Consider the following 57,720-nt stretch of genomic DNA (forward strand, 5'->3'; position numbering starts at 1 on the left):
TGGATTCTGGTTGACATAACCTCCTACTTCCACTCCTCTGAAGCATTGTCTATACTATAAAATTACCCATTGTAAAACCCTTTGCCCTCATGGTGTATAGCTAAATCAGCGTGGTTTGTTCTTGGCAACCCTTGCAACTACAACATGTTCAGTCACACTAGTTCATTATTATGACCAACAAGTAATTCACCTAATACAGACATGCTTTTAGAGTGACCCCCTTCTTCTAAGATTTTGATTGGGATAGATTAGAGAAAAATTAAAATTTCACTCCATCTTTTGTGAAGAACAGCAGACTATTTCATTGAACTCAAATGAGCAAAAGGAGTGTAATAAGTTTTATTAGGTAATAATAAGTTTATTGTTTGGACTCTGGAATATAGGTGACAACAGTAGTACTTTAACCCTGGAACACATGCCAACAGGGCTTAACTGAGGTGTATATTAAGTGGCCAGTCCTGCACCCACTGAATTCAGCTGTAAATACTTCCACTGATTTCAGTGGGTGCAGGATTTACCCCTAAAAGTCAGTTCTAATGTTAATTCCCTTGATGTCAGTGGATTTACTCCTGATTTGTACCGAGTATAATTGAGATTAGAATTAAGCCCTCTGTTTTTGAGTAGAATACACACACACACACTATCTACCAATAGAGGTACAGTGTCCAGATCCTTGGCTTGTGTAAATTGCCATAGCTCCATTGACTTCACAGGATATAAACTGATTTACACCAACTGACGATTTGGCTCCTAATGTTTTAACTGTTTAAACGACACTCTTCTTGACTTTATTTTAAGGATGGACAAGATGTATGAAATATATTTCTTGATTAAATTCCAAAGATGTAAAAAATATGCAAAAAGCTGATAAGGCATTTCCACAGGAAAAAAAAACCAGACATAACTCTCCTTTGGAGACAAAATTCCATACCTCAACATTTCCAGCCCAGAATCTACATTTCCATGCTCTCACCAACCATAAAATTACCTGTGCAAGGTGACAGATTATTCAGGTTTCAGAGTAGCAGCCATGTTAGTCTGTATTCACAAAAAGAAAAGGAGGACTTGTGGCACCTTAGAGACTAACAAATTTATTTGAGCATAAGCTTTCATGAGCTAAGCTCACTTCATCGGATGCATTCAGTTGAAAATACATTGGGGAGATTTATATACACAGAGAATATGAAACAATGGATGTTATCATACACACTGTAAGGAGAGGTTTCAGAGTAGCAGCCATGTTCGTCTGTATTCACAAAAAGAAAAGGAGGACTTGTGGCACCTTAGAGACTAACAAATTTATCTGAGTATAAATCGGTTGCATCTGATGAAGTGAGCTGTAGCTCACGAAAGCTTATGCTCAAATAAATTGGTTAGTCTCTAAGGTGCCGCAAGTACTCCTTGCCAATCCTTGGGGGGGGGGAAGAAAACCTTTTGTAGTGATAATCAAGGTGGGCCATTTCCAGCAGTTGACAAGAACGTCTGCGGGGGTGGGGAGCGGAAATAAACATGGGGAAATAGTTTTACTTTGTGTAATGACTCATCCACTCCCAGTCTCTATTCAAGCCTAAGTTAACTGTATCCAGTTTGCAAATTAATTCCAATTCAGCTGTCTCTCATTGGAGTCTGTTTTTGAAGTCTTTTTGTTGTAATATTGCGACTTTTAGGTCTGTAATCGAGTGACCAGAGAGATTGAAGTGTTCTCTGACTGATTTATGAATGTTATAATTCTTGACATCTGATTTGTGTCCATTTATTCTTTTACGTAGAGACTGTCCAGTTTGACCAATGTACATGGCAGAGGGGCATTGCTGGCACATGATGGCATATATCACATTGGTAGATGTGCAGGTGAACAAGCCTCTGATAGTGTGGCTGATGTGATTAGGCCCTATGATGGTGTCCCCTGAATGGATATGTGGACACAGTTGGCAACGGGCTTTGTTGCAAGGATAGGTTCCTGGGTTAGTGGTTCTGTTGTGTGGTATGTGGTTGCTGGTGAGTATTTGCTTCAGATTATTCAGTTTCCAAAGAGTACAGCAGTTTGCAAAGTTCTATGCTTTCCAAGCAATAGAGAACACAGCAGGAATATCAGCTGCAATCGAGAAATAGTCATATGTTATGCAACTCTTGTAATGCAAGAGCATATCACATAGAAGGTATAATATAAATTAAAACTACCACGGGAAACGTAACCAGCTGGCAGCCTTGCACCAGACTTGCAAAGAAAGCTCCACTCAAACCTATTTCAAATTTGTACCCTAGGAAACAATTTCTGCCTTCAGTTACATACATTAAATATTGTTGACTGCACTGGATTTGCTCAGGTGTAACTAAAGGCAGAATTTGACCCTAAACATCAAAATAAACGGTTATATTCCCTACAAGGGAAAGGCCCATGTAGGTGCTAGGACACATTAGAAATTGAAAATCAGTTTCCACCTATCTTCTAAGCCAGGGGTTCTCAAACTGGGGGTCAGGACCCCTCAGGGGGTTGCGAGGTTATTACATGTGGGGTCGCAAGCTGTCAGCCTCAAGCCAAAACCCCGCTTTGCATCCAGCATTTCTAATGGTGTTAAATATATAAAAAAGTGTTTTTCATTTATAAGGGGGGTCGCAGTCAAAGGATTGGTATGTGATAGGGGCTATCAGTACAAAAGTTTGAGAATCACTGTTCTAAGCTGAGATGAGTGGTCCTCTTACAGAATGTGAAGTAGGCTTGACCCTCCAAAGCCACTGGTGTACTGAAAATCTGCAGGGAAATCTGGGATCTTGGGAAATCCATCCAACATTAGGACTCTTGTAAGGAGAACCAGTCCTACTTTCTGGCCCCACATTCCTTAAGGAAATGTGTTGCTATGGTCTCCACATAAGCCTCTGTCTGCCTCAATCTTCCCACCCTTGCATTGGGGTTGGGGAGTGTTTCATGCCACAGATGTGGAAGTAACATAAGGCCATCATTATCTTGGTTTAAGCCTGGTGGTTTAAGGGAGGCAATGGCTCATTCCACTCACCCTCTCCAAAATAGAGCATTGACTCTGCAGACTTGGGGAAGAGGAGCTTGTACAGGCTGAATCTGATTAATATTCAAAAATGAAAACTGAGGTGAACAATAAAATAGGTAAAAGCCCCAATTACCTCAGTTGTGAATGATTAACGGAAGACCATCAATGAACTTAGTACCTGAGTATGGAATTTGGAATCTGACCTTTACTACATCTAGATAAACACAGTTGCAGATTCAGAGGCTCTCTTTGCAAACTTCACTCCCAGCTGAAGAGTTCACTTCTTGGTAGTTTTAACATTTAATGCTATAGTCAAGAGCTCAGAAGAGTCAAACATGATTCTTCTTACTGTGCTTTTCCTCTGCATCTTTTCCACAAACTCCGCCTCTGTTAAAGGTAGGTCTACACTGTTTTTTTATTAATCTTTTGGTGGTAGCAGTGGTGAATGTACAGTGGTATATTTTTTACATAAGAAAGGAAGATCTTATACTAAAGGGGTTCTCGAGGAGCAGAATTTTTAAATGGATTTACTAAATGAAAATAAATATGCAGCACACGCACTTGTAATGTTAGTTTCACCCAGTTTATAGAAAAGGCAAAGGGGTCAAGTGCATGTGGCACTGGCCTAGAAGTCAGAAGACCTGGCTTCTAGTCTTGGCATTACCAGTGACCTGGGGCAAGTCATTTCACCTCTCCGCTTCCCAGTTGTTAAATGAGGCTAATGATACTTATCCTCCTTTGTAAAGCATTTTGAGATCTACAGATTTAAAAATGCCATAGAAGAGCAAAGTACTACTACGATTTCCATTTTAGGCTAAATCCTGCAAGGGGTTGAACACTGGCCCTGATCCAGCAAAGCACATAAAAGTAGTTCCTTTGACTTCAAAGGCACTACTCACATGCTTAAAGTTAAGCACTTGTTTAAGAGCTTTCATGGATCAGAGCCAGAGTGCTCAGCTCTGCATAACTGAGCACTATGTGGTTTTTCCAGCTCCCATTAAAATCAATAAAAAGACTCCCACTAACTTGAATGGGAGTTGGAGCTGGATCTGCTCTCAGGGTGAAGTTCTGGGTGCCCACATAAAATGGTTTTACGCAGGTCTCCTGCACAAGAGTCAGGGGTACAAAATCCACACACAGGAATCCCCTGCAGCCCCTCTGCACACTTCCGTGTCACCAGCCTATGGGATAGAAGTTGTCTCACACAGTGCCTATGGGGGGATATTCTGCCACTGTTTGGATTAAATTTACAAGACTTTTAGGCCAAAGCAATCAACATTTTGGGTGAAAATGATGCAAGAGCATTCTGTTCTATGAGTCTGTACTTCGAGGGCCATATTCTTAAAACTCAAATAAATGGTAATTAATATAGTTTTATGCAGATACCCTACATCCATATTAATTAACCATCCATTATTAGGCCAGGCTGTAGGGTAGCCTGTGGGATGGGCTAGTTGTTACTGCCCCTCCCTGTCCCTCATGTAGAGAATCCAGGCCATTGGATCTGTGCAAGCACAGACCAAGTGCTGCTTCTCCAGCTCACTGTCACTTGGGCCCCATTGCTCTCTTCCACACCAGTAAATGTGGAACCAGCACACAGCCCACCTCCTCAGTTTACAATGGATGCAGAAGCTCCCTGTGCATCTTCTCTGCTCACCTTTTCCCTCACAGAAGTGGCAAAGCACAGGGCTCATCATACAATCCCTCTACCAGCAGGTGAATTTCACCATGCTGCCAAAACGATCTTATTATATAACTACTCAACCAACATGCTGTACCTCTAGTATTTGCTACTCTCAGCTTCTGAGATAGTTATTTTAGCCAAGCTAGCCCAATGTAAAGGAATATGGAATAAAAATACTTAGCACTTTACATCTCCAACATGCTGTGCAAACATTAACTCATTCAGTAGTTCTCAAAACAGCCCCGTGATAATCATTATTTCCATTGCACAGATGGGGAAGCTGAAACTCAGAGAGGTTAAGTGATTTGCCCAAGGCCAGAGGGTGAATCAACAGCAGAGCTGGGATTAGAATTCAGTTCTTGGCTCTCAGTCCACCAGACTGTGCTGCCTCTTTAAAATACTTATGGAGTATTCTGTACATTCAAGTCAGTCGGATAATTGCACACGATACATTTCTAGCTTTAGTTACATTTTTAAAATGTTTTCAAATAAATAGCTTGATGACTTTCGTTTTTTTAAAGGTATCCAATATCATAAGAACTGGCAAATGTAATTTATGGTCTTAGAGCCAGTTAGTGGTTAGAGATGCACATGTTGTGCATGCCAAATGTATTAATAAAAGGCACAGGATTTGACAGCTGTCTCTGCTCATGCAGTGTAACCTTCTGTATTGTACACTATCATAATTTAATTATAGAATTGGCATGTTACCCTTAATGACAGACACTTAACATTACTAGTCAAACTATGTGTTATGCACTCCACCTTGAAAGCGACACAGTCCACGCAGGCATTTCTGACCCCGCCACAGCAGAGCAGAATGCTGTCTCTGGGTCCAGTCCTGGTCCCCTTTAAGTCAGTGAGGGTTTTGCCATTGACTGCAATGGAAATAGGATCAAAGGAATAAACATCACAACATTATGTAGGACTGACAGTACAGTACAGATCTCCGAAAGGCAGCATAATATTAAGTCTCTGATTTTTGAGAGAGGTTTCTATTGGCTAGGAACAGAAATGCAGCATAACCTTCTATATTATACACCATCATGATTTAATTATTTACCTAAACAGTACTGCTATTTTTCTTACGATGGAAATAGTATGTGTATTTTGTAAAAGCTAGCTTGGGTATCGGTTTTGCACATAACATCACCCAGTCCACATAAAACACAGCTGCTAATATCTTCTTTGCCTGTTAATCTAGCCACGTTACCCTACTGCCCCTTTAATCTCTGCTGGCTTCCCCTTTTCTACTGCAATAAATTCATGCTTCTCCTGATTGTCCCCTTCCCTACTTGCCCTCCCTAGTCTCTTAGTCTTATCAGATCTTCCCACCACAACCCCTCTTCGGCTTTGTGACCTGTGTGTCTGCTTCTCCAACAACTGTCTGTACTTTCTTCCATGCTGCCTCCTATGCATGGAATGCCCTTGCAAAGCTGGTGCATAAAGCCACTCTCCTCCCCACATTTCAGTCCCTCCCAGACACTCATTGCTTCCATGACTACCAGGAGAAACTAGCTGGTGAAGTCGTTTGCGTATCTGTTTCCTGCAGGAGTGAACTGTTCCTCTGCATGTGGAGGGGATCCAGTGTAGGGCGGGGAGGGCACAAAGGGAATATTAAATGAGAACTACTATAGAAAAATACACATGGGCTGAATTTGTGGAGGAAGGGTGGGGAAAGGGGATTGTACGGAGTTTAAACCTAAGAAAAATGTAAAAAGAGAACAAACAATCCTATGCTGTAACTAACAAGACCAGTCTATCGTTGCCCTGATCATTTTACTCACATGTCCTTTCCCCCACCCTTCATGTCTTTGCCTTTTTAGAGTGAATGCCCTCAGGGGTAAGTACAGCATCATCTTCTGTGGTTAGAAAGCACCTAGCACACTGCACTACCCCACTCTCAATAAATATTAAATACTCAACAGTGTAATTGGTACTAAGTTACAATACACTTAAAACAAGCCATGGGACTTCAGCAAAGATTTATTTCCAGGAATTGGGGTCTGTTCCTGATAGGTGTTGACAAGCTTTTATGCCACTGACATTGATGGGAGCAGAGGATGCTCAGCATGTCACAGGAAGCACTCGCAGACCCTTACAGGAGCAGGCCCTTTATTTTTAAAGCACTTATTTTTAAAGAAAAACCTCTGGCCTACAAGGAAGTGCTTCCCAGCATCATTACAGTAGCAAGATAGTGAGACGACAGCCCCAACTTTCAGCTCTAGGTAGTAGTTCTCAACATCAGGGACTGCAAAATCTCAGGGCCAGATCCTCAGCTGGTGCAAATCAGTGTTGTTCTATTGAACTTCTATGGTGCTATGTCAATTTACAGTGGCTAAAGTTCTGGCTCTTTGGGGGTACAGCATCCCTTCGAGAAGTATGTTTCGGTTCCCTTCGACTCTACCTTAGCATGCTAGTGACTATCACATCTGAAAAAATTTGACCAAAAAAAGGGAGTGGAAAGTGCCTTGAGAGATTTTTTTTTAAACTTATGAAATTAACTTGATTTTTTAAAAAAGAAATCCATCCTGTCATGGTGGATCTCCAACACGTATCTAATCAAAGGAAGAATTTAAACTTTTACCTGCCATTTGAACAAACAAATACTTTGCATTTTTTCTTGATTAGATGTATTGAAACTTTTATTTGGCCAAGTCATATCAAATGGTGCAAGACATTATACAAATTGGGAAACCCTGGTACTGTCAATTCTCTGACAGGAACACAGAACACACTGACTGAGTTCCAGTTGGTTTGAGAATCTGTCTGAGGTGGTGTGGCTGATTTTCCTTTTCTGTGTTTGCCAAGAGACTTACTCATCCCTCCTGTAGAAAACAATGCAACCTTGTCTGGTTGAACTCCGTTGCAGAGGTTTGAATGCAGCTTCTTCAGTTTAAATGTCTGATCCTGCACCCACTGAAGTCCATGGCAAGGCTCCCATTGGTATAGGATTGGAGCCGAGTAAGACTCAGCTCTTTAGTTACAAATAGAACATCAAATCATTATAACAAAGTAATTTGGAGGGCAAGGGGGAGGAGGGATCTCATTTTTGTCATTAGTTTACTTTGTGCCTTTGGCAGCCAGAGGCGCTGAAACTGGGGGTGCTGCCCCACCCCCTGGCTTGAAGTGGTTTCTGTTATATCCAGGGTTTACAGTTTGGTTCAATGGCTCTCAGCACCCTCACAATACAAATTGTTCCAGCACCCCTGTTGGCAGCAATTTGTATGTAGTCAGTCAGTTTCACGTCCTATCTCCAGCACCAGCCTCTATATGATGAGTGAATTAGTCAATACTCCCTTGTACACAAGAGACCTTTATAACCATCAACAAGAGAGGAGAAAAACCCTTGTAAACATTTATTTAAAGGGAATTTTATACATTTATTTCAGGGCATAGTATTTAAAGGATTTGCTACCAGAAACCTTTGTTTTTTTTAAAGTCAGTTAAAAAATTCCAATTGATAGCATTCTCTTAACAACAAACACTTTATGGATCAAATGGTATAACTGTTCCGCGTGCTGCAATTAAAGTGAGTGAAACCTCCATGCAGTGTGATTCTCAAATCAGGCCCGTAGAGCCAAAGCTAGCTCCCACTTCTGAGGCTGGAGAGGGATCCTTGACAGTGGAACTGGGGTGTGATGTGTTCCCCTGCCGTAGCAGTGCAGAGGAGAAGGGGGAAGGGAGGAGGAAATAGGGCATTGGGCACTATAGGCAAGGTTAGCTGAGATGGTGGAAAAAACCCTTGAGCCTTGTCTACACACTCCAGCATCAGCTTACATAAGCAATAGCAGAGCTGAACTGCTGGGGAATAATGTGTGTCATTTTTGCTGGTGCAGAAGCGCTGGAAATATCAGTGGGAGCACACCTATGGCAGGGGGTGCCCTAAATTAGATGCCTAATTTGAAAGCTGCATCTGTGATTTTATTTTATTTATTTATTGGTGTATGGGGGGATGTGTCTTTTAAAATACATTGTGGGGTCTAAGTGTAACAAAATCAAGTGATAACTCCCAGAGACATGTATTTTATTTGAAGAAAATGGGTTTACTGCTCTGAGTGAAAAAAGCAGCTTTCTACTGATCTTCATTACTTTCATTTGTGTCATCCCTTGGATGGAGTCTCAATACAATGACTACAGGCAAGGTCCTGAAAGATGAGGAGTGATTCCTAATATAGGCTGAGTGCCTTCAACTTCCATTAACTCCCATGGGAGATCAGGGCACTCAGCACTTCTCAGGTTGCCAAACAGATTGCTTTCTAGTGATAGAAAATTCTTTATATTCTGAGCTCACTCTGCATTCATTTTTAAAAAAAACCTATCCGAAGGGAAGAATTGGAACTTAAGCCAAACCTTCTAATATCTCTGTGTAAAGTTACAAAGATTTTTATGGACATTCTGGTCAAATTGCCAAACTCAGAAAAAGCAGTCCCATCAAAGTCAATGTAACTCAGTAAAGGTTGCAGGATCAGACATGGAATCCTTTGTTAGAGAAAAGGTCTTTAGTTCTTCTAAAGCTGATTCTACATGTTTGAGAGAGAAAATGACAGATCATTTGGGTCTGTGGTTATTGCTAAAATGATGCCATGTGCATTTTTCATCTCATTTTTTCCACACAGGGCACACTACAGGACCAAGAATAAATAATGACAAGCTATACAAATTCACCTATTCAACAGAAGTGCTTATCGATAGGGTTAAAGGATTACCAGAGGATAGCGCGGGCTACCGGATTTCATCCGGTGTGGACGTCAACCTAGTATGGAGAAACCCCAACAACGATGATGACCAGTTGATCAAAATTATGGTAGGAGTTTTCAAAAACATATAAAAGCAGGCAAATTACTTTAAGAACCCACCTTTTTCAGTAGTCTAATTCGCATTGTGTGCTGCTTTGTGACATGTATGGTAAATTAAAGGGTTTATGAAAATTGGGATGAATTACTCAGACAAAGAGATTGTTGTACACCTACAAGCCAGAAATCTGTCACCTGCTGAAACAATATATCTGAGGCAAAGGCCAGGCCCTGCACGGCTCTGAGTACCTCCTGTTGCTACAGAGAACATCCACGTGAGGACAAGATCATCTAATAGGTCCTTTCCATCTCTAAGTTTTGACTGTATGACAAGTCCTCCATTATATCTATGTAATATATGTAATATTTTGGCACCATGTAATGTTTTGTTTACTGGAGTTGTTATATTTTGCCGGAGTGATGCTCAGATTCTAAACAAAACTCCATCCAAACTAAAAATAAAGAGTTTTCCAAGATTTGTCTGTCTATACAAAAAAAATCTAACTGCCTTATCAAATAGCCATTATATATGACCCTGTTGTAAACATTATTAAGAGTCACAGATATTCTAGTAAATTCTGTTTAACTGACAGCATAGGCAGATTGATCTTGAAGAAATGTTTCCTGTTGGGATACAATTCTTTTTAGAAAATGAGCATATCACCATGCCATCCTATCTGAGTTCCACCAACTAAAATTAGTTTGTAGGTTCAGTAGCTGCCCACAGAATATAAATTCACTGTGTGGTACCAAAACATTACAGGCCAGATTAACACAACAGCTCTGCACCCAACAGCTTCCATTTAGCCACTGACATGAGCTGGCCAGATTGTCAGACATGCTCAGCATCCAGCAGCTCTTGTTGAGAACAATGAGATTTGCTAGGTACTTTGAAAAATCTAGCCATTTCAGTTAGGTTCCTTCATCTGAGCTCAGCTGTTCTGTGAAGGGTTCATGTTTAGCTATTCCACCTGGAAGCAGGCAGGGCACACCCTGACTGTTTTGTAGAAGCAATGCACACATTGCTCTATCCAAGGACAAGGGCTAGATATGAACCATGAGAACTTGATTGTTGGGACAGCAACTGTGGGAAGCTTTCTTAGCCTGGGCTCAAGGCCTAAGAACCAAAATTGTAGTAAATAAAAAATGGTAAATAAGTATATTAATCAACGTCATACATTCCTTTGTGTATCTTTTTGCGGTAGCGGTGTGTAATGCTTAAAAAAAAAAAAAAAAAAAAGTAAAAGGCGGGGGGGCAAAACAGCCCGTCTCAGCTAACCAGCCTGCTTGCTTGCATAAAGCTGTGTTCTGTCTCATCATTAAACCGCCACAGTTCTGAAAAAATCTTTTTTCAGTGGTGGGTTCTGACTCTCTTTTGAAAATCTGCCCTACATCTGTCTCTCAGATACAGAAGGCAAATAACAGAATGAAAAGACCTTTTAGGTAATTTTGTCCATCCATCCTCCTGCCAATGCATGGTTGCTCCCTATGTTTTTTTTTTTTTTGCTTTTACTTTTCTAGATAAAAGATGTTAAGATTGAAAATGTGAATGAACGTCCAGCAGCAAAAAACATCTTTAAAGGGAAACACTCAGAGAATATAATTGGAAAAGAATATCTGTCAGCTTTACAAAGGCCTATAGTTCTTCAATGGACCCGTGGAAAGGTAAGTCCCTGCCTTTTAAAGTTCATGCATATTCCTTGGAGAAGCCCTGAACAAGTCATTTCTTGTTGGCATGAAAACATTTAGTAATTTGTTGTCTCTTTAGAGTTACTAATACACCATCCTGTCTTATTTTTGTACATAAAATATATTCATTTTGGGCTAGACTATGACTTGCCCTTATTTGGGTGCATTGTGGTGAGGACATAAGGAACCTCGTCAGCTCCTGGCTCTATGTCTGTATATATGTAAATTGTTCATGGGGAAGGTGCCAGGAGATGTCACTCAAGAACATGTAGCATAATTATGAGGTAGGACCAATAAAACTGGCTTTTTTTGCATTGCAGATAGCTTCCTCTGTGCAGCTCTTTACACCAGCTCTTAATACCTTGCAAAGGGGCCAGCCAAAACTAGTCCCTGCTTTCTTGTGCACATCTGGGGACATGCAGTTATGCAAAGAGGGCCAGGAGAAAGCAAAGCCATGGCTGCACCCCCTCCAGCCCACAGAGCTGCTGGGCATAGCACAGCAGAGAGAGCAGGCCACGGCATCCCAGAGGAACAGAGAGGGGAAGGTAGATTGGGGAGTTATCGGTATACAGGCAGTAACTGAAGCTGCAAAACTGAATGATATCGTGCAATGATAAGGGATGAAATCCTTGTTCTACTGAAATCAATAGGAGTTTTGTCACTGATTTCACTGGGGCCAGGATTTCACCCAAGAGGTAGAGGGAGAAGAGGAGATATTATTTACCATGAAGGTAGACAATACTGAGTCTAGTCTGGAGCAATGTTAATCACTCTGGTGAGTACTTGAGTATATCCGTACTGGCTATAGCAGTATTAGTTCAAATTATTATAGTCAGATAAGTTCATCAGGTAGGATATCCAAAACCCTGAATCTTCAATGATTTCAATGAGATGTAGGCTCCCGACTGCCTAATTCACTTTTGAAAATGTGGCCTAGGTTGTAAGTCACGTGTTTATGAAAATTTTATCTGAGATCACCATTCAACACAGCACTCGTGTCAGATCATCATGTAGAGCCTCCACTGGTTACAAAATAATTAGATAAAATATCCTGAGATTGAAAATCTGAAATATTCTGTGTTGTTCCTGTACTGTGGGATTTCATCAAGAATCAGGAAGAAAAAAAAAGTGTTTCCTCTCCCACTGGCAATGGGCTGGATTGTGATTTTACAACTTGTCCCGAGTAAAGGGCAGCACATAGCTGCCACAGGAACAGCTCAGAGAACCCGTTGTGACTCAGAGAGAGCTCCCATTTACTCAGGGGAAGGAATAAGTTACTTGAGTATGAGCAACTTAGTTTCATGGAGCAGCTTGGTTTCCTTTCATGGAGCAGCTTAGTTTCCCCACTGTGTCCAGCCAACTACTCTGGCCAGTGATGGGAAGCGTGGAGCCAAGATTACTCCCACTCTCTCTCTATTCCCTTCCCACCCACTGGCTCACAACACAGTGTATCAGGGGAGTAGCCCTTGCTCTCCCAACTGCAGCCAGTGACAAACCTGCCTTGTGCTGAGCAGAGGGGTCACTCCTTTTCAGCCCTCTGCAAACTTGAGTAAGGGCTGTGACTCTCTAACCCCCAAAAGATCTTCACCTACTGCTGTAAACAGATTCTGAGCACATACACTGGCTGTTAGTTTGGCCTGCCCGGATGCAGATGCCACTGGGTCTGCTCAGTAAGTTTCAAATTTAGCCTCGTCATTAGTTTTACAAAACATAAAAAGGAACAGGATGGCACTGGCTCTCCACTGTACGCATCTCTAAACCATGACTAAAGTATCAAAATAGCACAATCTAAATACCTCTGCTCCCAATTCACTGCAAATATGTTGGCAGATGCAACTCTCCTACTAGAGGCTGAGATGTTGTTTTCCATGTAGCACTTTCTATAATCTCTTTTTCTTGCCAACTAGTATGTTACTCTATCCCCTGTCACAATGACAGGATCTCCTCTTCCATGCCTGTTCCCTCTAATGCTGCAACACTAACACAGATAACATTGATTACATTTAGTTTCTAGGAAGACGGGCAGTATAAAAGCTCCTTAAATGCACATTGAAGGTGCAAAGTCTTGTGTTACTAGAGAAAAAGCTCAGACAGGGACAGTCTTCCTTTGTGGTTCAAAGGTTGGCGCATGCTTGACACGTCATTTAAGTCTCTCCAACTCTGATTTAGTTATGATTCATTCTGACATATTGTAACTGGTGGTTAAAGTGCAATGGGTACTAGATGTATGCGGGGAGGGAATGGGGTGTGAAGGGAGGGATTACTATGGGATATGATACTTTTGGACACATCTTTGAGAGAATAATGCTGTAAGGGACCCATTTTAACCTGCATGTAAGAGTGAACCACTTGTGATCTTATATTTAGTTTTCCATTTCTCTTCTACTCATTTCTCTTCTAAATTCTCTCTCATTAGCACACAGGAAGTCCTCTCAAGTGAGGCCTTTTTAGTTTTTGCCAGAGGCTTCAGTTATGGGCTGGATCCTGCAGTCAGTGGGGTTTTGCTGAAGAAAAAACTACAGGATAAGGTCAAATAAGCTCAGTTTCCTGAGCTGAACTCTAGAAATTGGAAGGAAGTTTGCAGGGGATCACGTGGTGTTTCTCTGATTTAATCAGATGTATACATTTACTGTTTGTTTTTGTTTCCACAGGTTAAAAACTTCTACTCCTATAAAAATGAACCTGCAGTTGTTCAAAATCTCAAGAGAGGTCTGGCTAGTCTATTTCAGATACAGCTGCACTCTGGTGCTGCCAGGGAGGTACTGTACTACATCAGCAATATAGAGATAATCAGATTGATAGAGTCCTGAATGCATGTATGTGGTTCCCATTGACTTCACGAGTATTTAAAGGCCAGGACAGAATTTGTCCTTTTGTTTAAACTTGAACTTGTGATTGAAAAGATCATTGGTGGAGCCTTTGGTTACACTATGTTTGGCTACATTCAAAGTTGCAGATGTTTAACTTTATAAGATTTAAAAACTAATTTAGTGAAACCAGAGCTACCCCTGTGTGGACATACTTAATTTGATTTAAAAGTCCCTTGTTTCAATTTTGTTTAATTCACTAAAGAATCAATTTAAACTAAATCAACATAAGTGAGGTTTAAATAGAATTAAGAGTGTCCATGCAGGGTTAGCTAAGCTCATGAAACTTGGAACATGGACAAGGCCAGAGTCTTGCCAAAATTCACTCCAGCACAGGCAAATGCAGTGCCATCATCATCATCATCATCAACTGTTTAGAAAATTCACATTTGTTAAGTTAATGTTTACTTTGCTTCACATGCCGCTAATAAAAAATAATTTTTGCCCATCCAAGAGAAAGTACTTTTTGCATAAGTTAAAAACAAACAAAAATAAAACCAGCAGCCTCTCTTACCCCCCCACAAACTAGAAAACAATGAACCCAAAATGAAAATCAACCTCGGACAATACACCACCTCTCACACAAGTACCCAAGAATTAAGAAAACAGATTATCTTTGGAGTACACCCTATAGCACAACAGATTGATTCAAGTAATTGCCCGTGGACATGCTGTTAAGACTCCTGCAGGTTGCAAATATTGCAAGCCTGCCATCCAGTAAAGACGGTGTACGTGTATGAGAGGGAAAAAACAAACATCAAAAACATGACAACAAATGAGAAATGGGTGACACTGAAAATAGTTTTTCTTTTTCCTTTTTCAAGGTGGACGTCTCTGGGAAATGCAATGTTACTTACCATGCTCGAGAAAGTCAAGTGACTAAAATTAAAGCCCTGGGCACCTGTGAAATCGAAAAGACAGGATTTACAAGCCATAATGAGGTACAATGTGGTTCATTTTTGAAAAAAATAAATACAAGAATCAGCATGTCAGATTCTAACATGTCAGTATGTCTAAAATTAAAAGAGCCAGTTCTGAGCCATAGTTTATTTGATGTTTGCCCATACGCAGTGGTAGATATGTGTGACCAATGGAAGTCATTTTAATGTTCATTATTTGTTTTACCTTAAAATACATTCTGATTATACCCTCTTTACTTGCTCTCATTTATTCCCTTCCTTGCATTGTAGAGCGCATGCTACAGCTGCATGTTTCATGCAGGAGACTTCCTAGTATATGCTTTACCGCAAAATACTGTGTGCATTACCAACAAATGAAAATGTGGGGGTAGATCCTCAACCGTGTAAAATGTCATAGTTCAACTGAAATCAATGGAATTAGAACATGTATACCTGCTGGTGATCTGATCCAGGATGTATTTTACTTGCAGTGTCTATGGAGACTTCCAGGATGTCCTGTCTTCTTTGTGGTTTTAATTATTATGTGTTTCTTTCTATGTGGGTAAAGCTTCTATATATTTGCAGAGCTAGTAATAATTGTAAACCCTTCCCCAGCTATTATATATGTGTTTAGTACATACTGCAGATGTAGGGCCAGATCCCTAACCCGATATGGCACTTCGGTGGCATAGGGAGGTAGTAAATTTGGCTGAACTGCACAGCTGGTTCCCCTGGCATGACAAAGGAGGTATGGTATGGATGTGGCCACAAAGCATCTGTGCCCTAGTGATCCATGGCTAGCATAAATGCCCCCTTTGGGCTGTTACTAATGAGTGCAACTTAGAGCCAGGCTAAGGGTACTCAAGCTAACCCGAGAGCCCAAACTAATCCTTGTCCGCTGTAGAGATCCATAAAGCACAAAGGCGGTATACAGCCATATTTGCCCTGCTCCTTCTTGGCTCCTGCACCGAGGGCAGTGTGGCTGGGCCTAAGCATTGAGCGCCTAGTATTTCAAGCTTACCACAAAGAATTCAAGTTGTTTATGAACAGGTCATTAGAGTAGATAGCTAGTTTCCTTTCCACAATATGTTCTAGATATGGGAGGCCAACAATGTTGGGCCAGATCCTGCAACACCAACTCACATGAGGAAATCTGACTCCTAGGAGTTGCCCCACTGATTTTCTCGAGAATCTTGTTTTCTGGTGGTTGCCTTTAAAAAAAAGAAAAAACCTTGATCTACGAATTATTGAGTGTCTTTTCAGCAATATTCAATTCCCTAGCCCCCCGTTTCTCTCCCCACCACCCTCTGTGAGGTAGGGAAGCATTATTGCAATTTGCCAATGAAATATTTGAGAGGCATAACGGGGAAGTGATTGGCTCATGGTCACAGATAAGGAAATCATGTCAGAAATTAAATGAAAGCTCTGGAGATCTTGGCTCCCAATCCTGGGCTTAGATCTCTTTCCTACACCAGGGGGACAGGCCCAGTCCCACATTCCTCAACAGGGCCTTAGTTCAGTTAGAGTTTTGCCTTGGGTTTGGACTGTAGGATCTGGCCCTATTTTCTTGTTTGTTATTATTTTTCAGCTTTTAGATGTCAGTACAAAAGTCACATCTGCTACAATTTATGTCCTAGAAGACAGCTTTATTAAATCTGTGAGAGCAGAAGAGAATCATGTTTTGTCTCTGAATTTCCGGCAAACGACAAATGCCAAAATAGTTTCCAAGTAAGGTGGCTAATTTGATTTTTTTAAATGTTTAACTGTTAAATCCAACTAATAATGGCTGGGTAGGAATAATTAATTATATATATTTTAGATGTTTACTTAACCTTATAATTAAAAATAGAAAACCATCGACTAGTGTATATATTCAGTGTATGTAACTATACTTTGCAGTCACTTCTGTCATCATTCTCCCTCCCTCACTATTTCCTGTTGTTTGTTATACACACTTGTGGTGTCTTGTCTTAAATTAGGGCTCACGTCTGCAAACATGTTTATTTTATTCATGCAAGCAGTGCCATTGACTGCAATGAGACTGCTAGTGTGAGTAAAGTGTCTGCACGATCATGGCCTAAGACCATAAACTCTTCAGAAAGGATTTCTGTCCAACCTATATGTTTGTGGAGTACCTAGTTCAATGGGGCGCAAATGTACTATCATGCCGCAAATAATAAATAATGAAATAATAATAGTTGAAGCTGGTCAGACCATTTTGAAAAATTCAGGGTGTCTATGAATTTTTTTTTTTAAAGAGTGCTGATTTTTTTGGATAATGATATTTTTTCAGTTTTTGATCACATTCTTAATGGAGGTATTAAGCCATAACAACATTCCAGTTTTGGAGTCATTCCATTTCTGCATCCTCTCATTTCTTTAGTAGAATTTTAAACAGAGATTGACCCAAGCTGCAAGATGCATCTCCACATCTAGACTTCCAGCATCTGAAAGTTCAGAGGTGTTTGGATCATGGCCTGTTATATAGATCGGGATGAACTGCAAAATTTGGAACAATGTCTGAGTCCAGACTCCTAGATCCACCAGAGTTTGGAGGCATTCATATCCAATGAATTGGTTCAGGAACATTTTTAGGGTTTGTCTACTAAGACTTAGTGTGCAGCAAACCAAGGTGCCAATGTACAGCTCACTAGCGTGCTGCACACAAATTCACCCTGTGGACCCTGCTGCTGCACACTGAAAGATCCACAGTGAGCATTGACATACTGCTGTTTGGGTGGCAGAGTCCACGTGGACAATTAGTGCACAACCAGCTAGTGCACTGTAGATTTGCACCCCAGCTTGCAGTGTACTAAGTCTCCATATAGACAAGCCCTTAGCATTATTTTTACACCTACAAGTTCTGGAAGGCTGTTTCCCATATGTTATGGAGCTGAATCCCAGAAAATAGCCTAATATTTGGGCACCTTATTCATTAGACAGATCAATTCCCTCCATTTCCCTCCAGCAACACCTCCACTAGTGTTAAATCCTCCTGATAGCTTAAAATGGAAAAAAGATTTACAGTGTTTTCCTATAACTTCTCAAATGAGAAATTAATTGATTCTATGATTCACATCAATGGGATAATATATTTCTTTCTTGACATGATTCATTTATTTCTTCAAAACACATTCCGACTTAACAGTGTTTTTTCAATATGTGGCTGTGCAGGCAGAAACTGGAACTGAAGTCAACAGAAGCTGGCCCTGGAGTGATTGCTGGGAAGCAGGTTGCCAGCGTTATCAAGACTTTGGACCCTAATTATATAGCACTTCCACTAGTGGCAGAGCCAGTCAAGACTGAATGCAAAAACTGTCCCTCAGTAAGTAAACACACGGTTAGAGACTTAAATTCAAGGAGGTGAGTAGAACAGGTTTGAAAAAGAAATTTCTATCCAACAAATATGCCAAAGAAAGATGTGTAATATATCATTATAAATGCCCCAGGAATTCCCCCAAACTTCTGAACATTATGGTAGTGCTGTAGTGAGTCAACAACCAAGGCTGAGTTGAGTTTTGCACTTGAAGTGGAATTAAACCCTTTTGTATTCTATGAATAATATCATGTATCTCCCTCTAAACTTATAGCACATATTCTTAACAATAGGTAATGAAGTTTCTGAGAATTTACAAGTAAATTCTTAAATGTATTAATTAGAATCACTTTAAAATAAAATGGGCCTTTTATATGTATTTTTTTGAAAGTCTAACCTTTCTTCCCACTCCCTCGAGCAAAACAATCTTGCTTTTTGAGATTTGACTTACACACTAGCAAAATCTAAGATAAAAGCTACTTTAAAAAAGTGTATTGATATTATCAACAAATATTTTAACTGATACTATGATAACTGATTTTTTTTTTCAGTGAACTGATATCCTAGAATTTAGAAGTTATGATTCTAAAAACTTTTTGATGTGGAAGGTATGGCTCCAATTCAGCAAGATACTGAAGTATGTGCATCATTTTAAGCACTTTTAATGGTCTATTCATGCACTTAAAATACCTTTCTGTCCTGGAGCCTGTGTAAATTATTTGGCAGTAAAATCATGCTGTAATGTTGTCTTTTTTCCTAGAGTTTGTATAGCTGCACAGAAGTTAAAAAAACATAAGCTGGGGAAATCTGAAACAGAAGGGATATTGCATGAGTAGTAAAGAAGTTCTGAAGGTGCGGGTACATCAATGGGAGGCAGACAGCTGAGAAAGAGGGGTGCCCTCCTTCACCATGGGGTTCTGCTTATGAATGTTTACACTGAACAGTTTCTCACTTCTTATTGCGAGACCTGAGGTCAAATAGTTTGGATCTGAATTTGTCATAATAGTTGTAGAGATAATTTCCAGGCCAAATTAAAAATCATTGGGTATCTTTACAGAGCAGTGCATGAGGAATGAGGCATGACATTCTCACTATAAACCTAGGGGAATGCTGACAATGGAGTCCTGCTTCCCTGCTGTATTCGAGTGTAACTGCTATACAAAGACTGGGTCTATAAACAGAACACTACATCCAGAACAGCAACATCATAATATTTAGTACTTCCATGTCATAATATACATTAATACCACTCTGATATAGTATGCCATACACCTTTACATTGTCAAAGGCCTTCACAGACATTACCTAGATCACTTAGGTGTGGTTAGGATTAGTAAAAGTAACCATTATCCCCATTTTACAAGTAGGAAACCTAGATACAGAGAAAAAAAGGCCAAGATTTTTAAACTTGGAAGCTTAAAGTTAGGCATGCAAATCCGTATTTAGGCACCTCACATAAGTCACTTGATTTTCAGAAGTACTGAGCAATCATTGTTCTTATATAAATGGGTGCTCAACATTTCTGGGAATCAAGCCATTTATTAAGATGGCTACTTTAGTCACGCACATTTGAAAATTTTGGCTTAAGGAACTTTCCCCAGGCGTCACAGTTGAAATTTGAAGCTGCTTCTCATGTAGTTTAACTATTAACTTGTCAACACATAAAAATAGTAACTGCATTATAATTTTTCTTTATCCATTTTACATGATTTCTAACTGCAACAGGTGAAGCATTTCCTGGCAATTAATGACCAGATGAATTCGAGACCCCAAGTTCTTCTTGGGGCCTAACCTCCTCAAACTGGTCAGCTGCCGGAAGATGCAAAAGAATCATTAAAGCTGGATGAATGTTAAAAGATGATTTAGAGTAACCTAGTGTAAAGTAAAAGACATTGATTGTCTAGAGCACACCAACCAAAGTGCGTCACTCACCACAAAAATCCATTTCTCTGTGATGTATATTTATTCATTTTCAGCTTACAATAGCAATATTGACCTTGATGCTGGGTATCAGTGACCAGCAGAGATTAACAGCCCCAGGCCATCTATTCCTCCCAGATGGTCATTAATCCCCAGGAAATATCCAGTGCCTCTGCCATTGTTGCCTAATTACTGTCTGTTACAGTTCATGGAATTACACTCTGTAGCACTGAAATTATACTTCTGTTTGCAGGCAGGTTCAAGTGTTCTAGCTTAATACAAACCCTGTGAAGATAGAATATTTTAGCAAAGATTGAACTGGTATTGATGTGAATTCCCACTTTGGAGAACTGCAATAAACACTGCTGAAAAGAACAGATGAGTTTTCACCAAGGAATGTCCTAGATAATACTAGATAACAGAAGTGGAGGCAGGTGATAGAACAGAGAAAAGGTCAAAATACCTGTACAGATTTCTTACAAAAGGTGTCTGAAAGAAAGTAACCCTCTCAACCTCTAAATTTCTTAATGTGGAACATGGGCTTCTAAAATACAGCAATGGGAAGTCTGGAAATGTATAAAATTGATGCAGAGAGCTTAGCTGGATTGAAAAAAGGGATTGGACATTTATATCAATAACAGGAACATCCGGAGGTACAATAGTAAGGATTTAAAAAAGAGAGAGAGAGAGGATGACAACAATTGAATGGGATATAAATCCTCACAATTCAGGACATAAACTAATCTCTAACCACAGAAGGAAGGAAGAAACTTTTCTTTTGGACATATTATTCCACAACTGCCTACTGCAGGGTTTCATGCCCCTCCCGCTCAAGTATCTTGTACTTCCCACCTTTGTGCACAGGATACTTGACTTAGAGGAACCATTGGTCTGATTTAGTATGGCAGTTCTTGTTTACCTGTAGTGCTGGTGCATCACTTTTGACTGGCTCTTTATCTTGGCCTAAATTTCACCCCCTTTCCCTTCCACAACTGTTGTGCAGCATGCTGTGCCCCACTTGATTGCTATCCACCACAGCAGAGGTAGATGTATTTCAGTTGTATAGTTTGTGGAGCACTTTAAAGATACTTTGGGATGACGTGCTATATACATGTAAAATATTATTAATGATTCAACAACTGAAAGCATGCAAAATCATCCTGGTTCCAATACTCTGCTAACTACCATTTTATAAAGCAGCTACAAATTGCTACCCCTCTTCACCATACACAACTGTAGAAGACAGAAAAGGGAAAGTCTTACGGGGGCATATGCAAAGGCTTCTTGCAGAAGTGCCACCTTCTAAAAATAATTTCAATGTGGCATTTCACATTTCTTTCTGTCGTGAAGTTTCAAGAAAACTAGAGCCAAATTTTATGAACACTATATTTACAGAGGCTGCTGAGACCTGGAAAAGTTTTAAGGAACACATGGTACCATAACAGAGGCATATTAAGTGATATCTATCTAAGGAATCTCCAGTTTATGAGATTTCAGCTAGTATAAACTATACTCAACATAGCTATCATGGTACTGATTTCTGAGAATTGAGACCAGTGCGTAAGGTTTGACATCAATTTGTTTAATTATTTTGCAGATTTCTGAGCACTGGCAGGCTATCAGGAAACAACTAGAACCTGAAAACCTTTCCAAAGCTGAAGCAACAAGAAGTTTTTTGTCCTTTATTCAGAACCTCAGGGAAGCTACAAAAGAGGAGATACTTCAAATTCTTAGAAGTGAAAGAAATGCAGTACTGTAAGTCACCAAGAGCAACCTTTTATGGTCTAATAAAGTGTTTACAAAACACAAAAAATGTGAGGTGGGTACATGGGAGGGAGTAACTCATAGACATACATGTGTAGTCATATTAGGGATATGCTAGATCTGTAATAGTTAACACTTTTTCTATCTACATGAAAGGGGAAGTTTTTGTATGATAGTGTTTGCTTCTGCAATAACATGTTCTTGCAGTTTATTATTCAGCCCCTAGATGCCTCTGGCAACTGTATAGCATCCCAGACAGTGTGGTCTCTGGTAAACAACAGAATCAAAGCTGGAACTCACGCTGAGTGGAAACCCCTTCATCTGGAGTTATAGCTCTTTTCCTTTTACAGACACACTTTTCCTTTTTCAGATTTAATCTTGTGGATTTTAAAACACTCAGAACACTTCTAAGCCTTTTGTCATACTCTTCCTCTGTATTGGCATAAAACAAAATATAATCTAAGTGTATGGCTACCCCTTGCTGTCCTTCAACTATCTTGCTCTGGAAGATTTCAGGAGCACTGGTTTTGCTAAAAATGTAAATGCTGAAAGCAGTAGCAGCCAAAAAGAGTAATAAATGTTACCTGTGATTTACTTGCCATGATAAGACCTGTCAATAGCCCAACCTCTTTGTTTCTGTAAGTAGCAGTGTCTTTTCAATACATTGCCTAACACACTTCAATAACGTGTTAATTTCCACTCCTCCCTTTACAGTCCTCAGCTGGTGGATGCTGTAACCTCTGCTCAGACCCCAGCCTCACTGGAGGCTATGCTGGAGTTCCTGGACTTTAAGAATGGAAGCAGCTCTGTTCTACAGGAGCGGTTCCTATATGCCTGTGGATTTGCTTCTCACCCCAATGAGTTGCTACTGAAATCTTTAATTGTAAGCCAAAATGGCAGAAAAAACACAAGCTAATTTATTACTCAAAGAGCCTAAGCCACACTGAGAGGGGAGGGAAGGGGCGTTGTCCAAGCACCTCACAACTTTGAGGTGTGCACATTCTGCTGCAGGTTGTGGCTCATACAGTACCCACAATGCATAGGATTTCAGATGCAGAACCTATATCTACTTTGTAAAATGTCACCTCTGCTTACACCACGGAAAACCTATTACGTAACAGTATGTAGATACATCCCAGTTCTCCTAGAGTGGGGTGGGCAAACTTTTTGGCCCGAGGGCCACATCTGGGTATAGAAATTATATGGCGGGCCATGAATGCTCATGAAATTGGGGTTGGGGTGCGCAAGGGGGTGAGGACTCTGGCTGGGGGTGTGGGCTCTGGCATGGGGCCAGAAATGAGGAGTTCAGGGTGCAGGAGGGGGGTCCGGGCTGGGGCAGTGAGGGTGGAGTGTGAGCTCCAGCTGGGAGTGCGGTCTCGGGATAAGGGGTTTGGGGTGTAAGAAGGTGCTCCAGGCTGGGACTGAGGGGTTCAGAGGGCAGGAGGGTGATCAGGGCTGGGGCACGGGGTTGGGGTGCTGGGGAGTGGCTCAGGGGTGCAGGCTCAGGGCAGCACTTACCTCAAGTGGCCCCAGAAGCAGCGGCATGTCCCCCATCTGGCTCCTCCGTGGAGGCGTGGCCAAACAGCTCTGCTGCACGCTGCCCCGTCCGCAGGTACCACCCCGAAAGCTCCCATTGGCCGTGGTTTCCGGCCAATGGGAGCTGTGGCACTTGGGGTGGGGGCAGTGTGCAAAGCAGAGCCCCCGGCTGCCCCTATGCGTAGGAGCAGGAGGAGGGACATGCTGCTGCTTCCAGGAGCCGCACAGAGTGGCCCTCAACCCTGCTCCCTGGCTGGAGCGGGGAAAGCCCCATACCTCGCTCCCCACCAGGAGCTCAAGGGACGGATTAAAATGGCTGGCAGGCCGTAGTTTGCCCATCCCTGTCCTAGAGACTACCAGATCAAGCAACATTTTACAAATTGTTCTTGTGAGTATACCAATTCAGAGATGAAATATATAAGAGCTAAGTATTTCTATTATCTGTTGATATCAGGCTTTAAACATCAGCTTCATAAGGAACTGCTGGGCCAGATATTCTGAATGAAACTTAAAAGGAAAAAAACTACATTTATTACACCCGACAGCAGAGCAGTACTCTGCTGAGTACGAGTGCGATCCTGTGAGGCGATGAGCACCCTCCTCTCCCAGAGAAGTCAACAGGAGTGAAGGGCGCTCAGCACACTGCAGGATTTGTACCATTCTATTTAGATGTGAAGGCTAACAGTGTTCCCTTTCAATACCAGAATAGACTCCAGGGCCAGATTGGAAATAGTGAAATCAGAGAAACTGTTACCATCATCGTTGGTGCACTCATCAAAAAGCTGTGTGACAAGGGAGGCTGCAAACTTCCAGTAAGTATTTGCTGTTTTTCTACTGGCCAAATTCTGCCATTGGATGCACATGCACAACCCCTGCTGAAAGTATTGGGAGACTCATTAGGGTGACCAGAGAGCAAGTGTGAAAAATCGGGACGGGTATAGGAACCTATATAAGACAAAGCCCCAAATATCAGGACTGTCCCTATAAAATCGGAACATCTGGTCACCCTAAAATTCATGCAAGCATCTCTCAGAATTTGCCCTCAGGTTTTTAACATAGCTTACAGACACCTAATGTGATGGACAGACTTCCTTTAGAACAGGTTTTATTTTGTGCCCTGGGGGTCAGATTCTGATCTCCGTTACGTCTTTTGGGAATGCAGATAACTCTAACAACTCCTGATTTACACTAGGGTAACTAACATCAGACCTCTCTCTAATCCCAAATGCCTGTATGTTCCGAGCCTGGCGGTAGACATGGTGCTTTTGTCTGGTTTTGCAGAAGTTTTTGGTATCCCCTGAAAACTTTGTGCAGTCAGGGTCTACCTAAAACATAGAAACAGCAAATTCACTGGACCAGGAATATTGGTCCAGTGCTGGACTGTATCTAATCTGTGCTCAGTGCAGGGAGCTCCTAGGACTGATTCTATGCCATTCTATGGGTCGTGACAAGAAGTATAGCAACCTGAGGGACAAGGAGTCCTCAGCTGGCCAGATCTGCTGGATGTATGACTCCTTTGCACCGCTGAAGAGCATCCAGCCAGCACCCAAGGATTTACACCTTTTATTTTTCTGTTAAGTGCCATGCATTCCTATACCACTGTGTGAATAGGCAAGAAGGAACATTTCCCGTGTCATTTTTTTCTGTCACAATTATTTAAATTGTGTCTGTTGGCCTCAACAGTGGAGTCTGTAAGTTCCTTGAACCAACACGTGCATGCTAAGTGAGTGGCATGTTTAGGGCTCATGCATCGGGGCATGCCTGTCGATTCAAGGAAGTTTTCAGTATGCAGCTGAAAAGTCGTAACTTTGCTAAATGTGACCAACTATGTTTTCAACCAGCCAAAAGTATCAGGACCCAGTCCTGCAGCTCCAACTCACATGGGCATTGACCACGCTTAGCACCTTGCAGGAAGCGCTTAGCAGCTCGGAGGATCAAGTCTTAAATGTGGCATCTATTTTCTTTTCAGGCTGTTGTGCGAGCTAAGAAGCTGATCCTAGGAGGATTAGACAGGGCAAAGAAAGAGGATGATGTGAAGATGTACCTGCTGGCAATGAAGAATGCCCTTCTGCCTGAAGGAATTCCACTGCTGCTAAAATATGCTGAGTCAGGAGAAGGGCCCATCAGTAACATTGCTGTCACTGCTCTGCAGAGATATGGCATCTCTTTCATCACCAGTGAGGTGAGAAGATTTACTGCAAGGAAAAAAGTACAAGAGAGGACATTTAAAATCAAATGTAAATTAAGTGGAGCCCATTCTTCATGTCTCACCCCATTTCAATTTACACTAGATATTTTTTTTTTCAATAAATGGTCTTTTGTACCCTCTCATGGTATAGCCAGAAAACTGTTCATGGCAGTTTTGATCTCTATACCTCTCTCTCTTCCCATTGAGCAGTATCTAGAATTAATTGGCTCTAGAGTCACATGCAACAATTATGGTACAGCATGTGGAGATCCCGGCTCTGATCTGAACTCCATTCACAGATATGCTCACTTTGCTGTGTAGCACACAAGAGACATTAGAGGGAATGCTGAACATGTGAATCAGAGTAAACAGGATCCTTCCTTGCCCCCCAAGTAGCTAAGGAAAATGGGTGGCAAGGAGGAGAGAGAGGTACCTCTGTCTTCCTTCCCAGCAGCCAGGAAAGGGATAGGTTAAGAGGAATACTGAGAGATGATGGCAAATGGAACTACAGAAGATTACCCCAGAGCGAGATCCAGACATCACTGCATTGCACTGTGTACTTCTGTTGCTGTTCTGCACCAACCATTGCTGACCTTGCATTGCCATGATGCAATTTCACAACGCAACCATCTCAGTCCATCAGCAGGCCATGACTGCTTCGCTCTCTGTCACTCCATTAGTTAGGAAGTAGCTCTGCAGTCCTTCATGGTAAGATACCTCAATAGCAGACAATCCTTAGCTTGTGGGAAATGTATGATTACTTTTAAGAAACCTCTTCTCTTAACCATTTATAGAAATCTCCTTAGCCATTGTCAGCATTGTATTAGTTCTCCTCCACTATGTTCTGGCCAACAATCTTCCTGACAGTGCTAATGTGTAAGTATGAGCTATTGTGCGTATGAGCTATTGTTGAGAACATAATGGCTGTGCCATTTCCTTGCACAATCACCATACTACTAGTGTTTATTGTGTAAAGTGACACAGGGAGCATAAAAAGCACTATATTAAAACATACTTGAATGTATTAGCTATGGACCTAGACTTGACAGCATTCAGGCTATGTGTTTGCATCTCTGACTTCATAAATTAGTATGATTCCAAGCTGTACATTTTCTATGGATACCTGTGATTTATTAGGTGAATATTCTATTTTCTGATTAGGTGAAGGAAACCATGAACAGGATTTATCACCAGAATTATAAAATTTATGAAAAGACCCTCAGAACCACGGCAGCTGCCATCATCTTCAGCAGTAACCCATCCTACATGGAAGTGAAAAACCTCTTGCTTTCTATTGGAGAACTACCATTGGAAATGAACAAGTACATGCTCTCATTAGTCCAAGATATACTTCATTTTGAAATGCCTGCAAGGTACATTATGTTTAATATATGTGTGTATATATACACACACACACACACACACACACACACAAATGTACAGGCATACACAGATATAAACAAACAGTTTTTTACTTATTGCTCTCCGTACTAATGTGACGGGATAAAAACAAAGGGTATTCAGTTAATAGCTAAATAATGTGTAGTTTTTAAGAGATCATAAGTGGGCACATGCTCATCTTTCTATTTTTGGCTACTGACATTTTAAAATAAATCCATATATTCCAGGGGCAGACACTGAACGCCTGACAGGAGATTTTCAAAGGCACAAATGGCGCCTAGCTCCCTGCTGATTTTCGATTAGTTAGGTGCTTTCCTGCCAGTTATGCCTTTGAAAATCTTCCCACCTGGTCTTCATTCTTGATGTTCGATGGAGCTTATGTTTTGTGTTTCCGGAAGGTGAAGCTCTTTGAAAAGTTGCAGCATTAAAAGAAAATCATTGAAATATCTTTCATTCTAGACTGTTAGTTTTCAAATAAAACCATTTTAACTGATAACCTTCCTGCAACCAAACCCAGATCTGTGGCCAAGACCTTATAAAAGTATCTCAACAATTAAGCCAGGTATTTAACAAAAAATCTTCCGGTCGTAATCTTTTACATTTCTGTTATTGAAATATCAATTTATATAGACAGATTAAGAATCTTACATTCAAAAGAACATTAAAGGTGCAAAGTGAAGCACCAAAAAGTCAGATACCACCTGTTCTGTGCATAGGAACTTCACTCCCCAGGGGTTTGTCCATCTAGGACCTTAAAATTCTTTCAGGAAAGAAAGGAAATAATCAACACTGGGTGGAATTTTCAAAAGTGCCTAAACGATTCAATGGGACTTGTGCTCCTAAATTTCTTAGGCAGTTTCTGAAATACCATCTATTATCCCTTATCTATTTATCTTCAGGTTTTAGGAACTGATGATCCAAAGCCCTGTGAAGTCAATTAAAAGATTCCCATTGACTTCAGTAGGCTTTGAGTCAGGCATAGAGTAGTTTGCGCAAAGCTAAATCTTCTCTTTCCCAATAGGCTGACAGTCTTAATGTTCTCATGGAAGACAGTGCAGTAGCAAATTAGTTTTGTTTTATTTTTTAAATAATGCAGCAAAATGATTCGTAAAGTTCTGAAGGACATGGTTGTTCATAACTATGATCGCTTCTCCAAGACTGGGTCTTCTTCTGCCTATTCTGGCTACGTGACACGTATGTAACCAGAAAAATAGCTTTTTAAGCCTGTTTATATTGCTGGTCACTTGACTTAGTGGCAGGCATTATTAATATTTGGTGTCTTTGTCGATTAAGGTGGTCCTGATGCATCATCCACATACAGCCTTGACATCCTCTACTCAGGCTCTGGGATTTTAAGAAGTAGTAACATGAACATCTTTCTTTTCAATAAAAATGCTCACCTTCATGCCAGCCAGGTAACTGCCATGCACTATGTAAACACTGATCTAGCATATGGCCTGTTCCTGCAGCCTTTAAACTAATGTATCTCCCATTGAAAACCATGGGGGTTTGTGCATTTAAGGACTATTGCGTCAGGCAGAGAATATGCCAATAACAGAAAAAACTGCTGACAATGAGGCAAATGTATTATACAAAAGAAAGGCAGTTCCTTATAGAACAGATCCAAAGTTTTACTTCTAGGGAAAGACTATATAGTCTACCTGCTAGGCGCAAATTCCATCCACATCTAATTAATGGCAATAGTTGCTATGAGACTGTTTTACTGTCTGTTTCTCCTACTGCTTTGAAACACTGTTATATTATGATCAGATGCTTTTTTCACTGAAAGTAAAATTTAAAAAAAATTAAGTTAACTTTAAATTTCAACTCTTCTGTAGTAGAAATTCTTGTAGTGTTTAAAATTCCAGATCGGGCACTTTGTCATGGATAGTGTCTCACTTTTGCCTTTTAGGTTGTGATTGAAGCTCAAGGCCTAGAAGCCATAATAGCTGCATCTGCTGATGAAGGCGAGGAAAACCTGGAGTCCTTTGCTGGCATGTCAGCAATCTTGTTTGATGTTCAACTCAGGCCCGTTACCTTTTTCCAGGGGTATGGAGATTTAATGTCTAAAATGATCTCGGCAACTGGAGATTCTATGAATGTGGTGAAAGGACTTATCCTTCTGACAGATTACTCACAGGTACTAATATCTCATTCTAAACTTTTTTTGTCTCTCAGGTGGACACACACCCACACGCTCCTCCAGACACATTAAATTAATCTGACTGTTTGCTCCACTTATTTGATACTGAAGAGTCTATAAGACTTTGCTTACTTTTCAATCCAAAGGGAAATTATGTAGTGCATGAAATCAGAAGACAGGAAATCAGCCTGGATAGAAGAAAAAGAGTTAAGATAAAGGCTGCAAATACATATCACTCTAAAAAACCACTTTACTACTATAAAAAACAAACCAGTTCCCTGCGGAAAAACCCTCCAGCTTCCCAACATATACTCTCTAACCAGTTATTTTGTAATGTACAGTTCCTATTAAAGTGGAGGGCTCACCAACAGCCATCTGTTTTTATAGCTCAGAAGTTATCCAGTGATCTGAGACCCATCTTGTTCATCTTGTCAAATGCTCAGCTAAGTTACCCAGGCTTGCATGCACCATGTGATCTTCCTTAACGGCTCACTTTACAAGCTTAGTGCTAGCATTGTTCAGAATTTACTGTGAATTCACAGAGTGCAATTTTCAAAGGCTCATAAGTCAGTGACATCAAAATGATCTGTCATCGGAAGTCAAAAAGGCTCTTCTCAGTAACCATTCTTCCCTCAACCAAATTGGCACCAGCGATGCTAAAAAAAAAGTTACAAGGTTTTTTCTTTGCATGTGATGGGGTGAGTGTTTTTCACTGTCCTTGTATCGCCAAGCCACTGAGTTATATTTGGTCAAACTTTCCCAAACAATTCCTCTTCAGGTGGAAATCACCAAAGGTGAAGGGTTCGGACATTATAACCATCTGAAAACAGGGATTTAAAGTTGAATCTATTATTCTGTGCCGACAACAGCACTGCAGATAATCTTTGCATCTTTAACCAACACCATATGCACTAAACCCAGCTTCAGATATGGAACAACCATGCATCTGAGTAGCACTTAACCTAGAGCGAAGAGGCAGCATGTGGACTGTTTTTTCTGTTCTGCTTAAATACAGATATGTGGAACTGGTAAATCTAATGGTAGAACTCAACCTATAGAAGAACTGTAGGCTCCAGTTTTATCCCAAAGCAGTACTGTATTGGATTACTGGGCAAGCATAGTGCAAACAGCTCCTAGTGCAAAAGTTCAGAGAGGCTCCAGCCGTGGAACTTTTCACTTCATAGAATCTCATTTATCTCCCCTACTTTTTGGTGGAGGAGAATGCCAAACTGTTCAAAGACAGTCTGACTAACACTGTACCCTTAAAAAGAAAAGAAGTACTAGTGGCACCTTAGAGACTAACCAATTTATTTGAGCATAAGCTTTCGTGAGCTACAGCTCACTTCATCCGATGCACGCTGTAGCTCATGCTCAAATAAATTGGTTAGTTTCTAAGGTGCCACTAGTACTCCTTTTCTTTTTGCGAATACAGACTAACACAATACCAACCAGAAATGATCAGCAATACCAACCAGAAATGATCCTGAGCACCAAGTCTTCTGCAGCAGAGGATTGGCATTTGCATTTGAAATCAAGCACAGCCACTTTTAAATGGTTCTGTCAGCTAAGAGTTTCACACCCAGTGCACAAACTGTGAACTAAAGTTCACAGAGAAAACGGGTTGGGTTCTAACAAGATTATATGCCAGAGGTCCAACTAACAGACAGCGTGTCAGTGACTTATTTTACAAACCTGGCAGGTGGGAAACATGATCAGACCTTTATGTTCTCAAGCTCAGATCACATAAGGGCCGTGTTTCCAGAACTAAATCTTTCCAACTGCCGTGCATGCACAAAGCTCCCTAAATATTCTGGCAGAATCACTTGGCTAGGCACCCTGAGAACTCTGCCAGCCAGTGGATTCCAGGCTCCTTAACTTCAGACAACCTAGTAAGAGTGCAGGGCAAGCCAGTGTTGGAGCTGCATGCCATCCCTCACAACAGCAGGGCATATCATTTGAGGTCAGTCACTGAAATTCAGGAAGCCTTGGCAATGGAAGCTCTGTAACAGCACAGTGAGCAGATGGGATCACTCTCTGCTTTCTCTTTTGTATCACTGAGTGCACAGTTGCTGCTCAAGCAAGCTAGGTTCCAGGTAGCAGATACCTCAATTGATCCTTCCTAGCCAAGAAATCACCGGATCCTTTTAAGCTCCATCCACACAGGGTCCTCAACTGGTTTACAATACTGTTCACCAAAAAAAAAAAAGCTTCAGGCTAAACTTCTTTTTTTCTCATAGATTCATAGATATTTAGGTCAGAAGGGACCATTATGATCATCTAGTCCGACCTCCTGCACAATGCAGGCCACAGACTCTCATCCACCCACTCCTGCGATAAACCTCTCACCTATGTCTGAGCGATTGAAGTCCTCAGATCGTGGTTTAAAGACTTCAAGGAGCAGAGGATCCTCCAGCAAGTGACTGAGACTAGTTTTAACAATCATGCTTAAGATTAGAAACAGCCTTCACATTGGTTTGCCACTTCCATATAGGCCCACTATACTGCGTTATAAACATCTTCACCTGAAGTGCCTTTGAACTGTGCTTAGAACTAGAACTCTATCAGGAAACAATGTAAACAGAAGTGTAGATGGAGCCTGAATTGAATGGTAAGACTGGCATTTAAGAATCTAGATCTGAGAGAGGAAAAGAGTCACTCCCTGCACTTGTGCTGATGCCATTGCACCAATAGCCACGATTCACGTAGCTTCTTACCCATGGTTTTTGCTTCCAGGGCACTAACTCTGTTTCCTGGGCCAGCCTGGAGAGTGGCACACAACTGTATGGCTTTATAAAAGAGTTTATAAAACCATCCTGACCAACAGTATGGCTTTATAAAAGAGTTTATAACATTGTTCATCCTTCTCTACAGTGGCCAGTGGTCAGTTACCTGCTAGCCCCATCCACAGTGAGTCATGGTTTGGGGCAATATTGTTTCAGCACAGACAGGGAACAAATGTGTAACAGTAAAGGATGTAGATAGCACAGTTGCTATCCTATTTATAGGAGGATGACTTGAAAGCTGAAAGGAGGAATTTAAAACTGGCCAATTAAACTTTTGAAAACTAATTTCAGAATATTCTATTTTACAGGGACTCTTGAAACAGTATATTCTGTTGTTTTTTTTAAAGTCCTTCAGAACTGTTATAAAGGTTTTTCTTCTCTTTTGTTCATCTTTATATGGATCACTTCAGGTCCTAATTGCTCCACTGCTAACTGACTAAACAGGTGAAAAGTGAAATTGACTACACACAAAGTGTTGTCAAATATACAACATAAAAATACCTGGAAAAATAGTTTTCTTTCATTTGCTCCTTTCAGCTGTAATAGTCATTACTATAGTCAACAGCATTCTCAGACAGATGTGAATTCTAAGTTGATGATGTCCCTTTAAACTCCTGCTCCTGCCCATTACCCATGATGCGGTGTTTTTGTGAGAGAGAATATTCCAAAAATCCACAAACAAATATCCTCAGGGTGCACTATGCATCTATTACCACCTTTCCCAACTTGGTTCAAAGGTTAAGAGTGACAGGGTGGCAAATTATAGTCCCCTTCATAAAAGAAACACCTCTCATGGAATTATTTTTGAGCCCCCAAAGACACCTGCATTAACGCTCCTGGGTGTAGGAACAATATTTTCTCGGTATCGCACCTGCCAGAAGAGCAGAGAAACTGAATATTTTATGAGGTCAAAGCAGCCATTTGAAAACCAGACACCCCCCCCCCCCGCAAATAAGTGCCTTTTTCAGCCCTGCCGTTTGCGTTCCATTGCAGGAGTATAGTACGTAGTGGGTCTTTGTTGAAATGTGGTCTACTTCAGCATTTTGAATCAGTACCAAGACATTGATCCCAGTTTTTCATATCATGTCTTCTGTTACAAAGAACGCTGTTAAGCTTTAAATAGAAAGGCAAAGGAAAGGAGCGCCTCTAAAAGGCCAACTCCCTTGACTTTAATGGGATTTGCACATGTTTAGCTGAGGATAGAATTCAGCCCTGGAGTAAGTAATGGATGATCAGGTCAACTTTGTCTTCAAGTCTCATAAAAACATTAAACAAAGAGACACGGGTGTTCATGATATATTCTTTGAGTTTTAATGGCAAATTTAACTTAACTATTGCAGCCTCTGACGTCCTAAATAATCACATCCACAGTAACTGTTAAATGTAATAATTCAGCCTTTGCAAATTGATTCCTCATTCAAATACTTAAGTGCAATTTGACATGCATCTCAAAAAATCTGCTGCCCTGTTTGTGCACAAATGACTTTCAGAATGCATGCTATTACACCCTCACATACATTCAGTTATAGTCCAGTCTGGTTCTAATTTTTAAAAGAGAGGCATGGAATGTCTCCAGATCCAAATAAGCCAGGCATTTTTAATTAGCTACCATGGGTGAAATCTGGGACCATTAAAATCAATGGCAAAATTCCCTTTCGTTTCAGGGGAGCCAGGATTTCACACAATGACTTTAACTAGATAACAAGAAAACAGGACAACAACATGTGATCAGGCTAGTGAGGGGCATCCTTGTTTATAAGCTACATCCAAGCCCACTGCATTCTTAGGTTAAATCTCCAGCCCACTCCAGTTGCAACTGACTGCCAAGTGACAAGCCGATTGAACTCTGCTCCACAGAATGATTCAGACCTTAAAAGGTGAAGTAACCAGATACAGTCACCACATTTCTCCAGGCTCCATACACTGTGAGGGGAAGGTTTTAAGACCCTCCCCCCAATCAACCTCTTTAAGCACCAGCCCCTGCTGATTGAGTTGGGGAGGGAACCTACAAGCTTGTTCCGCAGGAGACAGCAGGGCTGCTGAGCAGCTAGCAAGGGAAGGCCATAGAGAGATCCCTTTGTCCAGCCTAGGAATGCAAGGGGGGTAGAAGCATCAAACACTCCTGCATGCTGCAGTAATACAGGGAACAATATAGGAGCAGAGATACTGGCAGAGGGAGGGACCCCGGTGGGGATGGGGGAGGACAAGTATCCCCATCCCAAAGAGCCCTGGGCACAGGGGAAACAGAGAAAGAGAGCAGCAGATTTCACTAAGAATAGACACCAGCTTGTGTGTACATCCTCCACTGGCCAGCCGCTCACACACACACCACTACCCCTGCTCGGTGTGAGGGAATTCATCTCACTAGGACAACAGGGGTGAAAGATGGGCTGGCCAGCCACAGGCCCCTCTTCCCTCAACAGTGAGGGGAGACAGGCCCTCTGCCTGAATGGAGGGGAATGGGAAGCCAGCTCCCATTGTATTGAAAGGGGCTGCTCCCATTCTCATTTCTCCTGTGACTGTTCCTCCAGGCAGAGTGCCCATCTGCCCATGCCCCACACCTGCTATTTCCTTCAGATGCAAAGGGAACATAGGCTCCTGCCCCCACCATTAGTGCTGGTGTTTTTGGAGGAGGGTGTAGCTTGATCCTGCTTCTTCAAGCCCCAGAAGGAATGGAGGAGGCTACGGTCTTTATACCCAACCCAGTGGCTTCTGAGTATGTCTACACTGCAATAAAACACCCACGGTTAGCCCGTGTTAGCTGATTACAGCTCATGGGGCTTGGGCTGTGGAGCTATAAAATTGCAGCGTAGGCATTTGGGCTGCAATTTTATAACTCCACAGCCCGAGCCAGCTGATGTGGGCCAGCCACAGGTGAGTTATTGCAGTGCAGACGTACCCTCAGACGCCTGGCTGCCGCCTGCTGCTGCCACAAGGGAGGCCTAGGCTGCCTGTCAGACATCAATAGCCGGAGAGAGGTGCTCCGGGGGCCATTTTTAAAAATTAAAAATGTACTGGGCAATCACTATCTTCTCCCAAGTGAGGCTCAGAGTGCTGCTTTAATTCACTAATTCTACATAAGGTAGAAACTGATCATTTTTAGAGCTCAGAAGACCAACAAAACCATTTTTTGCTGGAAAATGCAGGTCCCTCAAAATCAGAATGCTTTGCAAAATCCCTGTTGATTTCACCCACATTTTGTTTTGGTGAAAACAAAAACATTTGACAATATCAAAATGTTCCATTTTGACATTTTTCAGAATAAACCTTTTGGGGTTGTTTTTTTTGTGAAATATTTTAATGTTTTTTTTTAACAAAGTATAAAACAAAACAAAACATTTTGATTGATCCAACTCCCCCCCGCTGCCCAAATTTACCTTATTGGAGAATTTTGAAATTTTTGTTTCATTCCAATTCAAAATGAAGCCAAATTTAAAAATCCTTCATGAAATGTAATTATCCTCTGCACAGCTCTAATCTGCATCTTAACTGTACAGAAGGTGAACTGAGAAGAGAGAGATTAAAAACCTTATCCAAAGCCCAGTGAAGTCAATTAGAGTCTTTTTATTGACTTCGGTGGGCTCAGGATCAGGCCCTAAGGGACTTGACCAAGGCCATAGAGGGAATCAGTGTCAGAGCCAGGATTAGACGTGGGGGTTCCTGTCTCCCTGGTCTGTGCTCAGTACACTAAGCTGTACCTCTCTCTCCACGATGGTGTTCCATGGACCTAAGCAATAAGTTTGATTTACTGATTAGTGCCAGCCACTGACACTGCAAAGTTGGGGGTGGAAGTGGGGGGTGTTATGGCCTAAATCACCCTTTTTCAAACTGAAATGTACTTTTAAAAAAATGAATTAGACTGTCTAGTTTTCAGGTGAGTGGGGCAGTTATATAAGGCAAATCAGATTACCCAGTGGTGTGAACTTTAAAAACTTGGCTGACTCTCAAATTTCAAACGTAACAAGCTTCTGTGAGGCTGAGCGATTATCACTTCCGAAACTGACTCCAGGCAATGCATTTCCAGTCCAGCTGTAAAGGTTTCAAGCAGCCATAAGTATGCCCAATGCTGGCAAAAAGTGCATTGACAGCAAAATATCAAAGGCATTTTGATTTGTATTTGTGGTAGCCGCCTGATTCTTCAGATCAAATCCCTCCACTATAGCTCTGTATCATTCTCGATGGTCCTGCTGGGCAACAGTGGGTATTTTATTGCCATTATGGGGCAAAATTCTGCACTGGGTGCTCCCAACTGGCAGGCTCATCCAAGACAAACTAAGAGTAAGAAGAACAGGAGGACTTGTGGCACCTTAGAGACTAACCAATTTATTTGAGCATGAGCTTTCGTGAGCTACAGCTCACTTCATCGGATGAATTCCTCTGTGGTTTTCCTGGGAAGTGCAGGCCTGTATGGTAGCTCTGTCACACTTTGCAAGAAGGGGGCAGGACGCTCCCTGTTCTGCACCTGACTAGTAATGCTGTATCGTGGGTGGAGTGGGAGGAAGGACACACTTGGGGTCCCAGTCTTATCTCCTTTTCATAAAGGTGCTGGGCAAGAACAGAGGATATGCTCTGCAGTGAAGTTCTGTCCATGCCCATCCACAAGGATGGAAGAGGACAGAGGGGAGCTCCATGTGCTTCCTCCCCACTTGAACAGTCCTCAAAGAAAAAAGAAAATGAACACCGTTTTGATCTGCATTTAGCAAAATGGAGTGTGATCTCTGCTTTTTTATGCTTTCAGGTCATTCAGTTACAGTCTGGGCTGAAGGCCAGTGCAGAGTTCCAGGGTGGTCTGGCCATTGACATTTCAGGTGGAATGGAGTTCAGTCTTTGGTACAGAGAATCCAAAACCAGTGTTAAGAACCGGTGAGATACTTAAAGTGCACGCTGTAACCTTATACTCTGAAATACGAAAAATGTAAAATGAGCTGGTCTATTTTGAGGCTTTCAAAACAGAAGCAACCTTGCATTTTCTTTAAAATTAAGGGACAGTTATATTAAACGCCTTTTAAAATTAGATTCGCATTTCAGGGGGAAAATAATGTGGCAATAAGTATGTTGTCTGTTTGAAAATGCCAGGGAAAGAAAATATACAAAAACAAATCACCTTTAACCTATTATAGAAAATCTGAATGAACGTTATTGCTTCAAAGGCTACATTCTGCCCTCTTTTAGACTGAGACAGCTCCACCAGTTTCCGTGAGATTGTATCAGTGGATCTGAGAACCGAACTTGACCCCAGGTCTTCAAAGAGCTATAAATACACTGGATAAATTTTTCCAAAGCGCCTACATGATTTAGGAACCTATGTCCCATTTTCAAAAATGACAGGTACTTAAGCCTCATTGAAAGTCAGTGGGAGTTAGGCCCTTAGGTGCCTCAATTACTTTTGAAAATGTTACCTCCCTAATTAATTAGTTAATCCTCACCTGTGAAATAATTACCATCACTTTAAAGTGAAGGAAAGAGGCAAAGAGATCAAGTAATTTACCCAATATACAGCAAATCAGTGTCAGAATAAGGATTAAAATGCAGGAGTTCCTTGCTTCCAAACTCATGTCTGACCTGATAGATTACGCTGCCTCTTTAGAACTTGAGAGTGGATTTGATATTACTGGATCTGTAGCTTGAAGCAGTACTGCAGAAGTGACTCACTCAATCTTGACCAGAAGTAAGAATGTGGCCTCTCTTGGAAGAATTACATCTTTAGCCCTCTGAATGGAAACTGGAATTATGAGATGCTGGTCTCCAAAGGGGGTAGAAAAGGTGTCTGCCCATGCAAGGTGCCGAGCATTTCCTGTAGGATGCTGAGCACCCTCATGCTGTGTTGACGTCCATGGGCATTTTGGATGTGCGAGAAAAGCATGATGAAGCCCAAAAGGGGTGGTGTTTGAGAGAAGAGTGAAAATGGGCAAGGTTGTTAATGTTAACTTATGATTTACTGAACAAGATCTAAACACAACTTGCTTTCGGGTAGTGTGTTTTACATTAATGAAATTAATAATGACTGTCAATAATAGATTTAGCCCCACCTTACTGATTTTACCAGCTTTGAATGGCAAGGATCCCTCTCCTAGATAGTGAGTGAAGCTTATCCATCCGTATAGTATGGTTTTTGACTGGAGACCAATAAAGCAATGACAAAATAGATGTCAGCGCTCTCAAAGATAACCCTGAAACAGAGACTTCCTAGTGTAAGTGGGTGCATCTCCCCTGGTCCCATTTCCACCAGATCTGAGTTTTACTCCCCGACAGTGATGTTTTGTAAGTTCTTAAAGCCCTGGACAGCTTTGTCAAAAATGCCAGTGAGCAAAGACTTTGGGTCTGATTTGCCAGAGACACCTGGTGTGGTCATTTGCACCAGAACAAAGTGAGTATAAAATACTACCAAATCAACAGGGTAGTATTTTACATCTCTCTTTTCCTCAGGTAGATAACTAAAGGAGGCCCTTTGAGGAATCAACCCTGGACATCACAACAGCCTACACACCATGCTTTTGCAGCAAGCGCCAGTCATAAAGAATGCATGTTCCAAAGAGCGTATAATTCACCCAACATTAATGGCTGTTTTCACCTCTCTGCATGGGTGTGTGCATGCATACGTGCACAATCCCCATGACAATGGTGTCAACTGAAGTTCTCTAGCTACACTTACATGAGAACAAACTCTAAGAGAACAGTCAGGATTATACTGTTCAAGTGTTAGAACTGTTTGCAGTTTAACCTCCTGTTTGTTTCTGAGCCCTGTTAATAATAAATTCTAATATCTGAATTTACTAGGGGAGCCCTGGTGGTAGCTGGTAACATCGTTGTCGATTCCTTCTTTGTGAAGGCTGGTATGGAAACCAGTTTTGAAACAGAGGCAACACTAAACTTCATCTCCACAGTGCAGTTTTCAGAATATCCATTTTTAGTTTGCATGCAGATGGACAATATTGAATCTCCATTCAGGTAAGAAATAAAAACACTATCTGAGATTTCCAATTAACCATTTGGGGACTCCAAAACTTTTTCCCCCTCCATGTGTTCTATGTTCACAAACATGAGGGATTAAAAACAGAGACTAGATTTAAGCGTAGTACAAGCAAGTGCAGTGCAAGATCACTCTCACACACAAATGTCTCTGCTAATGCCATTCATCTCTGATGTACAACATGCCAGAAATATGGATAAATGTTTAGTAGGAACTTTGACAACCACCACTGCACTTGCTTTGATTTCTCATTTTTGTTAGATTTTCCACCCAGCTTTTAGAAGTAAAAACCAAGTGAAATAACCCACTAAATTACCCTAACATGTCATCATTATAGATGGTGAAAAAACCTGAGAGTCAAACAAAGAAGCACGACCAGCAATGTCTATCCTCTGTTCATTAGGCCAGTGACGGTGCAGTGCTTAGACTTGAGCCTGCAAGGTTGCCTTTATGACTTACTGCTTCCTGATGCTTGTGAAATTAGCAAGAATATTTAGTGCTCAGCTCAATTATCATGCTCTGTAATAGATACAGTACTTCAATATGTTTGGAAATATTTTTTGACTATGGTCAGTTTTCCACCTTGAAATTTAAAATAACTGTACAATAAAGTAAAAGATGTTTTCCAATGGGCAAGTGTAGCACTGCATTCCCATGTAAGAGGCCTAGGTTTGCTTTTTGGTCTTGGTCCGCTAAGAATTGCTACAGATCTGCTAAAACTTGAGAATGGTCTGTGACAGCATTCTCTGGCCCTGTGAGAAAGGCTTCCATTCAGTGCTTCTTGGCCAAAGGACAACGTGTACAGTGATTGGCCCAATAGATGGGAATTTCCTAAAGCTCTCCCAGGAATCCCATCTCTCTGAAAATACGGTATTAGATATGTATGCTGATTATATATACAAACCACTAATCCCCTTGAAACCAATCAATCAGGCATGGATATGGTATGCCCCTACCTAGATTCACACGTATGGGTGCAGATTTTATAGCAGTTTTGCTATACTAGATAACAATGTTGTGTCTTTGCAGGCAATATGTGACTAAATACGAAAGCCTGCCATCTGGCAAACGGTACACCTCTCGGAAAGGAAAAGTCAGACTGCTGGCAGGTTCTGAATACCCTCTCCATCAAGAGAACTCCAACATGTGCAGAAAGGTTTTCAGCACTCAGTCGGACTCCTCTGACAGCTGGTTTTGAAATGGGCACCTCTTCTTTCATTTTACTGAATCCATGGCCCCCTGAATGACTTAGGCGTCCATGTACTGTACTAGCTCAGCCCCGATCCTGCACTGTTGAAATCAATGGGAAGTTTGTCATTGAATTCCAACAGGCCCAGGATCAAACTCTTATTATGTGCAGAGTGTTTACATATTTACGTATATTTAAGACTTTTGTAAAAAGCTAAGAAAAAAACAAAAAACAATTTGGAGGCAACCCATTCACTCCCCCTCAGGAGGTATGATCTGTAATTTTTTTTTTCAATAGCAGAAAGACATTCATATTTTTCTCAAAGTGGGAATACAGAAGCCCATGCTTCTGATTTTCAGTAAGAACAATTATGCTGTAGAAAGAATGATTATTTATAAATACATTTAGAGGCAGCCATTTGTTAAAAAACTAACCAGTTCTCATTTAAATACACAGCAGCAGCATTCTAAGAAGGACCATTAATTCTTGGTCGCTTACGGCTGTCTGTCTGTTTAATCAAAAGCAGGGTGTATTTTTACAACTTTTTAGAGCCTTAGTCTCATAAGTATTATCTGTCTTTTTTTATAGAGTGCTATGGTTAGACATGTTTGATTAAAAATTTAGGATGAAATTTTCAAGAGTGCTCCGCATTTGCCTAACTCTTCTCTCACTGACATAAATTGAAAATGCCTCTTGACTTCAATGGGAAGCAAAGTTAAGCCAATGCTGATCATGTTTGAAGAGCTCACTCTGAAACTTCATGTAACTATGGGGCATCAAAGCACGCACATTTCTAGAGATGAGCACTCACTGTAGCAACAGTGTGAAATATGATTAGTTTTAAAGACTTGAAAATGAGTTGTGGAATGCACCATCTAGCAGGTTCTGTAAGGACAGAGAAAATTCTAGTATTCTCCTCTATGGGAGATTACTTATTTAGACTAAAAGAGGAGCCTAAGTTATCATTATTCACACAAGTAGTTCTATTGAAATCAATAGTACTACTCAGGACAGTAAGGATCATTTGTGTGAGTAACGGTTTTACAGGATCAGGACCAACCTTGGCTGGAAAAAACCCTGTATTTATTAATCATTTTGCAGTTATTACAATGTAATAAACAAACAAATATCTCCCATCACAGAACATATTACTTTCCCATTCTTTTGATCCCTCAAGTGATCCACATTATTTGTAATTCCATGCGACAGGGTGTCTAGTGTAAGTGCTGGGCTCAAATAACCTTGGATAAGTTGCATTTCAGAAAATGAAATCTGGCAGAAAAAGCTTTTGGATTGTCTCACATACCCACACCCCCAACCCCCAAATCCTTATCCTGATATAAAACTGCCAGTCTGTTCAATGCAAACAGCTAATCTGTTTGTTTTAGAATTATAAACAGGAACTTATGGGTTGATTACTGTATTTCCCAAATACACCGTTGATGCAAAAGCACATTTTTTGCCAGAGCCTAAAAATAAAATGGGGCAAAATAAAATAAACAAAAATCCTTCTTTCACTCTTGGTTTTGGTTTGTTATTTTTGTGTTTTGGGTAGTTTTATTCTCTAAGGGGTGGTAATTGGGGGACACTCACCTCTTGAGTTCCTTCTGCTTCTGCTGCTGCATGCAGTACTGCAGGCCCTTTCCTGCTCCTGGCACCCCTTGTAGATTGTCAGCCTATTCTGAGGGTGGGGAAACATACTTCTCCAGCGATGCAGAATGCTGAAAGCCTGTCTTCATTCCTTACCGGCAAAGACATTATAAGGCTTGCATTGTGATGTCACAGTTATTATAGCGATAATGTCTCACTGGAAACACAGATATATCACTTCATTCAGGATTCAAACAGAAAGATAAGTTAGTTTGTGAATGGGAACAATCTTCAACACCAGCACCAGAAATCTTGAAAGATACTAGCCAAATCAATTACAATTGGTATGACTGTTCTTTTCCCAGTATGCTAATGTCAACTGGAACTTGACTGGAGCTGAATTCAATTTGAACAGATGCAAATCACATTTCTGTGCTACATACTGAATATCCGATGATAATTTTTTAAAAGTTGAAAGTAAAGTCAAATTAGGGAAAAATAACCCCAAACACAACCCACAGGTATTCATAATAAGGGTTGTGACCAGCTTCCATTATATAGCCCTGTTTTAATTCCATTACATCTTTGGCTTGGAAAATTGGTTTGGTCTGAAAATTGGCATGGTTACTCTGAAGGTCAAGAAGATGGAGTCTGGAAAGTTTAAAGAAATTTTGTCAAACTATTTTACACTGTAAGTTTGTGGCAGTGCTGGAAACAGAGATCTTATCTCTGGAGTGGTAGCCCATCCCTAATCCACTAGATCACAATACCTTTTATACCAGTGGTTTCCAACCTTTTTCATTTGCGGACCCCTACGAATTTTCAAATATAGGTGTGGACCCCTTTGGAAATCTTAGACATAGTTTGTGGACCCCCAGGTTGAAAACCACAACCTTATACAAATTGCTTCAACCAATTGTGTAATTGGGATATTAAGATGTACTCACCTTTGTAAAGTGGTTAGCAATCCAGAGATGAAAATGCACTACGTGGCCAGTAGAGTAATTTTGCCAGCAAAGCTGTGGGGGAGACAGATCCTAGCTATACTGTGAGACTCCTCAGAGTCTCCCAGTCATACACATTCCCTCTTTCTTTCCTGCAGCTCCCTACCAATAAGGCTCTGAACACCTCCTTCTCCCCAAATATTCCTTCTCTCTCCCACCAAACCCCCACTCCCAAACCTGCTGCTCCCCACATACCCAAGACTCCCCCAAGCTGTCTCCCAGCTCAGCTTCCCTTCTCAAGGCTCTCTCCGAGTTTGTGCCCTCCTCCCAGCTCTTCTGCCTCCAGTATCTCTTCTGAGGCTTCCCACCCACAGCTCCCCTCCCACAAGGTACCCCTTTAAGCCTGGGTCTTTTTTTTAAGACCGCCACTGGGGTTGTGTCTCCCCACAAGTCCCCTCCCCAAGAGCTCCCCTCAAGTCTTGGTCCCCCAACTCAAAACATCCTTTGAAGCTATGTCCTTTCCCCAACTCCCCTCCCAAACATCCCCTAGAGCATATATCCCTGCCCCCAAACACCCCCAGCTATGAAAGAGCTAGGTATTAATTATGAATATTGTGACTCCACAAGATTCCCCCCCCCACAGTACTGTGTACAGTCCAGTGCCCACCCGCTACAGTTCCAATTCCCCTATCAGACCTGAACCTCCTTCACAGAGGAAGAGCTGCTGCTAAGACTCAGTGTCTTCTCCAGAACCAACAAGGACAGAACGACCCCTGAGGGCAAGAGGCTGTAGCTGCCTCTTTACCCAGCTGATCAGCTGGTAAGGTGCAGTGAAAGTTCTGAGCTGCACTAAGCTACAGTCTCTGACTACTCCCTCCTCTTCCACCTGCTCTCCCCTCCAACTAGGGCTGAAAATTGGTTGTAAGTAGTATAGTGTCATTTTCTCCCCAAGCTCAAAGTTGAGATGGAAATGTCCCTTGTCCCTCCCTTAAAAGGACACCCGTGACTACGACCTAGTACAGGCGTTCTCAGTCTGGGTATCACAACCCTTCCTGCCCTTCCCATATTGCTAAGAGGGAGGAGGATCCCAGGTAGATCAGAGGAGGACCTCATGAAGTTTTGGAATGTCCAAAGGGAGTCTCAGTATGGAAAAGGTTGAGGACCTAGTGTATTGGGCATTCGTGGCAGCACCACACGAGGTAGGTCTGACACTTAAATTGTTATAATTCTTAGCACTTTTAACCAGGAATCAGAACATAGTTTGGCTGTGCTGCGTATGCATGGCTAATTTAGCTACCCAGTGAAACAGCATCCTGGCAGGTGTGACTGAATGAGACAGGGCTCTGCAAGAGCTCATATTATTGTGGCCAGTGTTGCTCACTCCTTGAACTTAGTTATCTTGAGAATCATCCATCCCATTTATTCAAAATTTACTACACTGGGTCTTTATGTCCTACCAAAAAAACCCAAGAAACAAAAAAACACAAAAACCCGAGATATTAAAAAACCCCAGTAAATTCCCAAACACAAAATTTCAGCATAATGACTTGTTTAGGTTGCTAAATGATTAGACAAAGTTACCTATCAAGTCATTTATAAAACCCAAGCAACTAAATGCAAATAAATTAATAATACATATACACATTAACGATACAGCTTAAGCAGCCTCAAATGCAAATCCACACAGGACACATCCCATAAATCACTAACATTATTATTATTATACATTTTTCCTATTAAATCATCTCTTCAGCATTTCTCAAGAAACAATTATTATAAATGTTAATTGCAAAGAAATTGTCCTGTCAACTGAAAAATGTCTTAACTGATAAAGTTCCATAATTTACAGTATTCCATAAAGAAAATATTTAGATACCAATATCAAGATTAAAATAATATATTAAAATCCCAATAATCCAGGGGGCAGAGTTAAGGCTTTTGTGTTGTGATGAGAAAAGCTTTTCTTTTATAAGAATAATGCATTTATTACATGGACAGTGTAAGTTTTAGGTTGTGCTTATCTACTCATTTCCCTGGTTTTAAGTGCTTAGATTTTGTAAATGATGTGTCAGGTAACTACACAGCTGTATTAGCAATCTTAATTGTTTTTAGAGAATGTTTTTTTTTATTTCAATGTCTTATTATTGTTATTTATTATTATATGCAGTGTTGTAGCCATGGTGGTCCCAGACCTGAAGAAGAGCTCTGTGTAAGCTCGAAAACTTGTCTCTCACCAATGGAAGTTAGTTCAATAAAAGCTATTACCTCACCCACCTTGTCTCTCTATTATTTGTGTATTGCAGCACCTACAGATCAAATATGAGATCAGAGTGCTGTTGTGCTATGTATTCACACACACACACTGTGATCAGCACAGGCAGACACCACCACCCACTTAGAGCACCGCTGGCTTCTCAATCCAGCCTCGGAGCCTTAAGTGCTCCAGGCCATACAGGATGTCTGTGGCGGGTGTCCCAGACCAATGCCTAAACTACGTGACCAGCCTCCCTCTCAAATATACAACTGTTACGAACTTTTCCCATGCCCAGAGTTGGGGCACATGCTTGTAGGATTGGGCCCTTTGTATGGAAATGTAGCATACCACATGTCCTTTAAAAAAAAAAAAAGTAACACTATTATAAAATGTTTTACGATTGTACAGGATCACCTCACTATTGCCACACAGCTGGAGAGCAAGGCACCCCCAACTACAATAATGCTAAGTTTTTCTACCCTTCATAAGAACATGCACAAGTTTGTTTACTGCGAGTAAGTCAGTCCCCCGAAGACACTCATATGATTGGGCTTTTTAAAAAAAATTACTCATCTTGCACGAGCATAGACTGAGAAAATCTATGCAGCTGCATTATTAAAAATAAGTCCTTTCAGATGGAACAACTGTCTCACTAGGTCAAGTTTTAGACTTCAACAACTTGGAGAGTGTCCCTTGAAATTAAATCAAATGGAGCTGTCAGCAAAAGAAAGCCTCTGAGGCCAGAGTTACTCCAAAAGTGATAAATGTCCTAATGGATACTACATGGTATCATTCTAGTGCACTTGTTTCTGAAGATATTTTACCCTAACAGCTGGACATAATGGGAATTCCTAAAGGGTTTTAGCCCAACAGCTGGGCAATAGAAGGTAATGGCTTACTTACACTGACTCCATAGTTACAGAAACAACAAAACTGACAATCTTCTAAAAATAAGGTGAACATAATACACTGCCTAAGCCCGCATTTGAAATAAAAACATACTTAGTTACGATCAAAGCAAACATTTTCTACACTTATCAAATAATTTGGGGCTAGAAGATGATTTTTTAAAGTGTTTATTTTTATTAAGCCTTTGAAATCGTTACAAATCATTTTTCCAAATGACAAAATGTGGAAGTTAATAATACATTATTTCCTCTACGCAGAATGGTGAGCATGAAGTATCAATTCCTATTAAGGAAAGTCCACAAAAGAGACCACTATAAACACAGCTAGTCAGGAAAAAAAACAACAAGCCATGATTAAATAGATTTTTTTAAACCATCTCCTTAAAATTCGAGTCTATTTTTAAAAGCTATTTCTCATATAACAACAAACACCTTGATAAAGGCTTTTCACCCCAGGCCTAATAGTACCTTCATGAACACATGGTGGAATACAAAAAAAAACCCAATTAGCTTGGCAGTCACAGTTTCTCTAGAGGGAAACGCTACATTGCATGAAATGAACATTTTAAAGGCCATGTGAACAGCTTAAAAAACTCAGGTGATCTTCTACTTTTTGGTGTATGTCACATCACAAATATACACATAAAACAAATGTAGATCTTATTATACGGAAATAAAAATGTTTTTCAAGGAAGTTCTCTATTGAGGCAATAGGGTAACTCTGCATTTAGGACTCTGCCTCCTGTGACCAGAGTCTCCACAGGTATAAATTAGCATAGCTCCATTGATCGGATTTCACTGGGCCAGATCTTAAAGTGGTATAAAATTGCATAGCTCTACTGAGGTCAATAAGCTATGCCAATGAACCCTAGCCGAGCGTCTGGCCCAGGAGCAGAAGTCCTAGAATTTCCCTGGCATTGTCAGGTGGAAATGTCATGCTGTGCAAGCTTATTTGAAACAAGAGGGCATGCAAGTGATGGTTAGAACCTAGGGTTAGGGGTCAAGACTTGTGGGGTCTATTTCTGGCTCTGCCATTGATTCAGTGTGTGGCTGACATAAGTGTAAAAAGTGTCCCTTAGTTTTCAAAGCTGTCAACTAATTACAGATGACCAGTTTGAAATTTGAGACATGTAGGGTTTGAGTCTCAGTGGTGCCGAGAGGCCACAGCTCCCATGGAAATCAGTTGAAGTTGCGGGTGATCTATACCTCAGGGGAAAAAAACAGGGCTTAACTGTATCAAGTTGGCCACCAAAGAGTAGTGGATTTGAAAAAAAAAAAAAGGTCTAATTAGTCCAATAAAGACCAAATAATGCCATTATTTGCATCCATGCAACCCCAAAGATGTGAGTTTTCAGAAGGGAGGTGAATTAAGTGAGATTGAACAGATGTAAATGAAGGCAGAATTTAAACATCAATCTCTCAGAAGTCTTTTTGCACCCCTCTCACGGTCTCTTTTCTTCTTTATATTCTTAAATCCCTCTCCTTTTAATGGACAGTTGGCATTGCTGTCGCTCGTTCTACAGTTAGCAAGATCACTGAGCTGCCTTTTCAAAGACCAGCCCCACGTTTTCTATGTAAATCAGCTAACTGGAAACACCCAAACTACACTATCATCACCTCCCCTGGCAAACCCCCTCACTCCTCCATGCTTCACTTCTGTTGTTTTACTTCTCACGATTCCAAATGAAACATCAAGGTGAAAATTTTGAAGCTACTTGCAAGTAAATGAATGTAAGCAGCTCAAGAATTGTGCAAGTTACTTCAAGAGCAATTTTGAAAAATACAAAGGTGGTTCACACTGAGATCTCTTTCTTTTTTTCAAATAAACTTTTCTTTCTAAGAGATCTTTTTATGGATCAGCCCAAAAGGCACCACCCTTTCACTAAATTCACTTTAATAAGATAGATAGATAGATAAATTTGTAAAATTTTTGATTATTTCTCTATCTAGTCATTGGAATCCTCATTAACTGATCATTTGAAATTAATCAGTGACATAACATATTGTAGGATCAAGGCCTACTTTGGTAATTAGGTGATAGATGCCTTAGACTGGGGTGGGCAAACTTTTTGGGCCGAGGGCCACATCTGGGTGGGGAAATTGTGTGCAGGGCCGGCGCAGGGGGTTGGGGTGCGGTGTGCAGGAATGGGCTCAGGGCATGGGACTGGGGCAGAGGAGGGGTGCAAGGTGTACGAGGGGGCTCAGGGAAGGGGTGCAGAGGGGTGTGGACTGCGGGAGGGAGCTCAGGGCAGTGGGTTGGGGTGCAGGAAGGGTGCGGGGTGTGACAGGGGGCTCAGGGCAGGGAGTTGGGGTGCAGGAGGAGTGCGAGGTGCAGGGAGTTGGGGGTCAAGCCTACCTAAAGCGGCTCCGGGGTGGTAGCAGCACGCACCGGGGCCAAAGCAGGCTCTGTCACCATCTTCATTTGTTAAGAAATTATTCAGAGATTCCAGGATTTTCTCTACTAGTCCCCCAAAAATCAGATACATTTCATCAGAGCCTGTACTTCGTATAAATCTGTTTTTAATTTTGCCAGAAATTCTTGAATTTTTGTTCCATCACATTCTCGAGGTATAAGATTCCATGCTCTACAATCTCATTTGACTGGAAAATTGTGCTCTTTGGGAATGATTGGAAGATCAGTCAAGTGCAACCTATACTTCCGATCTTTCTTTAGTAGAGACTTCAATTTAAAAGAGTTTCAAATTTTAAATTATTTTAAGATGTGGTAGGGTGTAGAATATTAAAGCATTGTACAGTTTTCATTGAAATTGCTCTAAGATTTCCAGTAACTTTCTCCTGGAGAAATCTCAGGGCTTCTTCTCAATCTAAACAGCTCTGAATAGTCTGTGCCTTTATACAGCTGCACACTTGCTCCTTCTGAGCAGAGTCTGTGGCTCTAATCTCTCTTGATTCTTCTCCTTACAGGTCAGGCCATTCTGTCTCCCCTATGGTGGCTCTTCGTGTAACCCCTGTCAGACTCCCTCAGGACTTTTGCCTGGAACCACAAAGGGACTTCAGCATGACAACACCCAGCATCATGATGCCTAGAAAATCATAGGAACAACACTGTGATCCACAAAGCCTGAGTTAGGTGCCTAGGGTGCCTGTACAATGAATGGAAAGAGATAGGCACCTTAGAATGGGATCCACAAAAGCCGGTATGCTAAGTGGGGAACCACCTATACTAGCCAATGGGAGATCCCAATGAAAGGGGGTCTGAGCTCAGCCCTCTCACGGAGATAGTTCCCCAAGTCCAGGCTACAGGAAGGCACCTTTCTCTGTTTAGTGATCCACGAATGGGAAGCCTTCTCCAGGAGTAGGCAGCTTAGAGGCCTATGCTATTCTTGTGGGAATGAATTAGGCACCTGCCTCACTCCACACAAAACCGGCTCCAGGAGATGGTCGTGCCCACCATATACCTAGTAGCCCAGTGGTTAGAGCACTCACCTGACATATGAGACACCCACGTTTAGCTCCCCTTTCTACCTGGAAGGGAAAAAGAATCTGAATAAGGGTCTCACACTTAACATTAGAACGGCCCTTCTGGGTCAGACCAAAGGTCCATCTAGCCCAGTATCCTGTCTTCCCACAGTGGCCAATGCAGGTGCCCCAGAGGGAACGAACAGAGCAGTAATCATCGAATGATGCAGCCCCTGTCACCAATGCCCAGCTTCTGGCAAACAGAGGCTAAGGACCCCATCCCTGCCCACCCTGGCTAATAGCCATTGATGGACCTATCCACCATGAACTTATGTAGTTTTTTTTAACCCTGTTATACTTCTCAGGGAGGTGCTCAAACCACTGAGCTATGGGATAGTCTTATGTGGGGCTCCCTCCATCTCAAGTTGTTTCACTGCAGATAAATAATGAAAGAGTGATTTGAGCAGGGGGATTAGCCCAGGGGTCTCCCACTGCCCAAATAGGAGCCCTAACCACTGGACTATAAAGTCATTCTCTCTCTCTCTCTAGTCCAACGACTGCTCCACTGTGGATATATTAAATAGTCATTGGCCAGAGAGTGAGTGAGAAAGCCTATCAGATCAGGCTATGCACTCAAGATCATGGGTGAGCACCCATCTTCTGTCGATCCATGGATCATTCTGGGGCTTAGGCAGGAGATAGGCATCCAGATGCCCAGAGCAAGGCAGCAATGTATATGCCTAGAGGCAAAAACTTAGGTGCCTACAGCGTTCGGAGGAGGTTTGTGGATCACAGTGGAGCCTAAAACTGGGACTTGGGTTTAGATGCTAAATCCCTGCTCCGCTCCCCGCACTATATATTATCCCTGGGCAACCTAGTCTGTGGCTCACATGGCTCCAAGCAGTTATTTCTGTACCAAAGATTCACAAATTTCTCTGTCCATCCTGACCTTCCCCCTTCCATCCAGTCACATGTCTGGTTTTCTTAAGTATCAGGTGGGATATCTCGCACAAGCTGGCTAAAACTGAACTAACTTTTCTTCACTGGTCCTCTCCCTGCCTTCTCCATTTTACTATTCTATTCAAGTTGTTTTTCAAGTTTATCACCAGAGGATCTGAGCACCAGTGCATTAAGTGACATGATTAATGTCACATCTGGTTTCTTCTTGCTCTAATCTTTTCTCTAGGGGGAGAATTGTGTGTGCAATGGAGTGTTTTGGTGATGGTGGGAGATTCTTGCTTTCTGTTAACACCATTTTCCCCCATCAGCCAGGGTGACAACTCTGCTTTTTCCTCCCGATGCATCCATGTTGTCACCAAATTTCACTGGTTATTTTCTCCACATTTTAAAAAAAAAAATCTGACCCTTCCTTTCTGTCCCTCTGGATAAAATGTTTGTCCATTCCTTGATTATCTACTAGCCTTGAAATGCAAATCTCTCCCCTCTCTGAAATCCCTGATTCCCATTCTCACTCCTCTCCAATCTCTCCAAGTTGCTGTAATTAAAATAAACTTCTGTGCCTGATGTTAGGACAGCATCATCCCTCTTTTAAACCTTCGACCAGCTTCTTCTCACTTTCCATATTAAACTCAAGCTTCTCATCTTCAGCGCTCTGCAGGACTCCCTTTGTTTATAGCTCTGATTTCTTTTTTTGTCTTAAATCCCCCTCTCAGTGCTTTCGTCTCTCAATAACTCTGGCTTCACTACTCCCCTCAAATCCTTCTCCCATTTTCATCTTCGTACCCTCTTCCATCCTGACCTATATGTTTGGAACTCCTTCCCATTCTTGGTGGGTGGGCAAGGCTACCACCATTACTTTGTTCAAATTACCTAAAACTTATTCCTTCCACAAAGCTCTCCAATATTAACCTAAAAGTGTTGTCACCTTCCCCGCTAAACAAGAAAAAATGGTTCACTCAAAGACAGAACCATTTCCTAGGCCTTCCAATACATTGTACCTCAGCTTTGTGCTGTCAGCTTAGATTTTAAACTGTTTAGGGCAGGGACCATATCTTTCTTTGTGTCTCTTATAAAAGCACTCCGCCTGTTATTGGCATTTAACAAACACCACACTAAAATGTCCCATGGTTTAATCCAAATGCAGGTTCGGATTCAAAATTCCAAAGAACCCAAAATGTGAAAGATTAATACTTTAATCAACAAGCCACCTGGACCACAAGTCACCATTAAATTGTACTTGTTCCAAGAGAGAAATAGTGTTGCTATTTTTCATTCTTTTAAGGTGAGTCTTGTAATATATGATGTTTGACTTAAAGTCCCAGATCCTGGAGATAACTGATTCGGTGAGAATATCAGCTTTCATTAAAAAGAATGGTTTCAAGCCCACACGGTTACAAGAAAAGTTTGAAATTTGACCCATGTGCACCCTAAAACAAAACAAAAAGGAAAATAAAAATACCTTTTTTTAAATAAAGTCTCATGAATTTTAAACTAGCCTAATAATTTTTTGGTTCCTGACTCATTTTTTAACATTTGGGTTGGCAATACTGGAAAACAGCCCAACTTCCTTTTGGATGTGCTGAACACAATGGAATAACAGAAGATTTAGCCCACTGATCATTCAAGCAATACCACTATATGCCAGCAAACTGATATGGCTTATGATCCTGGCCCAAAATTAGACAACTGAAACAACAGAGAATGACTGGAAAATAATTATGTATTTCACTAATCTGTGTATATAAAGAGGATATGTCATAAAGAGAGAAACTGACACGGCTCTTGTGATATTCAAAATCATATGTCAAATTTAATCAAAAACAATTTAAGGGATTTTTTGGGGATGAGGGGAAAGGGGTTGAAGAGATTTTTTTTAATCACCTGCCTTTCAACTGTATTATGGTTCGAGATAAACCTACTCATTACGAAAAGAAAAGGAGTACTTGTGGCACCTTAGAGACTAAACAATTCATTTGAGCATAAGCTTTCGTGAGCTACAGCTCACTTCCGTAGGTCACGAAAGCTTATGCTCAAATAAATTGGTTAGTCTCTAAGGTGCCACAAGTACTCCTTTTCTTTTTGTGAATACAGACTAACACGGCTGTTACTCTGAAACTACTCATTACTAGTTAATCTGGAATGATTTTAGAAAACAACCTTCTAAAACTCAACTGCTAACTTCCTAATAACAACTATTTAAATTTACCACATGCTGCTGCTGGGTGACCTGCATAAAACCAGGTTGTCATCTTGTCTCTTGCTCTCTCAATTCAAAACATACTTCCTTTATCATTTAGCGAAAGACATTTAGGGGATTGGGAGGTTTTTGTAAATGGGCTGCTTTAAGCGAGATATCATTGTTGCTTATTTCCTTTGATAGAAATAGACACAATTATTATCCCTTACCCTCTCCCATTCTAATTCTGTACGTGCCTGTGTAATTGAAAAAGTGGCAGTCATTCTTTCATTTAGACACAGTTTACTTGCTATATGTAAGAACAGGTTTGGGCCTGATTTCCTTTCAAACTAGTGTAACTTCACAGATGTCAATGCAGCTACACCAGTAAAAAACAGGTGGGAGAAGACAATTCAGCCCGTTAGTTTTTTTAAAAAAATTCAAGGTAGGAAGCATTCGTACTTTAAAAGCTCTCCTAAAAGGCAAATGTTTAAAGAGGAGCACTGTAGCTGCTTGACAAAGGGTGATGTAGCATGCTAAACAGGAACAAGCAGAGAGCCCCAAATTTGCCAGGTGCCCAGTGTCCTGAACGCCTATGAAAACCAACGTACCCCTCACTAGACTAGGGCCGTGAAGCGTATCGTACATTCTAGCTCCTTTAAAGGGGGACTTTGAGCACTGTATGTCTACACTGCAGTTAGACACGCATGGCTGGCCCGTGCCACATGACTCAGGCTAAGAGGCTGTTTAATCGTGGTGTAGACGTTTGGGCTCGGGCTGCAGCCTGAGCTGTGGACCCCTCCCACCTTCCAGGGTCCTAGAGCCTTGACTCTAGCCCAAGCCAGAACATCTATACTGCAATTAAACAGCCTCTGAGTCTGAGCCCTGTGAGCCTGGGCCAACCAGGGGTTTTTAATTGCGGTGTAGACATAGCCTTAGACCTCAATCTCTCTCCTAGGGAAGTTAATGGGAAAATGCCAACTGACTTCAACGGGAGCTGAATCAGGCTCCTGATGACATACAGCAGGAGTCTTAGAATCCTGGGGTGCCCATGAAAGAATACGAGTCTTTTCGCTGCTCATTTAGGGCCCGATCCAGTATTCATTGAAGTCAATGGCAAAGTTCACACAGACATTAATGGTTCAGGATAAGGACCTTATTGGCCTGGCTCTGTGGAAACCATGGGAGAGTTTTTCTTAGGCCAGTCAGTGCTTTTCATACTCTATTATAATGGAGTACTTTATCTTCGGACCTGATCGGGCACAACTGAAGTCAATTGGAGTTTTGTTACGGACTTCAATGGGGACCAGAGATCTGCTCCTGGCTGTTCTCCTGATTACTTAAATAAATAAATGGCACAGTATTTTCTCCTTGATTTATATCCTGATCAAAAACCGGGGAAGTGCCTCAAAGGACCAAATTTTGCCCTGACTTATGCCACTTACACCTCTTCTAAAGTCAGTGGGGCTGTATAGAAAATAACTGGCCCAAAATATTACTGTTCCCACCAAATAGCCTTTCCATTGAAAAAAAATGTTTTTTCAATGCAGAAAGAGCCTCAGACTGCTGATGGGGAGAAATGACATCTTGCAGCATAGGAGCCTATGCAGCACCTTGCAGAATTGGGTCCATAGGGAAGCTGGATACTTTGCTATAGAGCAGATTTTCTCCAACTTATTCTGCAAATCACTTCATAAGAAAATGTTCCTTTCACAGATCCCACCTATCCTATCCCTAGCCCCCATTAATTATGTGGCTCTCAAAATATCTGAGCCTGTGGACTACAAGAAAAGTAGACAGCTGGTTGGCCCATGAACCACATTATTAGAACCAATGCTGTAAAGTTGCACCCTAATTCAAATCACTGAAGAGTTCAGACAGGAAAATCATGTTCTGAATTTGCTTATTCCTACGAAGCTTTTATATTCTGACACAGCATTTTGAGATACAAATTAAAAGTTCTTTTGAAAAGTACATTTTGGGGCTTGCTATATAGTGTAAACTTTCCTTTGGTTATTTGGTATTTTACATGTTAAATAATGTCATGGCATTATTATGGACAAATGCATTCAATTTTACAAAAACAAGGTCAAACAGTTTATACTTGTTTGCAATGTGTCTTTTACTGGAAAATACATTTAATTTGTCATAACATTCAAGAAAAACATACGCAAATGCTTGCCAATGAATTACAAACTTTGGTATTCAACGGTTTCAAACAGTCCATTCTCACATGATTCACATCTAATGAAATTTTCTCCTTGTGCAACACACAGTTAGTGCAATTCTCAGAGCTGTTTTGCTGTATTTTTTGTCCTTAAATTCCAAGCTCACAGCATTCTGTAATGTGATCACTTCAGACTTCAGCTAGGAACTTGCCACAATGTTGTCTAGGTTGAAAGCAATTTAAAGAGTCAAATTCTCTCCATTTATATATCTTCTCTTTTTCCACTGGCAGTAATCCATTGTCATTGCAAAACCTTCACAACACTCTACCTTTATCATTTACAGTGTAACCCACTATGCTCTAATCAAACATACCACTCACATTCTCTTCAACAATCATGGTCTTTACTTCATATTTGTGCTGTTCAATGTCTTAATACTGATGCATCTCCCCCCTCCCCCAGCCAAAAAAAAAAAAAAAAAAGGATTCTCTTCCACATCAAGCACGTTTTAAAGCATTGTATGCATTCTCAGGTAGCCACGAGTTCATGGTAACTTCTAAGAAAAGGAATGACACTTTGGCCATCACCACTACATAGTAAACTCATCTTCAAATGCAGACAGAAATAAACACACAACCCATAAATATACTTTTAAAATTATTCACCAAAGGGAATATGTATCAATAATTCTAAAAGAGTGAAATTCACCCCCTCCCCCCCGCGCTGCAGATTAACACAAGGTCTATGCCTCTTGAGTCCCATTTAAGCCTTCAAACAGGACATGATTCAAAATCCACTGAAATCAGCAGGACTCTTTATGTTGACATCAGAGGGCTTTGGATCGGGCCCACAGAGCTTATGTGGAACTTGAGCGGTGCCTGGGTTTTGTGATGATTCCCCACAGAGAGGTGAATTTCACCCATAAAGTACTATGACCACAATATGAAACATACAATACTAGCAGCTTGTGAACCCTGACACAAAGGGCTTGATTCTAATCCAAGATATGTGGTTATACATAACCACGTTAGCTTGACAAATTCACCACTGGGTACGCATGCATAAGCACCACATTACAGGATTTTTCTAGCTACTCTTTGCAGCAATGTATGCCTGCATATTTCATGTTAGACTCAAACCTGGAGTACTACTTGTATACAGATAATGTTAAGGATCTGGGGCTCCATCTGGCAGGATGCTGAGAGTTCTGGCCCCAACGAGGCAAAGCACTGAAGCACATGCCTAACTTTAAACATGTCAGTAGTTCCACTGAAGTCAGTGGAGCTACTCAAGTGCTTTGCTGGATCAGGACCAAAGCATACAACACCTCGCATAATTGACCCTTTATGCAAACATGTAGTCTGTTTAGTATTAAGAGACAAAATTAAGCAAACACTGTTTCAATCCTAATGTCAAGCATTCTATTGAAGAGATTTCCCCTGAGAAAACAGATAATTGTTGATACTGCTTCATGTTATTGCTTTAATTTTTTACAGGCAGTTTAACAAAAACAATTACTACAAATATTTTTTTCCAACAACAAATGCTGAAATACAGGGCACCTTTTTTTTCCTTTCAAGTACACTGGGCAAAACTGTAAACCCTGAGAGTTTTGTGTGTGCAAACCTACATCTTGTAAACTGTAATGTGAAACTCCTCTCTGAGCACCGTTATAGAAAAAGGTATGATGTCGCTAATATTTCTAAATGCAGATGCTAGCCTTATAGTGTGTACACCATACACATATTTGTGTGACTATGGTCAATCTACTTTGGTATCTATACTGTCCTGCAGTCTGAAGTACTGTCTGTTTCATATAACACAGAAATCCTATTTGTACCATATAGAGACATTTATCATGATCATTTATGAAAACAGCAAAGATGCATTCATTTTCTTTAAGAGCACTTGAACAGAAAAGCAAAATTCTGATAAAAACGTAAAGCTTATAAGTCTAGGCAGTATTATTGAGGAACACAGGGATGAACTTTACATGCTATATATTCTAGTTGTGCACTTGGAAGTTCTTAAAGTGTTAAAACATTATTTCTTTCACCTGATTTCCACAATGATGCAGGTAAATGAGAACAGCATATGTTAAATCACTCACTATCTGTATACTTGCAGTGCATTTCATCCTGAGGATAATTTCAATTTGTGCCTGCAAACAAATAAATTCTGGTGAAATAAAATCACACGTGTACTTCAAGACAATTGTAGCTGATTTTTTATACCTCATCAGTGGAAACAAAACTGTAAATTAAATCCTAAGATTTTCCTTAAATGTGACAAACACTCAAATAGACAAATGTATTAAAATAAAACATTATTTAAGCAGGTTTTTTGTTTGTTTGTTTTTACTTCAAGAAAGGTCATTTTTAAAACTTTCCTATTAGTCTCAACATTTTTATATAAAGTTTAGGTTCTTATTCACTGAAAACTCCCACTGACTTCACTGGCAGTTTTGCCAGAGTAAAGAATGCAAGGTACAGCCCAAAATGATTTGGACAGAACCATCTATTCCTGTACTGCCTTTATTAAATCACTGGTAATTATTAAAGTGGCAATTTTAGGGCTCAAACTCGCTGAAAGAAGCATATGTGACTTCTGGTCCATAAAAGCAGTGTGAACCTTCTGGGTTCTGTGCTTCCTAACTTTAATTTTTCTTCTTCTGTGGAAATGTACTCTCTTCAATAGCTGCAGAACACTTCAGTAGGCATTAGCTATATCACACCTATCTCCAGAGTACGGTCTATGACTATCATTTCATATAAGGAAATAAGGGGATTTCTCAGAGCATGCTCAGGGAACACTATATAGAGAACTGAAACTCCCAAACACCTGCACACATCCATTTCGCATAATTCAGATTTCCGATTCCTACCTTAATGATAAGCCATTATGCTGTGCGCTGGAGTGTTATTGCAGGCTATCCGTGACACTTGTGTTTGGAGCAACTCAAGGCCTGTGGATTGTTAGAGCACACAGTTGAATGAAAGTCAAAGACCTGATCTATTCTTAAAAGTTATGCCAGCATAGCTATGTCAATCAGGGGTGCGAAAAAACCCACACCTCTGACAGATGATGCTGTGCCGACAAAACCCCCAGAGTAGACACAGCTATGTGGACAGAAGAAGGCTTCTGTCAACT

General features: G+C 41.0%; 1 protein-coding gene across 1 annotated transcript; it reads left to right on the top strand.

The window, feature by feature from the left end:
- Positions 1–3,245: 3,245 nt before the first annotated feature.
- MTTP (microsomal triglyceride transfer protein) lies at positions 3,246–41,667 on the top strand. Its single transcript, XM_084625809.1, has 18 exons — positions 3,246–3,401; positions 9,309–9,496; positions 11,007–11,150; positions 13,826–13,933; positions 14,866–14,982; positions 16,529–16,668; positions 18,115–18,265; positions 21,774–21,931; positions 22,655–22,823; positions 24,181–24,288; positions 25,446–25,658; positions 26,826–27,037; positions 28,162–28,259; positions 28,359–28,480; positions 28,978–29,205; positions 36,730–36,854; positions 38,769–38,939; positions 39,991–41,667. The coding sequence occupies exons 1-18, from the start codon at positions 3,341–3,343 to the stop codon at positions 40,157–40,159; spliced, it is 2,682 nt and encodes an 893-aa protein (XP_084481935.1). The 5' UTR covers positions 3,246–3,340; the 3' UTR covers positions 40,160–41,667.
- Positions 41,668–57,720: the final 16,053 nt, after the last annotated feature.

This window comes from Lepidochelys olivacea, assembly GCF_965140295.1.
Source record: "Lepidochelys olivacea isolate rLepOli2 genome assembly, chromosome: 4".
Taxonomy (NCBI): Eukaryota; Metazoa; Chordata; order Testudines; family Cheloniidae; genus Lepidochelys; species Lepidochelys olivacea.

What these genes read in the sequence shown, in the direction of transcription:
- MTTP (XM_084625809.1), top strand. Translation starts at nt 3,341, where the DNA reads ATGATTCTTCTTACTGTGCTTTTCCTCTGCATCTTTTCCACAAACTCC. An exon ending in TTCAATGGACCCGTGGAAAG is followed by an intron (nt 11,151 to 13,825) that starts GTAAGTCCCTGC and finishes TTGTTTCCACAG; the next exon opens with GTTAAAAACTTCTACTCCTA. An exon ending in TGCTACTGAAATCTTTAATT is followed by an intron (nt 22,824 to 24,180) that starts GTAAGCCAAAAT and finishes TTTCAATACCAG; the next exon opens with AATAGACTCCAGGGCCAGAT.